The following is a 72,089-nucleotide window of genomic DNA, read 5'->3' on the forward strand; positions in this document are numbered from 1 at the left end:
CGATCTCTCGTGGCGGAGTTCCATCGACTACATCCACACCAACCAGTGCCGCGCCGTGGTCGTCCTCGTGGTTCCGATACAGCGAATCTTCCACCTGCGGACCCACCCCCTGCCGCCCCTCCGGATGCTGACGATCGGGTGTCCGTCCATTCAGAGGAATTCTGAGAGGTACTGTGCTGTAACATATTTTTCTGTTTACCTGTGGATTTTTTTTTTCTGTTCTAACCGGCGGATTGTTTTTCCGTTCCTGGGGATCGCCGGTGTGGTATCTGTGGACGTTCTGTGGCTCGTCGGAGGACTACTGGACGCACAATTTTGGATTATCGGTGACGTATTTTTTGGGATTACTTGTGATTTGCCTGTGACTTTTTGTTCCCTTGGATTACCTGTGTTTCCCTATGACGTGTCTTGGATTAATTTTTTGGGGGGGGACTTCTGGAGCCGTTCCTTGAGGGTTTTGCGACCTACTCTCCCGCCCCGGCCATCGACTTACCCGCTAAACTGCACCTTCCATCTCCCGTCACGGAGCTGCCATTTCGCCCGAAGAGGCTGACGACCAACAAGCGCCGACGTCCCAAGCCAGCTCCAACAACTCTTTCAAATAAAAACTCTGAAACTAACGCTATTGGATCCGAGAGTCTGTTCTGGTCCCTGACACAAAATCAATTATATAATTATTCACTCACAAATATATTAGAATATGTCAAATAAAAAGTTTCCAAATTAAACTGAAAACCAACACTGAATAATATTACTTCAATGATAAAAAATTAAATGTTTTGTTTCTTAATGTATCAAATATTGAAAAGAAAAGAAAACTATGAGGGTTTTCTATGACATTGTTATATTAAAAACATTATTCAGCTTTTAAAGAACTTTCTTTTAAATTGGTTTTTATTACTACTATTATTAATAATAGTACTATTATGAGAAACGTCTGAAAGTTTTCAAATTCACTGTGCTGACTTATTTATGCCACAGAAGGTTACTCTAAAAGTCACAAGTCTGTATTTCAAACAGAGTGGGGAGTCTGATTTTGGCAGGTAAAATGCCTGCCGAAATCCTTCCTCCTGCTAACTCCTGAATAAAAACTCCAAATAACCCCAAATTCAGTGTGTCATGTACGGTAATTGATTGTGCCTGCGCGGCAGACGCGTAATTACGGTACACACAGGAAGACCGCGTGGTATCTGGAGACATGTTTGTCAACTAGCAAAGACGCTATATCGTGTTCTGTAAATAAACAAGTTCATGTTGGGTTTAAAGAGGACTCCGTCCATCTTTTACATGGTGTCAGAAGTCTGAAAGGATCCAGATAAGGAGACAAGTCATAATGGCCAAGTTTAATCCTCCATCGAACTTTGCTTTCGAGAAACCGTCAGAATGGCCGGCAGCGTTTCGAGCGCTACAGAATCGCTACGAAACTAAACAAAGACGATGGACAAGTTCAAGTAAGCTGCTTGATATACGCAATGGGAAGCGAGGCGGAGAATGTGTTCAAGTCTTTTGTTTTTGCTAATGACGGTGAAGAGGATAATTATGACGTTGTGCTGAAGAAGTTTGATGATTACTTCGTTCCGCGGAGGAATATCATCCACGAACGCGCGTGTTTTCATCAGCGTTTCCAGAAGCCTAGGGAGAGGGCAGAAAGCTTCATAAGGGCTTTACATGAACTATCAGAACATTGTGATTTCGGCACGAGCCGTGAGGAAAACATCCGAGACCGGATAGTTATTGGAATATTGGACAAGGAAGTGTCGCGTAAGCTTCAGTTGATGGAAAGCCTGACATTGACTCAGACTATGCAAGTAGTTCGACAGGCGGAAGAGATTACTGCGCACGTCAACATGCAAGGAGAAGCAATAGGGACGGTGCATGAAGTTACAAGGCAGAGCTACAGATACCCAAAGTCTAAACCACAAGGTGGGGAGAAAGACAGAAAATGGGGAAATGTGAGAAAATGTCTTAAATGTGGAAAAACACAGCATGACAAAGATGAAAACTGCCCTGCTAAGAAATCTACCTGCCATATCTGTCACAAAGCCGGGCACTGGGCTAGAGTGTGCAGGAATAAAAAGCAAGCGAATGAGATTAGTGAGCGGGCAGAACAGTCAGGACAACCCGAGCAGTCAGCATACTTCCTGGGTGCTGTGTCACATGTGAAAAATGTAAAAGAACAGTGGTCAGTTAAGCTCCGGCTAAATAAAAAGCCAATAACATTCAAAATCGACACAGGGGCAGATGTGAATGTAGTCAGCGAGGCGACGTACAACGCATACACTCCAGAAAGTGTGTTGGAGCCACCAGACATACCACTGGACAGCCCAGGTGGAGAGCTAAATTGTCTAGGGAGGTTCCAGGCCACAGTAACCTACAAAGGAAAATCATATCCACTAACAGCTTATGTAGTAGAGGGGATCACTAATAATCTCTTAAGTCGCTCAATGTCAGTGAAAATGAATCTTGTGAGGAGAATAGACGAAATCAGTTTGAACATTCAGCAACACGCAGACTATGGGACATTGAAAACAGAGCCAGTGAGAATACAGCTTAAAGACAATGCCCAGCCGTATGCTGTACATACTGCACGCCGGGTACCACTCCCGATGCTCCAGAAGGTAAAAGAAGAGCTAAAGAGAATGGAGAGTAATGGCATCATTGAGCCCGTGACACAACCTACTGAGTGGTGTGCACCTATGGTCCCTGTCTCAAAGAAGAACACAGACAAAGCTCGCATATGTGTTGATCTCAAAAGACTGAATGAATCTGTCAAAAGGGAGCGATACATCCTACCTACTGTGGATGAGATAACAGCCAAGCTAAGTGGAGCAACTGTTTTTTCATCACTCGATGCAGCCAGCGGGTTTTGGCAAATTCCACTGCATCCAGACAGCATCAAGCTCACAACCTTTATAACTCCATTTGGTCGGTACAGCTTCAAACGCTTGCCATTTGGAATTACTAGTGCACCTGAAATCTTCCAGAGGAAGATGATGGAGACTCTACAAGGGTTGGAAGGTGTAGAGGTCTTCATGGACGATATTTTGGTCTACGGGAGCAATATGGAGCAACACAACAGACGTCTCAACAAAGTGATGCATCGTATTCAGTCAGCTGGACTTAAACTGAATAAGGAGAAGTGCTCCATTAGGCAAAGCCAACTAAAGTTCCTGGGGCATCTCATCAACAAGTCAGGGATTCGACCTGATCCTGAGAAGGTTGCAGCAATTCGGAAAATGCCACCTCCAGTAAATGTCACTGAGCTAAAGCGAATCCTGGGAATGGTGACTTTCCTTGGCAGGTACATTCCCAACCTCTCCACTGTGGGGCAGCCGCTCCATGAGTTGCTGAAGGACAAGAATAACTGGATGTGGGGACATGCTCAACAGACAGCCTTCGAAAACATAAAGGAATTACTGACTACTGCACCGGTGCTGGCCTACTATGATGTCACCAAACCCACGGCAGTGTCAGCAGATGCTAGCAGTTTTGGACTGGGGGGTGTGCTGTTACAACTTCATGGAGAACACTGGAAACCAGTGGCATACTGCTCCAGACGACTATCTGATGCAGAAACACGTTATGCCCAGATAGAAAAGGAGTGTCTGGCAGGTGTGTGGGCATGTGAAAAGTTTGACAGATACCTAAATGGCCTTGAACGTTTCAGGTTAGTGACAGATCACAAGCCGTTGGTACCCCTTATCAACAATCAGAGCTTGGAAAATGTTCCTCTCAGATGTCAGCGTCTACTGATGAGGCTCATGAGACTCAGCGCGGTGGCCGAGTACGCACCAGGTAAAACTCTTGTGGTAGCAGACACACTGTCACGCAGCCCACTGACATGTAGTGAAGGGAATGTGGATACACACAGTGATGTAGCCTGCTATGTAGCCTCAGTAGTCGGGGGAATACCAGCTTCACCAAAGAGACTTGAAAACATTAGAAACGTCACTGCAACTGACACAGAGTTACAGCTTGTCAGTAAGCTTATCAGGTCAGGGTGGCCTGAACACATAAGTAGTGTCCCTTTGGATGCGAGGGAGTTTACCAAAGTGAAGTCAGAGCTCTCCGTTGAAGGCGGCCTAGTCTTAAGAGGGTGCAGGATTGTCGTGCCACGTTCTATGAGAGCCGAAGTTCTGGAGAAGCTACACCAGGGGCACCAAGGCCTGGTCAAATGTAGAGAGAGAGCCAAAACATCAGTGTGGTGGCCAGGGCTGTCCAAGCAGTTAAAGGACACAGTGATGTCATGCCAAGTGTGTTTGGAAATGGGAAGGAGGATCAGGACGACAGTTCCAACCTTGGAGAAGAATCTCCTGCCCAGATGGCCCAGCAGGAAAACGGTAAAAGTGAACGACGCCAAGCAGAAAGCAGTGCAAGCTCATTACTTCAACCGCCGTCACGGAGTCAGACTCCTACCTGCTCTACAACCAGGAGCAACGGTCTACACCAGGCTGGATCAAGAAAAGTCATGGTCTAGACCAGCTGTGGTCTCAGGAGAGGCTGCTACAAGTAGATCCTACAATATCACCACCCAAGACGGTGCTGTTCTACGGCGGAATCGTCGTCATCTCCTGACATCGTCAGCTATACGCCGCACTCAAGCATCGTCTACAGAAAGCGATAAAGTGCAGTTACAGTCTACCATTCAAGAAGAGACTGTCCCTGCAGTCCAGGCTACAGGTCCATCCGACACACCTCCACCAAGACAGATTGTGACAAGGTCTGGAAGGGTGTGTAAACCTGTTAACAGACTTGACCTGTGAATGAGTTAAAATTCATTATGGCCTTTGGGGAGAGTGGTAAGATAATGTCAGATCTACCGATTATTGTTTTAGACAGCCTTGTGAGATGCTGCTATTTGTTTCTTTTGAAAGAAAGAAAAAAAGGGGGGGGAGATGTCATGTACGGTAATTGATTGTGCCTGCGCGGCAGACGCGTAATTACGGTACACACAGGAAGACCGCGTGGTATCTGGAGACATGTTTGTAAACTAGCAAAGACGCTATATCGTGTTCTGTAAATAAACAAGTTCATGTTGGGTTTAAAGAGGACTCCGTCCATCTTTTACACACTGTGCTGACTTATTTATGCCACAGAAAGTTACTCTAGAAGTTACAAGTCTGTATCTCAAACAGAGTCTATCTTAGCAAGGGTGTCTGATTTTGGCAGGTAAAATGCCTGCCCAAATCCTCCCTCACCCTGCTAACTCCTGAATAAAAACTCCAAATAACCCCAAATTCACTGTGCTGACTTATTTATGCCACAGAAGGTTACTCTAGAAGTCACAAGTCTGTATCTCAAACAGAGTCTATTTTAGCAGGAGAGTCTGATTTTGGCAGGTAAAATGCCTGCCCAAATCCTACCCCCCTGCTAACTCCTGAATAATTTTTTTGTACGGGGAGTCGGATTTGGGCACAACATGGGCCCGACTTAATGATTGACCGGGTCGGGTTCGGGCCCAAGATCTTACTCCTACCCCATCTATCGTCAGTAGATTTGGCAGAGTTCGCTCGCCCCTTGATTGACTCGGCCAAGTCCAGGGCCCACCCCACAGACTGAGGCAAATACCAAGGCGGTTGAAAGATCACACATGAGATAGGACATGACGCGAGAGAGGTTTGAGGCGACAGATCCAGAAGTTTTGTGCTTTGGAGTTTTGTGCTTTAAAGTTTTGTACTTTGAAGTCAGTCTGTGTGTGCATGTGAACGTTGTGAGTTACAACCAATAGTAGTTCTTGTGTGAATGTTTATCTGCTTGTTATTTTGTTATTAAATTGGCGGCAATACTTAATCAGTGAGTGCATCATTTTGAGGGGCATTGCAAAAGGTTTTGCAGTCCATTCTAAATTCCATGTCGGAAAAACTGTAACAAAAATCAATATACTGTCATAAGAAAATGCTTCATAAAATATTCCGAACAAATACGCCAACAAAAATTTAGGAAAAAAAACATCTACAGTGTTTAATTTTGTGAACCGGTAGTTGTTTAATTTGGAGCTCCGCCCATCTTTGTTCTTTCGAGTCACTCTCAGGGTATTAGTGGGTTGCGCGGCGTTCCGCTTCACACGTTTGGAATAGCTACATTTAACTTTGCAAAAGAGACATTTTACCTGCCAAAATCAGACTCCCTGCTAAAATAGACTCTGTTGGAGATACAGACTTGTAATTTCTACAGTAACCTTCTGTGGCATCAATATGTCAGCACAGCGAATTTGAAAACTTTCAGACGTTTTCTCATAATAATACTATTATTATTATTAATAGTAGTAATAAAAACGAACTAGATTGGTCAAAAACCTATTCAGTAACACATCACAAAGTGGAGGTATTCCTCTGTAGTTGGATCCCAAAACCAAAAAACATAATAAGGTTTAAAGCGTGTCTTACTTTGCAAACAGTATAGAAAGGGAAGTCCGATTTTAAATGAAAAAAAAAAAAAAACAACAACAATTTGTTCACACTGCGGGATCCAATGCAACCAGATTTTCATTCACAATAAAAAAGACATTACATAAGTCTATTATAGGACATCAAATAAAGGCTATTTGTGTACAATTAGTTGTGATCGCGGAAATCATAGTGTACATTGACGTTGGTGACTTTTTCATCCGCGTTAACAAACGCATTTTGTAGAATACGATCGCACTTTATTGTTTAAATAAACGCGTTATATAGACTAGGATCTCCCAATTGTTATAATTAGCTCGCTTTATTTTAAAAAAAAAAGCGTATTATATAGAATACGATCGCTTTTGTCGGAAGCGTGCATTGACGTTGGTGACTTTTTCATCCGCGTTAACAAACGCACTTTGTAGAATACGATCGCGCTTTAATGTTTAAATAAACGCGTTATATAGACTAGGATCTCCCAATTGTTATAATTATCTCGCTTCATTGTTTTAATAAGCGTTTTACACAGAATACGATCGCTTTTGTTGGAAGCGCAGCAGAATGCGCGTTCACGCGAGGGGGGGAGAATTCTCTACGGGAGTCGGAATTGGGCACAACACCTGACCGAGTTAGCGTTAGCAAGCAGTTACGAGTTGTGTTGAAAGTAGCTGGTTGGTCACTTTAGTTTTCATACCATCTTTGGCATCTTGTTTTCCACTGCAGAAGTCAATTTACTATTTATGTTGTTACTTTCCTATTGTATATTTTTTTATGCAGCTGCTAGGAGGTGGTCTCAATTTGCCGAAATGATATTATATTCAACCTTATATTTTAATTTACCCTTCGATTTTATTAAAGTGCTAGTGTTGTAGTCTGTATAGAGGGCTCCGAGCTCTGTGCTAAAAATAGTAACACGGCTTCGTTTTTAGCACAGAGCTCGGAGCCCTCTATAGAGTCCTTCGAGGTCCTAAGATTACCCACAATGCATTGCTGGCGCCCATTTTGGAAGTCCACAAAGCTTTTCACTTCATTGTTATTGTTCAGCGAACCAGTTAGATTCTACATTGTAATGCCGAATACGTGCGTTATTGTTGGCTGTTGTAGCCGAGGGGAAAAGGGTGGGAAGGGCTTCTTTAGACTTCCGAAGTGTGTTTACGATCAGGGGATTGAAGCTCAGGAGAAAAGTGAACGGCGAAGACGAATGTGGCTGGCAGCTATCAACCGGTCGAACTTGCCAAAGCTTGACTGTGTTCGTGTTTGTTCTGACCACTTTTGTGACAGGTAAATTGAATTATTTATGATGTAGAAATACATTTTAAAAAGGTTATGGAACATGTGTACTTAATGACAACAGCTCGACGACCCCAAACTACTTTTATAACATATATGTGAGGTATTTCGCCGAAAACGACATTTAAAAACCGAACAAACTCTGTTTCTCATTCGTACACTATTTTGGTGGAGAAATTCAACGCGGTTTCAGGGAAAGAGAGTCTCCTTTCTTCGGTCAACTCGCGTCAATAGAGGATTTAAAGCCCCCGAAAGCTAAGCTAACTTAGCCACCGGTGCGCCGTTCGGAGAAGCGTTGCCTTTCCCGGGTTGTTCAACATAGAACAAAAGGGAAGCAACATGAGAACAACATTCCCCTAAACGTGCAACACAGTTGCAATGGGCACACAGAATCGATGATGACTTGTCAACAATGATCCATGGTTGTAAACTTGGCTGAGACAAACTCTGAGAATGTAGAACTTTCCCTTTCACAGTCTTGTTTTCATCACCTTCGCTTGTGTGCACAGACACATCCCGAACCCAACCAGACACAAATCTGTCGTAGGCTTCCATACTTTTGTAATTTTGAAAATCCTTCAGTTCACAAAAGGGACTTGGGTGGAAAATAAGATAGTTAACAAGTTCGATGTAAGTCACACACAGGAACAAATCGGGATCAGACTTCCAGTCCTTGTTTTTAATTTTGTAGGGATCCAATTTTCCAATAAAATGCAACTTCGCAGCGTGCTTGCTTGTCTAAACTCTCCACGTAGTTTTCTATAGTGTTGATGGACAAAATCCGTACACAAACGAAGCTAGTTGAGTAAATAAATAGACAAACTGAGTAAATATTTGCTCCTCTCGCTATCACCGCTTGTAATCGACAGACTTCCAAGATGGCGCCACGAAGCCGTGTTACTATTTTTAGCACAAAGCGCGGAGCCCTCTATTAGTTTTCTCCTCGCTTTTCCCTGTATGCCTTTTCTTTCATGTGTTAAAAACACTGGTGGTTGGGGCAGAAGTAGTAGCTAGTGATGTGCTCTTCGCCTCGAATCCCTGAAACATCTGCCGAGTATTTTAGATGACTGGTTCATCAACCACGGTCCGAGGGGCGTAATGGTGACGTTACAGGTAGAAAACATTCTTTAGTCGCTTTTCAATGTGAAATAAAACTCTATATTTTGTCCAACAAGCGTTAGCTAGCCAAAAGGCCATTAAATCACATTCACTCTACAACACTAAATATATTTCAGAACATTTTCGTATTTTTAATTGACTTTTATTTTAGACATTGAAAGGTGTTCTCATTTTTTTTTTATTGAGGAAAACTAATATTCCAAAGTGTTCGGCTTGAAACCGTTTCATTTTTCAGATAGAATTTCTCCTGCTTTTCAAAATAATCTTTGACAAGTGGACAGATAAGGTCGAGGTACAGAGAAAGGTTATGGGTAGTTTGTCGAAGTTTGGGTACACACGTTTTTTCGGGCTCTCAGTAGTCCAAGGGAATTGATATCCTACCGAAGTTCGATTCCCCCAGGTAAGTGTGGACTTTCACTGTTGCATCTGCAGTCTCACTCTAGGTTCTCCCTGGGAAATATACCTGCTGGGCTATGCGTTGTTTTCATTGCATGTTAAAATGGCTTCTATTTACAATCTGATTATGCTATTTATAGGAAAGTTTGCATCTTCATTGCATTTTTCCAAGTACAAATTGTTATTCTGCTCTTCGGTCATCATCATTAAAAGTATGGACTAATCTTGAAATGTAGTTTCTCCATTGACAAGGTTTCATGATGCGATGGATAGATGATTTTTAAATGCCTACCTCATAGGCGCAGAGATTTTTTTGGACTTTGCTCAAATGTTTCCAGTAACCTTTCATCTTTTGTGGGGCTTGTCCATGTGGTCTTCCCAAACGTATCTTGTGAACATCCAGAACCTCCATAATCTTTAAACTTATCTCCTATTTGAGTGATGCTAACTTTCGTTGGTGGTTCATCAGTTGGTTCAAACAGTTCAGTCTGTAAAGAAAGAATAAATTAGATATTAGCTGCTAAAATGTGTATACATTTTTGAGGACACTCTGTTTAGCAAGTCAATCTTTTTGGCAACATTGTACTTCTTTTAAAAAAGTGTGAGTTTTCTGTATTGTGTAACCAACTAGATACATTCTCAAAATGTTAGCATTGTGTTACAAAAGATAATTTGAAACAATAATAATTTAAATCTTATGTAAAATTTGATGTCAGAACAACTGACGTTTGACGGTGTCAACCAATAGTAAATTAGACAATTGATTTAAAATGTGAAAAAGTAATTTAGCATTGCCTGTAATTCAGAAAATAGAACTTCATTTGATCTAATATTTTGGACATCTTGGATAACAAATTGGTTGCCACACTTGGGATTAATGTTGCCTACAGTTATTATTCACAGACTTTGCGTATTTGCTCAGAACCCTTGAGAGCTTAGAGGGAATGTTGCTACCTGAATGTTTTTCTTTATTTTAACACCTCAAATGACAAGGAAATAGAGACAAACGTGCCAGAGGGAAAACAGACAAGTTACATAAAGTAGCAAATTGTTTCCAAATGTCATTAGTGTGAAAGGTCTTGTGGTTTTGGAAGGATTTTTGGACAAAATGCATTGTTTTACTTCACATTAAAAGCTAGAAAATATGTTTTCTACTTTACCCTTGTGAATGAAGAATTGAGCGATAATGATAATAAGATAGATTGTAAATCTTTCTTTTGGCTTCATTTGATATGCTTGCAGTCATATATTCCCAGCACACAATAGTTTGAAGCTAATTTCAATCTTGTCTCTTAATAGGATTAAAGAATGTAATAACTGGGAAACCATTACAATATTATTAATTAGAAAGGAATTTATGTTGAAATGGCAGGTCCCATATTTAGTATTTATTCGGAGAGAAATCATGTTTGAAAATAAGAGAACAAGAAAGAAAAGGAAAATATTTTGCTCAATATAGTAATTACAAGCTAAATTGAACTGTATGGCAGATTATGAAAGGGAATTATAATAATATATATATATATATATATATATATATATATATATATATATATATATATATATATATAATCAGGATTTTTTTAACTTACTGATTTGAAATCAACTATTTCTAGACAGCTTTACGTAATCATTAGTATTAAAGAGATTTTTGAACATGGAAAATTGCAAAGCAGTCTGTCAATCTTGCAAAGAATTCCTTTTTAGTCATTTTTACATTTTATCTTAAATTGTCAAAATCTTCCTCTTAAAACAACTTTCCAAATGAAATGTGCCAGCAAAACAAAATAAAGAAGAAGCTAAAGAGGCACATCAAAAGAAACCCCCTCGTATTGCTGGCAACCTTATTATTTTTTATTTTTTTGTATGCATTTATACTCAGGTTTATTCATGTAATGCCTCTTCTTTAAGCCTAAACATTGTGACGGTTTTAATGAAATTGTCTTTATTGCAAATTGTCTACATAGTTCACATGACAACGCAATTCCGTGTGGCACACCATGATTAACATGGAATTAAAGGCTTTTAGGAGGAAAAAGAAAAAATGACCATATTCCTTTTTTTTTTCAAGGTAAGTATTTATTCATGTAATTTTTTTGGCAGATATGAAGAACGGATTTTTGTAGCGATACATTTGCTGTAAAAATGTTTGTGTGTAAACCGTGTGTGTCTTGTGCTCTGCAGATGCCAGTGAAGAGAATCTTCTTCCTTGGCAACAGGAGACAAAGTTGCCTGGCGTCACAAAGGAGGAAGAGTTTTTAAAGACGGTTGACATTGAGGAGGAATTTTTAAAGACTGTTGACATTAAAAAGGAGGAGTGAGTTTTGGAGCCTGATCACATCAAAAAGGAGCAGGAAGATTTGGAGCCTGTTCACTGCAAAAAGGAGGAAGATTTGAGTGAGTTTCCCATGACTGGGTCCCGTTTAACCTTCGTAAATCAATATGAAGAGAACAAAGAGAAAGTGTCTCCAAGCAGAAGCTCTGGGACAACAGATGATGTCAACACGCCAGACTCTCCACACAATGACTGCGACAAAAAGTCGGAAGGTGATAACTCATATCGCAAATGTTCACAGTGTGGAAAAACATTTCGACACAAGCATCATCCGAAATCACATAACATTGGCCACACCGGTAAGAAACCTTTTCCCTGTTCGGTTTGCAATCGAAAATTCACCTGGAATTTATGCTTAAAAAGTCACTCAATAACGCACACTGGGGAAAAACTTTTTGCTTGCTCAGTTTGTGGTCTAAAATTCAACCAAAAGGGAAATTTTGAAAGCCACAAAAGAACCCACACTGGTGATAAACCTTTAGCCTGCTCAGTTTTTGGTTAAAAAAATATACCCGTAGAGGTACCTTAAAAATCCACACACAATCCCACACTGGTGAGAAACCCTTTTCCTGCACAGTTGTGGTCAAACATTTGCCTTGAAACCAATATTAAATATACACAATGTAAATATATACACCTGAAAAACCAATTGCCTCTTCAGTTTGTGGTCAAACGTACAGCCAAAAAGGACATTTTAAAAGCCACCTAAGAAACCACACTGGTGAAAAACCTTTTACCCGCTCAGTTTGTGGCCAAAAATTCACTCATGAGTCATACTTAAAAAAGCATACAACTAACCACACAGTTGAAAAACCTTTTGCCTGCTCAGTTTGCAGTCAAATATTCAACTGGAAAGAAAGCCTAAAAGTACATATAAAAACCCACACTTGTGGAAAACCATTTGCTTGCTCAGTTTCTGGTCAAAAATCCACCCAGAAATCAAACTTGAAAACACACAAGAACCCACACTGGTGTAAAACATTTTGCCTGCTCAGTTGCAGTAAGAAATTCAACCATAAAGTAAGCTTAAAAAGACACATTTATGAGAAACTATCTTTGCGGTCAAATATTCTTTAGTCAGACTTTAGCGTCACAACTGTAATCGTGAGAATAGCAGTCATCACTTTGCTTGATGTGACCTCACAGTTTGCATTCACATTAAAAAAAAACAAAAAGCACAGCTGAATTACCGTATTTTCCACACTATCGGGCCCACCGGGTTATAGGGCGCACCCCCAAAAAATTGTTTTTGGTCCTATATCTTCCATAGATAAGGCGCACCAGATTATAAGGCGCTACAATGGGAACGTCGACAAAACAGTCAGATGATTCAGTCAAACTGATTACCCCCTTAATATTCCCAAAGCTTGCAAAGAAGCAAATACGTGTCGTAGACACGTGCGGATGCGGTGTCCGTACGATGTCACTTAAATGCATCATTTCAAATATCATTCGGAAGGTTAAAGTCTTGGAATTCAAGAAATGCCAACCATTCCTTACTTTCTATTTTCTTTTTTGCTCGCTACTTTACTGTGCATATGACAATAAACACTTGGAATTGAGTTTAATTCACTCAACTCATCACAGCAACATCAAGATCGTTCTAAAACAAGATACCGGGAAAATATAAAGCCGCATAACTCACCTAAGTTCTCACGTTCAATAATGATACGCAATCATGGTCTTCTTACAACCGTGAGTGTAGTAAATCCAGGAGAGTAAAATACAGACTAATGAAACATGTTTCTTTATGGCGTACTTTAGCAGGCTTGCTATTCAGTCATCTTTTTCGGCCAATTGCAGGGTTTGTTTTGGCCCTCTAGCGTATCCGAGGCTCCGAATAACTTCAGCCAATAGCGATCGATGTAACGGATGATTGACACATCTTTTTCGGCCAATTGCAGGGTTTGTTTTGGCCCTCTAGCGTATCCAAGGCTCCGAACAACTTCAGCCAATAGCGATCTATTTAACGGATGATTGACACATCTTTTTCGGCCAATTGCAGGGTTTGTTTTGGTGGCCCTCTGGCCAATCCGAGGCTCCGAATAACTTTAGCCAATAGCGATCGATTCAAGTAATGATTAACACATTGGTTAGCCAATGAAACACCGGTATATAAATCCCAGCATACACCGCGGACTACTCCACGTCCGGGGGAAAATCGAGCCGGCGGCTGTTGCGTAAGTTGCGAGACCTTGCAAATTTAATATTGATCCATAAATAAGGCGCACTGTATTATCAGGTGCATGGTCAGCTTTTGAAAAAAATTAAGACTTTTAGGTGCGCCTTATAGTGCAGAAAATACGGTAATTGATTTGTGTACTATGGCTGCAGGGTGTAGGAAAATAACTTAATTGCTCACTCAAATAACAAAGGGGGGTAAAACAAGAACATGGAACTATAAATGCCTGAAAAAAAACCCAGCTTTTTGCGATTACACAACTGCACTACGTCAGATCGCAATATCGATTACATTTTGGTTAATTGTGCAGCCCTACTGTAGTCTTGACGTCAGTGATATCGCTAAACAAAGCCCATTTTTATGCTTGTTCTTGTTTTGAATTTTTTTTTTTTCAAATGCTCGAGTGTGGCAGCTTGTATCCTTTTTGATTGATTATCGGAAATTAAATGAAAAATAACGGTAATAACTATGATATCTCCTCTGTATTTTAAATTTTGACTCTTCTGTATTAATTTGAATGTCTCATGTAGACGAATGTGAATATTTGTCTTTAGTGTACTTATTCAAGATGGCTTTTCTGCAGGGGGGTATTGCACCAAATTTGAATCAAGAATCCATGCTAATTGAATCAACACAGCTTGATGTAGTCTGGCTTAATTGGATGTACGTTTGCCAAATCATGACGAAAAGGCATAGCTATGTCAAGACAGCTGTAGATAGTTGGTATTAATAATCATTGACGGAATTCTCTAATAGACCAACAGGGTGCTCGGCCCATGCAAACATTGCATTAGTATATGCTTCAGATTTGCGATGGCCCTAAAAATTCCCCATCTTTGAAAGTTGCCTTTTATCCAATATGAACCGAGGAGGGGGACTGAAGTGCTTGCAGGTATAAAAGTAGGCAGAGTCTTACCTCTGCGAGTAGTACAGCCACTAGTGTGTGTTCTATCATACTTTGCAGAAACAAAGTATTTTTTTTTTTTTAAGGGGCGTCGCTACTTTTTGCAGGAATACGCCTCGGCCGACGACCCTAGCACAGCGCGCCGTTCTCGTTTCCCAGTGTTGTGCCCAAATCCGACTCCCGTACAGAATCCTCCCTCCCTCGCGTGAACGCGCATTCTGCTGCGCTTCTGACAAAAGCGATCGTATTCTATATAACACGCTTATTGAAACCATAAAGCGAGCTAATTAAAATAATTGGGCGATGGTTAGTCTATATAATGCGTTTATTTAAACAATAAAGCGCGATCGTATTCTAAAGTACAAAATGCGTTTGTTAACGCGGATGAAAAAGTCACCAACGTCACGTCTCCCGCTCGGGCCGCGATGGCTCTACATGGCGCAACACGGCCCTCGATGGGAGGAAAGGGGTAGGGGGGACCTGTGGGGGTTAGGGGGCGGTGAAGCTGAAGCCGCGTGGACCCAGCAGTGGCAGCCGTGGGCTACCAGTACTCTCAGTACGGCCAGAGTAAGTCGAGAGCCTTCCCGGCTTAGCATGGTGGTCGTGGCGCACGTTAAAGCTCGTGTTTGCTGACGGGATCTCAAAGACTATTATGCATTCCGGCGGTGAAGCGGAAGCTGCACCAAAACTGCCCGCCGGTGTTGTGCCCAAATCAGACTCCCGTACAAAATCCTCCCCCCCTCGCGTGAACGCGCATTCTGCTGCGCTTTCAAAAGGCCGTCGCGGTGTCGTGCGTATCGCGTCCGAAAGTGGGGCTCGCTCGCGAATAATAAGGATAAGCGGTGCAGATAATGAGATGAGATTTTTTTTTTCTTTTTGAAGGGGCGTCGCTACTTCGCAGATTTTCACTTTTTGCGGGTGGCTTTGCTCCCCATTAAACGGGTCTAAAAAAAATATATATATATATATATATATATATATATATATATATATACAGTATATATATATATATATATATATATATATATATATATATATATATATATATTTATATATTTATTTTTTTAAGGTGCGCTGCTACTTCGCGGATTTTCACTTATCGCGGGTGGTTTTGGTCCCCATTAACCGCGATAACCAAGGTCTTACTGTATATATATTTATATATATAATATGTGTGTATGTAAAGAGGCGTAATCTAGGGTGACCAAACGTTCTCTTTTTTTTGTCCACTTTTTAGTTCCCGCCTGGGGTGTCTGGCAAGGTTTTACTAATTCATGAAAATGTCCGGTTTTAATTATTATTCAAGAGATCAATTTGCGTGTGTTGAAATTGCCTGACTCTTTGCACGGAATACAATGGCACTTGAGTTCTTGTGACGTATTCCCGTGGAGACGGCCTAGTGGTTGGTACTGCTGTGCTCAGAAACAGAAAACGAGATTGCCTAAGCGAAAGTGCATCTTCACAGATGAACTGCAGAAGAAATTCCCCGCACACCTTCCCGGTCGAAACAAATGGGAGGCAGAGTGTACCGTGTGCAAAGCTGGCACATAGGTTTCGGTGTCTAACAAAGGTGCCGGAGACCTGACAGTTCACCCGGACACAGAAAAACACAAAAAAGCTGGTGGTGTGAATTTTTCTGCTAAACTGACCAACTTCCTTGTAAAACAGGATGCTGGAAATCAGTGGTCCCCAAACTACAGCCCGCGGGCCGGAAACGGCCCGCCTCCACATTTGGTCCGGCGCCCTGAACAATACCAGAAAGCATTTTTTTTTTTCCATATATGTGTATTTGTATTTGATAATAAAGTTGGACTTTTGCAATAAAATGTTCCTTAGTTATGAACTATTTTCATTATTAACTACTAGTAACTATTTTATACGGCGCAACAAGGGTTGCTGACTAGTTAAAATGTTATATTTTGGGATTTTGGTGTCGTCGTCGTAGTTGTCGTCGTCGTTGAGTCACTCAAGGCGCCTAAGGTGATTACTATGGATTCATAGTAGCGCCAGACTCGCTCGTGGGAGGCTCCGGAGTTCTCCGAAGGAGAGGGGGCTGCGACTGTCCTGTGCTGCCAGGCCTGACGAGGTGCGACCCAAGCAAACCAAGCAGACGAAGCCTCTAAAGTCCTTAGTACATTCGGACAGGCCGGTGCATGATTTATGGAAGCCCCGTGGGCAGGTAGTACAGGTGATTGGGGTGTGGTCGCAGCGAATGGTTCGAAAGCACCACTGGCATTTGGACTGGGGGCCAGGTTTGCTCTCGAAGTCGCCCGCCCTAAGAAGAACAGAGAGAGGAGAGTAGAAGAGAGAGAAAGAGAGGGACAGATAGAAAGAGAGAAAGACAGACAGAGTAAAATGCAAAAAGGGGGAAAAGAGAGTGAGAGAGGTGGGGAGAGAGTAGGAAAGAGAGGGATAGAGAAAATGAGAGACAAGAGTGTAAAGGGGGAAGAGAGAAAAGGAGAGACAAAGAAGGAGAGAGGACCAATAAAGAAAGAGAGAGTGAGTCTGAGTGGATTGAGTTGGATTCGTTAGGCTCCCCCGGGAGAGAGCCCTTCGCAGGACACCATGGGAAGGTTCCTAGTCTTTGTCCTGCGGATTTTGGTGTTGTTTTGTAAAGCAGAAAAAGTCAAGTACCCGTATATCACCACTAGATGACATAGTCTCACAGGTCCGAGAAGGGTGTTTGGGGCAAGTCTCACGGGACCTCACGTGATTTAATGAGACTTGATCAATAAATCACTCTTAATGTCAACAAGTAAATGGTGTCGTGTGAGACCGACATTTACCATCTATTTTATATGTTTATACTGGTAACACACTTACTGTGAGGAGGATAATGTGTGAAAATATGTTTGTAAAGGTTGTTTGTGATGTCTGTAAAGTTTACAAAAAATGAAATAGTACGAGTTAGTCGTCCGTTAGCATAAGCAACAGAGTGAGGAATGCTACGTTATGCGAGACTGGGTTAAGAGTGTACTGTGATGTTAATATGTATATTTGGTTACCATATAACACAAAGTGAGTTTTTTTGGAAGGTAGAGTTATAGTGTTTTTGTTAAATGATTCTTGAAAAGTAAATTGATGGCAATGTTATTTTGTGTTTGTATGTTAAAAGGGACCTCACGTGATTTAATGAGACTTGTCCAATAAATCACTCTTAATGTCAACAAGTAAATAGTGTCGTGTGAGACAGACATTTACCATCATTTTGCAGGTAAAACAACAAGAAGAAAAAAAAAAAAAAATATATATATATATATATATATATATATATATATATAGGGCAGCACGGCGGCGCAGTGGTTAGCGTTTGTGCGGCACAGTTCATGTCATGGGAACCTGTCGTGGGTTCAAATCCAGCTCCAGACTTTCTGTGCGGAGTTTGTATGTTCTCCCCGTGCTTGCGTGGGTTTCCTCCGGGCACTCCGGTTTCCTCCCACATTCCAAAAACATGCATTTCAGGTGAATTGGCCCGTCCAAATTGTCCCTAGGTGTGAATGAGCGAATGAGTTGTCTGTCCCCGTGTGCCCTGCGATTGGCTGGCAACCAGTTCAGGGTGTCCCCTGCCCACTGCCCGAAGATGGCTGGGATGGGCTCCAGCCCCCCCCGCGACCCTAATGAGGATAAGCGGTACGGCTAATGAGATGAGATATATATATATATAAATAAAACAAATGTGTAACACTAGCTGGAGCTTGATTATCCACCTGTGTAGGATTATGAGGAAGGAACACAAGAACTTTGAGAGACTGCTTATTTGAGTCATTTAAGTCAGAGATTCTGCTCTGACAACTAAGCTGAACTTGGACCTGTTAAGACTGTGCACGGCACAACAAAAAGTTTATGTTCCATGTACTTTTTTCTGTGAAGAACCCAGGGAGGTTTATTTGGTTATTATTTATTTCATATATAGTGTTACTTATTTCCTGGCTTTGTTTTCTGTGAAGAGCCTTGAGAGGGTTATTTGGTTATTATTTATCTCATTACCGGATAATAGTGTTATTTATTTTCTGACTTTTGTTATGTGAAGAATCCAGAAAGGGTTATTTAATTGTGGCTTTCTGGAAAACAATACATTTTTACATTTAGGCACTCCTGCAATTATCACACTTTTTCTGTTACAAACTGACTCCGGCCCCTCATCAGAGAAGGGAAAAGTTATGTGGCCCTCACAGGAAAAAGTTTTGGGACTCCTGCTGTAAATACAGCAGAGGGTGTGTTAAACACCATACCAGTTACAGGTCCATGGATTGCACGAATGCCTTATTGAAAATGCAATTTCCAGACTCGAACATAAAACCGAAGCCATTGTAAATGCCGTTTTAGCGCCCGACTCAATTGAAGACGTACATGAAGCCTTCAAAAATATTCTCTACTGTGGTGTTTCTACAGACGGGAGTAACCATGCAGCAATAAAAATATTCTCTGTTATAATCCAGTACTTTGACTGGAAGAAGGATGGTGTACAAGCAAAATAAATTAGGATTAAAGACACACCAAATGAGACAGCAGAAACCATTGCGCAATATCTCATGGAACATTGGCAAAAAACAAAATGTCTGGAAAAGGTATTGCATTTACTGGTGACAATTGCAAAACAAATTTCAGAGGGATACGGCATGATGAAGGGGAAATAATGTGCTTGCATGTTTGAAGAGAATGCTGCAGAACAAGACTCAGATTGTGGTGGATTGCTCAGCACACACACTGAATAATTGTGTTCATCATGAGCCAGACACAATACCAAAATCTACCAACACTTCCCACACACACAGTGCACACTGAGAACCTAAGGAGTATTGTGACTTTGTTGACATTGAATACAGAAGGATGCTTTCCCACAACAAGACAAGGTAGCCATCATTGTTCCCAGGCACTGAGAGGATTGTACGGATGTTTCTATCTTTAAGGCATTCTTTCTGTCTGAGCAAAAGCCCCACATAGTGATCAATAAGTTGAATAAGTTGAGATCCAGTGTTCAATTTACCTCTGAAAAGTGATGGGACTTGCATGCTCAAAAATCTATGGGTCCCAACAGAGATCTATGGGTCCCAAAATTTAGTGTTATCGAAGTTGAAATTGTAAATCGGCGACAAATATATAATATAAATCTATATATTCATTGAGTTTTAATCATCACAGTTTATTGGTAATACAAATCAGTTATCACTTCAAGATTTTTCAGTTCACAACAATATTTTACATTATACAAAATAATTTTGCTGAAATAGTTATATTAATCTACACCAATCCAAATATACAACATGGATAGCCATTTTAATTGTATAACTCAGTGTTTTTCAAGCCTTTTTGGACTAAGGTACACTTTTATTTATAAAAAAGTTCTGTGGCACACCGTCCGTCGAAAATATTTGAGAATAGTTATTTCAAATATTTTACTGCACTACCTCATAAACAGATAATTACTATATAAAAAGAAGAAAATAATACTGAAAATAAAGAATCATCTGTTTTATGTTTTTATTTTTTACAGTGCAATCTTAAACCGCTTTGTTAAACAAATTAAGTTATTAAATGTACTGTGCTACCTCAAGAGCAGATAATTAGTACATAAAAAGTATATAAAAATCTACAGCCACCTGCTGATATGGATGACTATTACAGTTCCTCTTCTGAAGAGTGCAAAAATACTGAATATATTTTTGGAAAGCGGCACACTGGTATAACTGACCTATTTATCATCCACTATTCTTGTTCATCAATTAACAAAAATATGAATGTGAACAACATGTGGAAAGGCCTGTAGCCATTCTGACTTTAACTTTTTACCACAAGAATTAACCAGAATCAATCCTTCTCCATCAACTATAAACTACAATCAAAAAACAAGTAATATGGTCAGCTACTATACCATTCATCAATGATATCTTGTTGCATAAAATATCAAAACTTGAAATAACATTAGCAATGCAGAAGGCACGCACAAGCGCGCACACACACGCTTCTTTAAAATATTCGCCATCAATCAATGGTTTTCCGTCCTTTGCTATTCAGTGAGCAATTTTTTAGATAGCTTCAGTGGGTGTGTTTTTAGCAGCGACAAAGGTTTTTAGGGTCTGTGTTTCTTTGCTACCTGGACACAGCGCATTTTATTGTCTCCGCCTTGAATTCATCTGTCCACGATGGCTGGAAAGAACAAGATGTTTTCGCTCGAGAGCAGTTATGATTCGTTCATTTATCGCGTGCGTGTGTTTCGTTGCCTGGGTTAAGACACGGAGCTCTCCTTTGCGTGGCGCCGCACAAACAAGCGCTGACACACGGAGGGGCGGTAACGTAAATGATAGATGGTAAATAGTCTGTATTTATATAGCGCTTTTATAGTAAACCTTTTAACTAACACGGTGCACAACTGAAAATGTCTAAATTTCAGGTAAATGCGCTTGAAAAAAATCATTATCTGGTAATAATGACAATTTTGTGTCAAAAAAGTTGCGTCCTGGGGACGCACGTTAATTTGACACTATGCGTCCCCAGCAAAAATGATGCGTCTAAGACGCAGGGACGCGGACAAACGAGAACACTGGAGATCTACCTCTGTCGCATGCCCTCACTCATGTCTGTGCCACACCCACATTCAAGAAATTGAAAAGGAGAACAACTCCATTATGGTTAGGAAAATTCTGAACATCCACACCATTCTTCTGTAATGCAAGAGCAGCAACTTCTTGTTTCGTAAAGCTAAGGGACTACAGTAAGACCTCGGTTATCGCATTTAATGGGGACCAAAACCACCCGCGATAAGTGAAAATCCGCGAAGTAGCGGCGCACCTTCAAAAAAATATATATAAATAATATATATGTATATATATATATATATATATATATATATATATAAATATATATATATACACTATGCGTCCCCAGCAAAAATGATGCGTCTAAGACGCAGGGACGCGGACAAACGAGAACACTGTCTGTGTATATATATATATATACATATATATATATATATATATATATATAAATATATATATATTTATTTATTTATTATTATTATTTTTTAGGCCCGGTTAATGGGGAACAAAACCACCCGCAAAAAGTGAAAATCTGCGAGGTAGCGACGACCCTTCAAAAAAAAAAAAAAAACGCATAGTGTATATATATATATATATATATATATATATATATATATATATATATATATATATATATATATTTTTTTTTTTTTTTTTTTTTTTTTAGATTATTATTTTTTAGACCCGGTTAATGGGGACCAAAACCACACGCTAAAAGTGAAAATCTGCGAAGTAGCGACGCCGCTTCAAAAAAAAAAAAAAAAAAATCTCATCTCATTATCTACACCGCTTATTCTTACTAGGGTCGCGGGGGGGCTGGAGCCCATCCCAGCCATCTCCGGGCAGTGGGCAGGGGACACTGGTTGCCAGCCAATCGCAGCTGCAAATCACATTAGTTCTTCATCGACGCACGAGCCGGGTGATCCACCGCTAAGAGTCGTACAGCTGGGCGATTTTACGTCCGCCCGGGACGATTGGAGACAAATTCACGACAGGGTTTTTACCGCGTCCTCCGAACTCGCTCTGTCTGATTTTCAATCCCTATGGAGGAGGCTGAATGTAAATATATTAGTGTGATAAAGCATCTTTGAGTAAACTTCAAGTATAATATAAGTTTCCCGAGGCCGGGCTGAGTGTCCTCTTTTTTGGAAATAGAAATATGGTCACCCAACGTAATCCACATTTACTCTCCCCGGGAGCACAAGCAAAAACATGAATACATTATTTTATTATTTTTCACTGGGTATTCCCCCACTTGTAGCTCTTTAGACGATTAAGAGATGGCTGGATATAAAAAGACCAGCTAGCAATACGGGTAGTCGAACAATGGCTTTTCTAACACTGCTTGAAGATGTGGTGCACCGATTAGTTGCTGTAGTAACCGTCTTGACTTTGTTTTTGGATTAAACATCCATTTTCAAAAGTAATTTTTAATTGTTATATTTTTAAGAGTTTGCCGTTTGAACTGCTAATGCGAGTGTAATGATGCAACCCCTCCAGCAAATATCCGTCATTTATTATTTACTTTTGAACAATTTCCTGAAATTTTCAAAGTTGCCGAGGTCATTCCCATATTGAAAAGCAGAGACTAGTCCAAAATGTGTGAATGCAGATTGTCTCTGCGTCCTACAAATGGCCTCCAACCAGTCCCGGATGATGTCCAACTCTCGCGAGAACAAGCACGCAGAGAATGAACAGTAGAAAGGTGTGCATTATCTACTAGTTGCCTCTTTATTTTTATTTTGAATGGATCTCTATTAAACATAGGTGCTAGAAAAATCAGATAGCGACGCTGACTAAGCTGAGGCAGCCTTGGGTAAGTTGGTGTTAAGGTAGATAAAAAAGAGCTAAGCTATGCAAACACCTTTAGTGTTTAAAGCACATATGTCAGAGTCAAGGCCCGCGGGCCACATTAGGCCCGCGAGAGGGTTTTACCTGGCCCGCGTGACGATATCAATATATTATTAGATCCGGCCCGCAGGCCGCTGCAAGCCAGCAGCCCGCAGTACGCATGAATACTACATTTCCCACAATGCAACGGGGACGCGCCGAGCGGGAGCAAAGCGGGAGGCGGTTTGATTTATTCAGCAGTCGATCAGCAGCAGTCATTAGCATAACAGCAAAAATTAGCCCACATATACCCATCAACAATGGCTAAACGGAAGGTGGACACTGAAAACCGGGGCTTTCAAACAAGGTGGGAGTTGGAGTACATGTTCACGGAGGTAGCTGGAAAAGTATCAGTGTCAGCCTCAAACAAGTAATGTAGAGTTGTAGTAATACAGTACTGTATATAAATGTATGTAAATACAGTAATAATACAGTAATGTTTCCTGTGCAATTACACATTTGAAGTTTTTACTCCGTTCAAGTTTAAAAGTTAAATATGCACATAAAGAAGGTCTTGTTTTTTGTTGTTCCCCTCGGGAATTTTAAAGCTTTATTGTCTATGTTGACTATGTTGTTTTTGTTTGCCGACTCTGTCCTGGGAGTGTTTCTTGTTTTTCGGCTTTTCATGGAAAATAGATCTTGATGTGGACAACAGTCTTTTGATAAAATTGTCTCCTATTTAGCAGAGAAAATGACTTTTGATTGTTATTATTTGTTAATCAGTAATTCCCTTTTTTCACACTAACCCAGAGAAAGCCCAGAAAGGAAAGTCAATGTACATTTGAGCAGGACAGATGAGGTCCAGTGTGTTGATTGCTATTGGTTTTAAGTAACAAGATATTTTTGCACTTTATTTTATTGTATTTCGAGGCAATATTTCTTTTTAATTATTTCAGATTATTGAATGATAGAAAATGGTTATGAGTTGTTGTTATGAGATATGTTATGAGTTTTTTATATAAAGGACATTTGTATTTTGTGCCTGCTGAAATTAAAAATGACTGACAGAGTCATAAGAAAATATTGCTTTATTTATACAATCATATTGTAATATATTTGTTGTGTTTTCAGTAGGTTAAATCTTGGTTTCAGTAAAGATTGGACAGTCCGGCCCTCGGCTTGTAGCCAAATGTTTTATTTGGCCCTCCGTCCATTTGACTTTGACACCCCTGGTTTAAAGTGACTCCACAAGATGGCGCATTCCCTAAACAAGGGGTCTCTAAAGTGGTGCCTGCGGACACCAGGGTGTTGCGTAAGGCCAGCTGGGTTGCCGATGGACCTGTTCTGGAAGTAGATCACAAGTGCTGTGTCATCGTGATTATCAGGTAATTTTTTTGTGTGTGCTTTTAGTATTTGACTCTTCTTTCATTAATCAACTACAGTATAACGAACCTGGTAATAACAATAATAACACGATAAGTTGTTGACGAATCTAAGCTTGAAAATGGTTGACGCCTGCCCTAAACGTTTGCGGTTAGCATGTTTAGCAGTCCTTTCCAAACTCCATGTTTATAAAATGTTGGAAAATTGTTAGTATTCTCTCATAAGAAAACATTTCATAAAATATACTGACGTAATCCTGCAAAAAGAAAAAAGGAAACTTCGGTGAGCTGTTCTGTGAACCGGAAGTTGTTTGCCTAAAGCTCTGCCCACCCTTTGTTTTCTCTGTCACTCCCAGGTTTACGACGTAGCGTTGCGCTCAAACCATTAGTAAAATCTACATATAATTCTTTAAGAGAGTTTATGGTGAGCTTTAAAGATGGCTAAAATGTGTGACAGATGGAAAGAAAATTTCAAACAGGAGCTTCCAGAAGTGCAAGGAGAGAACGAGCGCGAAAATCTAAGGATAAATAAAGCTAGCATTAGCAAGCATCTACAAGTTGCGCTGAAGAGAGCAGGTTGGCCACCTTAATTTCTATAACACTTTATTTTCGACTCCCACAGTCTATACAGGATATGTTTTGTTATTTTCCTATTTAATGATCTTGATGGGGCTGCTAGGAGGTGGAGTCCATTTGTTTGTCGTGGAGAGCTAATCAAATATACGCTCAAGTGGACATAATACAAGTCTATTATTCACAAGACGAGTGTTTTAGCCAACATTTTAATTCATTTACTCCTTCGTCTACTTTTTTTGCTCTGTTGTGCCAAAGAAAAGCATCATCATAAAATGCTCCGAAACTTATAAAGTTTTGCCATCTGATTTTGACCCCCGTCATTTCTGTAAGAGGCCGAGACAGACGCTATTGTGCATAAGCGACACGCAGAGATTATTATAATGCATAGATTTAAGATTTTCTCTGTTGTCATTAACACAAAATGCCAATGTCTTTGTAATCCGATATACTGTGTTAATTAAATAAATCTAAAACGGGACACAATCAAATAAAATATTCATATAAAAAAATAAAAGCCCATGTACATGTATTCTTTGTTGTATATGTACATCAAGTACAGAAGCCCAAAGGTCCCATAAATCAGATATAAAGGCATATTAAATTAATTAAAACTGCCTTAAATGTAAATGGTCTGCATTGTTATAGCGCTTTTCAAGTCACTGAAGACCTCCCAAAGCGCTTTACAATGTGCTTTACTTACCCATTCAGACACACTCACACACCGATAGCAGCGTCAGCCATGCAAGGACACTACCTGCTCATCGGGGGCACTAGGGATTCAGTGTCTTGCCCAAGGACACTTCAACACATCACATAGAATAGCATAGAATAGCTGGCAATCGAACCTGGGACCTCTTCATCTCAAGACGAGCGCTTTACATCCTGAGATCCTGCGCCCACTACAAAACAGACATACAATAAATGGCAAACTATTTTAATTAAAATTGTACCTCAGTTGATATTTAGATAATTGCAATAGTTCTATTTTTTAACAAAGTACTATTTATTACAAACTGTGCTTTTCCCGAATACTCTTTTGCCAATTTCTGTTTAACCGAAGCCTGTTTTGACAAATGCCAATTTGACAAATTACATTTAGCCCAATTGCTCTTTGCTAAACGTCTCTTGCTGTCAATCAAACCCCGAGTGGCGTGGCTAACGATGCGATTTGCTGATTCCCAGAAACGGAACCAGCAATATCGAACTTTCATCTCTGCCACCAATTTTTTTTTTCTTTTTTTTGCATTGTCATGGCTCTTTTGATTTTTCTTTTAAATATGAATGTGAAGTCAAGTCATTTTTATTTGTATAGCCCTTTGTGTCGCATATTGTTTTTAAAAATGAGCCCTTTATAATGTAAAATGTGATTTATCTAAGCATTACAGAGAACCCTCGGTGTTTGTGATTATTGGGAACTCAAACCACTCGCTAAAAGTGAAAATCCGCGAAATGGCGTCACCCCTTCATAAAAGCCCACAAGGGCCAGACTTATTTCGGCTTCCGTGACTGAATGATGGTCAAGCTTTATAATTGATGCTTCTCAGTGTTTTATTTAAATACAGTTTTTATCAATTGTACTGTGTAGCAACGTAAAACCTGTTAAAAAGAAAATTAAAATACATAGTTCTTCTCATTTGATATGTTACAAGCTCGATGACAAACAGTAATTCCTTGTGGCATTGTCAACCAGGTTCTCATCACATGACACTCTTCATGACACTTCTCCTTTTTATTAACAGACTCACTTTTTCCTTCATGAAGTATGCTAAACCTAAGTTTGTTTGGATCTTGGTCTTTTTCCAAATGCCCATATAGACCTGGACACCTTCAAAATAAAAGCATAGCCTTCAATAGAAAAGTTTATTTTATGTCCGCTCTAAATAAAGTAAATAACCTTGCTTTAAGGAATACAACAAAATTAACATACAAACACGTTTGTAATAAAGAATACTGTTAAGATCCCTTACACCTCGAGATTAAGTAATTACCAACGAAGTATACGAGCGTAGCAAAATAACAATGATAGGTAAACAAATAAAAACATAAAACACATACTTGTAGTTGATTATTGTCATTATTATTGTCATTATACAAAAAATAAAAGGAAATTTGAGGACATTTATCAAAAACACGTGCAGGTTCAGGTATGAGGGAAGAACACCCACTAACGAACATGCATTCTCTTCCACCCCTGTATGGCCCTTGCTTCATCACTCTCTTTATCGCTAATGCAGAAATCCAATGAATAAATAAAAACTTTATTTCGAATATTAAAATAAAAACGGGACAAAAACAACGAGTCAACAACAAAATAATGTTACATAACATGTTCGAAAAGGGGTAGTCAGAAGCAGATGTTTATTTTCCCTACCCCTTTATCTTCTCTATTAAATACATTTTACAAATCATAGCCTTGGGGGTATGGCGCACGCCTCGAGACTGGGAGGTTGTGGTTCAAGCCTCGGCCAAGTCATACCTAAGACTTAAACATTGGTACCTGCTTGGTGTTCAGCATTAGGGGTTGGAATTTGGTCACCTAATGACTCCCAACGCCTCAGTTGGGTTGAGCGAAGGGGCTGGGCATCCCCTCCTCTGAATCAATCTCCCAAAAAGAGTCAGAAACAAGTCTAGCCACCTCCCAATAGGGGGATATGGCTGTGGTGTATATATATATATATATATATATATATATACAAACAATAATAACATTTTTCTTAACTAATTTTCGTAATACCCATCCCTCAACGTCTTAATGCCACTAGTTGCCAAACATCACTGCGGCACCAATGATAATAACAATAAAAACGATATTTATAATAAAAGTTATGATATGATAATAGCAACATTAATAACAAAGTTAACCATAGTTTTAAATGCAGTATTTCCGATCTCACTCATATCCCATTTTCTCCATCCCTGTATTTCGCCAGTAATGTTTTTTTGTATTTAAATTTGGACACATGAATAGTTGGACATTGTTTGATCTAATCTTGTAAATTATTCCCAAGTTTGACTCCACACACAGACACACACATACTTTTCCTGGTTGTTCTCACCTTTGGGATTTTGAATTTACTACAGCCCCTCAAGTTATAATTTCCCTCTTTCCGAATGAATAATTGTTGGATGTTTTCTGGCACCATGTTTTTGTTGACCTTAAATAACAGTTGCGAAGTGAAAAATGTTATTAAATCATCCAATTTTTTTAATTTGGACTGCATGAATAAAATATTAATATGATCCTGATATCCTACCCTGTGTTCTTATTGCACATTTTTGAAGGATAAAAGGGCTGTAGTGAACTTTTGTAATTATTGCCCCAGAGTTCTGTATTACCAGCTCAGTAGCCTAGATGGTAGTGTGCCCACTTTGAGACTGGGAGGTCGCTGGTTCGCGCCTCGGCCGAGACATACCTAATTGGTATAATGGCGGCGCCCTCTGTTGGCTGCGGCTGCATCGACTCGCTACAACGGGTCAGGTGTATCGACATTTCGTTCTGTGTACATTGTTACAAAGAATGACAATACAAAGGAAATTATTATTATTATTATTAATATGTTAAGTATGGCAGAACTAGAGAACAATATAATAAATACAATGCATTATAGTTTAAAATGAATTTGGCTTTATTAATATTTGGAATGCTTTTAAATACCTTAGTTTTTATGTGTCTGGTGTGTGTTTTCAAGCTTAATTTATTGTCTATTATGGCCCCTAAAAACGTAATTTCTGATACAATGTCTATTGCAGCACCATCGATTTTTACTTCTAAATCTTGATATGCTTTGCGATTACCAAAGAATATTACTTTGGTTTTATTTAAATTTAAAGATAATTTATTTATATCCATCCAAATACTTTTAGGTTAATGAATTCACGATTAATGCAGGTTACCAAATCAATATAGTTATCATTTGGATAGAAAATGTTAGTGTCGTCCGCAAATATTAATAATTTTAATAGTTTTGAACATTAAAAATATAATTAATATATAAATTAAATAACTGGACCCAGGATAGAACCCTGTGGTACTCCACAACAGATGTCCAAGTATTCAGATGACAACTCTCCCATTTTCACATATTGCTTCCTTCCCGTCAAATAACTTTGAATGCATTGCAAAGCCAAGCCCCTGATACCATATCTTTCCAGCTTTTTTAATAGTATATTATGATAAATGGTATCAAATCCTTTTTTTAAGTCAATAAATACCTCAACTGTGTATCTCTTTTCTTTTTTATGCTATGGGGGGTTTCTTCTACTGCATCAATAGCTATTGTTGCTGATCTGTTAGCTCTAAAACCATATTGACTTTCATTAATCTATTTATGTTTATCTACAAATTGTTCTAGTCTATTATTGTAAAGTTTCTCTAATATTTTAGAGAACTGAGGAAGCAGAAATACCAGTCTATAGTTTGGAAAAATGTGTTTGTTTCCATTTTTGTAAATTGGTATAACTTTTGCTATTTTCATTTGATTTGGAAATTTGCCTGTTAGAAATGATAAATTACATATGTAGGTCAATGGTTTCACAATGCTATTTATAATTTGCTTAACTAGTACCATATCGATGTCAAAACAATCCATAGACGTTTTGTTTTAACAGTTGTTAACCACGTCTAAGATCTCTGATTCCATAACCCCAGATAAAAACATGGTCTTGGAGTTCATTTTTATCAGTGACTCAAATTGCTTACTACGGCACTTTGGGATATTTGCAGCTAGCTCTGGTCCAACATTTACAAAAATAACTATTGAAATTCTCCACAACTTGATTTAAATTATAATTTTCACGGTTCTTTTTAATAAAATAGTTTGGATATGTATTACTTACATTCTTTCCTTTTATTATACTATTTAATATATCCCAATTACTTTTAATATTACTTTTTATTATGTAATAAATTGGTATGGTATAATTTCTTACTCGCTCTAATTATTCCTGTCAATTTATTTTTATACGTTTTATATCGGCATTCGGCTTCCTCAGTTCTTAGTTTAATAAATTTTCTATATAAGGTGTTTTTTTTTTCTTTCAAGCATGTTTATTTGGATTCATTATCTATGTTGAAATCTCCACAGATGAATAGTGTTTTGTTGCTGATTTTTGAATATGTTTTTTCAGCACAGTCTGTAAAGGTTTCAAGATTTGATCTATACACAACTGCCTATAATATTTATCCGCTTTTTTATATATAATTTCTCCTGTAAGACATTCAAGTAAATCATCGATGACAATTGACATGTTTTGAATTATCTTGGATTTAAATCTTTTGTGGACATATATAGCTACTCCTCCTATTTTTTTGTTCTATTTACATAGTTCAAATTATAGTAATTTAATTCAAAATCAACTCCCTTTTATATCATTGAACCACTTTTCTGAAACTGCAATCACACTAAACGGGTTCTCAAAGTGGTGCAAGCATTCTGTAATGTCTTCAAAATTTGTGTACATGCGTCTACTGTTGAATTGAATTATTGAAAATTATTCAAAATTTCCCTTCAGATTTAACAAAAGTATTATATTCATTTCCAGTATAATATTTGCAATTGTCCAAACTAGTTGATAGCAATTTGTGGTCAGGATCGATTTCATCTAATTTTGAATTATTGTAGTCAGTGTGATCAATAATGCCTAACAATATATTATGATAGATTTTTTTCATTGTGATCTGTAATAAAAGTGTCCATGTTGTCAGTCCAGAATATCATTGCATTTTTCAATCCATCATTGTCCGAGATTGTCCATTGTCGTATGTATTTACCACTCTATCCAGGCCTTCAGGTAAATCTATCCAGCTACTGAATTTCTCGAATCCAAATTATTTTTGCTTTCTAGAGTGCCGTTTAACTTTATGTATACTTTGAAGTTTGAAGTCCAAGTTCCTTGTATCTTTTTGTTTTCCTCAAAAATCGAGCTTGTCTTGCAATGTCAGAGTTTTTTAGGTTTAAGTGTTCATTTAAATAAACATTTGTCCCTTTTTTTCCCCTTGCTTAAGAATTTCATGTTTTCGTTTCCTGTTAAAAAACCTCAGTATGGTAGCTTTAGGAGCTACCACGAAGCACCTGCTGGTGACCAGCATTTCTTCGCGTTATTGATTTCCTCAGAGTCTGATTCAATTGACGTATCTATTTTTAATGTAACGAGCCGCTAAAAGAAAAGTGCCGCTATCCTTCCTACTTTGTTTTGATTTGGAGACTTTGACTGCGCATGCCAAAACCGGCTGGTGTATTCTGTCAGTCAATCACAGTTGCGCACACAGTCACACCAGCCTATAACATTCGTCTACACAAACAGCCACACTCACCCAACACAGCACCCTCTCTAATCTCTACCCTGCTGTCTTAATAACAATGCACAATGCATTCATTTTTGTTTATGTTCTATTAAATGTTCTATTAAAAACCCATGAAAAAGTGAATCAGTGATACCTGAAACGCTGAGTAGTCAGGGGTCTCTGTATATATATTTTTGAGGTAATGTCACAGATCAATGTACCCTCAATCCTTCACGGACCGAGCTTTCACACAAAGTCTGTTGAGCATAGCTTGGAACAACGGTGGGCAACACCAATCCCAAGTGTGGCAACCAAATCATTATCAAACATGTCCAAAACTTGTAATCAAATCAAGTTACATTTTGCTGAGTTTACGGCAATAGTCGATTATTTTTCACATATTAATGAATTGGCTAATGTACTATTAGAGAGGTTGCACGGCCTACAAACATCAGTTGTTTTAATAATAGTCTGTAGTTTGCAATAATCTGTGGTCTGTGCAGCCCTTTGAGACTCCTTGTAATTAAGGGCTATACAAAAACATGACTTGTTTTTAAAACACTTTTACATTAAAAAAGTATCTTATAATTTTGTGGATTCATTTAGTTAGTTGCAGAATACAGGACTATTTAATCACACTTTGGGTAGAAGTAGTGTTTGCAAAAGGATTACCATAATTATTTGCAGATTATGTGAATGTAACACCAACATTTTTCAGCTACCTAAGAAAATATTTTTCATATAAATGATCAGTCAGACTCCTGTGATGTTTTGCAACACAATAGAAGCAAACAATGTCACTTTGTTTCATAACTATAGTCAAGCAGAGATATGTTTAACACACTGTGCAAAGGCAGAATTTTATTGAAAGTTAGTGCACCCACCAATCATCTCTATTTCCCCTGCTTCCACCCCCACCCTCGTTCTTCCAGCTCCAGTATACATTCGTGCTTATTTTAGTTTTTGTTTACTCAATCTACACAGAGGGAACCGGTGTTGTCTGTACCCACATGCATTGTAATTCTGGACAAATATGCTAGGGAATTAATTTTGAAATTTCAAGCCCTGATTTTTATGCACTAGATAGATTTTCTTGTGCACACTCGCACCTTAGAGGAAACATTGGTGATGATGTTTGTCACATAACAAGCGTATTTGTCATTTGTCTTTATTGTTTTTTATGACAATACACATAGAATAAAGAGTTTAGGTTAACAAGGACCATATTCTTGTAAAACATGTTTTTTTTCGTCAATATTTGTTTTAATTTTTTGCAGATATGCTCAAATGTTTTTTTTTTTTTGTTTTGTGTGTGTACATATTTTCTCAAACCATGTGTGTCTTGTGTCCTGCAGACATCAGTCAAGAAAATCGTCTTCCTTGGCAACAGGAGACAAAGTTGCCTGCCATTAAAAAAGAGGAGGAGGAGTTTTTAGAGACAGTTGAACTTAAAAAGGAAGAGGAAGTTTTGGAGCCTGATCCCATAAAAAAGGAGGAAAAGTTTGAGTCTGGTGACGTCAAAAAGGAAGAATGTTTTGGAGAGTTTTGCGTGACTGGGGTCTGTTTACCCTCCAAAAGTCAACATGGAGAAAACAAGGAGAGGGTGTCTCCAAGCACTAGCTCCTGCCAACACAGTGCAACAGATGATGACGAAACGTCCAAATCTGCTCACAATTTTGGTGACAAACAGTCAAAATGTGATAAAATATATCACAAATGTTCGCAGTGTGGCAAAGCGTTTAAGCGCAAGGATCATCTGAAATCCCATATAATTGTCCATACTCGTGACAAACCATTTTCCTGCTCAGTTTGTGGTCAAAAGTTTGGTCGGAAAGGGAACTTAAACAGCCACACAAATATCCACACTGGTGAAAAACCCTTTCCTTGTTCGGTTTGTGGTCTAAAATTCACCCATAAATCCCACTTAAAACGACATGTTAAAACCCACACAGGTGAAAAACCTTTTGACTGCTCAGTTTGTGGTCTAAAATTCACCCAGAAATCACACTTAAAAACACATGCAAGAAGCCACAGTGGCGAAAAACCTTTTGCTTGCTCAGTTTGTGATCAAAAATTTACCCATGAATCACACTTAAAAATCCACACAAGAACCCACACAGGAGAAAAACCTTTCCTTTGCTCAGTTTGCGGTCAAAGATTTAACTGGAAAGAAAGCTTAAAAGTACACACAAGAATCCACACTGGTGAAAAACCTTTTGCTTGTTCAGTTTGCGATCAAAGATTCAGCTGGAAAGAAAGCTTAAAAGTACACACGGGAACCCACACTGGTGAAAAACCTTTTGCTTGCTCAGTTTGCGGTCAAAGATTCAACTGGAAAGAAAGCTTAAAAGTACACACAAGAAGCCACACTGATGAAAAACCTTTCGCTTGCTCAGTGTGTGGTCAAAGATTCAACTGGAAAGAAAACTTAAAAGTACACACAAGAATCCACACTGGTGAAAAACCTTTTCTCTGCTCAGTTTGTGGTCAAAAATTCAGCCGCAAAGCACATTTAAAAAGACACTTAACAATTCACACTGGTGAAAAACATTTTATCTGCTCAGTTTGCGGTCAAAAATTCAGCCATATAGAAAGCTTAAAAAGACACACAAGAACCCACACTGATGAAAAACCTTTTTCTTGCTCAGTTTGCGGTCAAAAATTCAGCCGTAAAGCACATTTAAAAAGACACACAACAATCCACGCTGATGAGAGACATGTTTCCTGTTCAATTTGTGGTCAAAGATTCTCTAGTCAAGTCAAAGTCCACGATCACAAGTGTGCTGGTGAGAATAGCAGCTATCACTCTGCTTGATAAAAGCTCACAGCTTGCTTTTACATTAAAGAAAAATAACAGCTACCACTGAACTCATTTGTGTAAAAATGACGTCAATAAAGTCTAAACTTAGCCAGTTTTTTATTGTTGTTTTGTAAAATGTTTTATTTTCAAATGTGTTGCAGCCTCAATTGTCTTTTTGATTTAATATATGAAATTAAATGATCAATAACAGTAATAACTATGATGTCTCTTCAGAATGTTCAATTTTCCACTTTTCTGGAGTAATTTTGAACGTCATTTGTACACACATGTTAAAATGTTATACTTTTTAAGTGTACTTAATCAAGATGGCCTAACTGAATAAGCCCAGCTTATTCTAGTTTGGCTTAGTGGGCAACATGTTTGCAGAGTCTCGATAAAATGAAATGAAATAATCTGCATTTAAGCTTCACATTTCCCAATAGCGGCCGTGCAGCCATGTAGAATAGAATAGAATAGAATATGCCTTTATTGTCATTGTTACAACATTGGATATGCTGTGACAACGAAATTGGACGACTCCAGGTCCACATTTACAGTGAGGATAAGGAAACAAAGAGATAAAGGAACAAAGAACTAACTGTCTTTGTTGTAAGTAGGCTTTGTTTTCCTCCGGGGGGGATGATGATGAACCGGAATGTTTGATGTTTGATCTTACATTACACATAGTCCAGAATTGTAAGGCGTTAACCTGCTTATTCGGGGCATTTGGGGTTCAGTGTCTTACCCAAGGACACTTCGACATGTAACACGGACTGCGAACTCTTGATCTCAAGACGAGCGCGCTACCTTCTGAGCCACTGCCGCCCCAAAAAGGCGCGGCTATGCCAAGCCAGCTGTAGATAGTTAGAATAAATGTGTGTTCATGGAATCCTAAAATAGACTCCATCTCAGAATCAACGATGGAAAAGTTCCCCAAGATCTTTTATGGATACTGAACATCAGCTTTTGATCAAGTTTTATGAACTTTTGAAAGTAGAAGAAAAAAAGGTTACACGATCACTATTAATAAGGAAAGGACAACACCTGGTATCTATGCGCACCTGTTCATTGAAACAGCATTCTGTTTAAGGAATATCATGTTGGAAACACCTGCTGTTGAAAAGAAATCATCATAATACAGAGCCGGTTAACTTTAACTTGCTTTAATGCAACCCATTTGATGCTTTCTTCAACCAAGATAATATTTATATCCCGGGTTAAATCCTTAACTTGGTTTGGTGCAACACCCCATGCTCCTTTTAAATGTGATTGTGATTGTATGAATGTACAATATATACTTTTTTAGTACCTGAAATCAAAGCATGCCTTTAATGTGGATTTCATTAGCTTGTATCTCATGTACGCATATTTGAATTGTGAATTAAAGTCATAAGTTCATTTGTTTGTTTGAGTGATATTCTTTAGTTTTTAAAATTGACCATTTTTGTAAGGTCTCCTAGTTGTTAAGTTGACACAGGATAAACTTGAATTGTGACCATCAGCCCTTGTTTTGATGTTTTGGGTTTCAGTGATCTTCATCCTTTTGTGTCTCGATTTGACTGTAACCTTATTCCTGAAATGAAATGATCTGCATTTAAATAGCGCTTTTCAAGTCGATGAAGACTTCCCAAAGCGATGAAGACTTCCCAAAGCGATGAAGACTTCCCAAAGCGCTTTACAATGTGCTAAATACCCATTCACACACACCAATAGCGGCCGTGCAGCCATGCAAGGCGCCAACCTGCTTATTAGGGGCATTTAGGGGTTCAGTGTCTTACCCAAGTACACTTCGACATGTAACACGGAGGAGCCGGGATTTGAACCTGCGATCTCTTGATCCCAAGACGAGCGCTCTACCTCCTGAACTAATGAAACATTTTTGTTCTTATATTAAACTGTGATTACGCCATTAAATGTGAATATTTTCTTTTGTATTTCTCTAAAATGTGTAAATAACTTGCATCAGCTTAGCTGTGTGATTGTCATGGAAGTACTCAGACTAGTGTCATTGTATCGCCGTCTCATTAGCAAATCAGAACTGTTTCTTTACTTCTTTTACCAATAAATAGTTGCTTTTAAGACCGTCTTTTCTTTGTTCTGATTTTACATTGTGATTTAATTTTGAATTATCTTATTTTCAAGTGTTTAAAGTTTGAACAGCTGGTTTGAGTTGAATAATTTGCAACCCCTCTAGCATTTATCCGTGACTTTCATCAGAGTTGCCAAGATCATTCCTATATTTATGAGCGGAGACCAGTCTAAATCAATGTTCCCTCTAAGCTGCGCGCGTGCACAATCGCGCACTGCCTGCACATTCTCAGCGCACAAGAAAATCTACCCAGCGCAATGTTCCCTCTAAGCTGCTTGTGTGCGCAATTGTGCACTACCCAGAGCTTTTCCGCGCACAAGAAAATCTAGCCAGCTCACAAAAATCAGGGCTCGAAATTGCTAATTAAGAAGCGAATTAAGTCAAAGTTACAGTGCATGAAGGTAAAGATACAAGGGTTCCCCTGACGTTGTGTTCTAAATGCGGTATTTTGAAGTCAAGGTCGAAGTAGAACGAAGTTGAGTAAAGTCAGGAGAGTTTTTCGAGAACCGGCTTCTTCGGCTTGGCTCACTAAAAGGAACCGTCTCTTTCGGGTCCTAAACGGCTCTTCAGGTTGTTTTTGCTTCGTTCATCCCTATATGACCAAGTATTATGTAAAACTATGCACAAAGTGACTTAAAGGAAAGGAATAGAACAAAAAAGAAAAAATACCAAAATGAAAAGTAGTGAAAAGCTGAGAAAAAAAAGAAAGACAAAAAAGAAGGAAACATTCAGGAAAAAAAAGAAAGAAACAAAGGAAGAAAGTGAATAGAGAACAAAAAAAAAGTAACAGGAAAAAATAAACACAATATTTTTTCAAATAAATTTTAAAAAATTTAAAATGAAATGAAATGGCCTGCATTTATATAGTGCTTTTCAAGTCAATGACTTGTGCTTTACAATGTGCTTCACATTTCCCAATAGCGACCACGCAGACATGTAGGGCGCAAACCTGCTTATTAGCGGCATTAGGGGTTCAGTACTACCCAAGGACACTTCGACATGTAACACGGAGGAGAAAAAGAAGAAAAAGTTTGTGTTGCATTCAAATAATTTCCAATTATACCAAGTCAATCTTGTTGCCAACATTGTACTTCCACTAAAAAATGTGATTAAATACAGTTGTGTATCGTGCAACCGACTAACTAAGCCCCCAAAAATGTTAGTATTATTCGACAAAAGATACCAGGAAAAAAAGAAATGGAAATCTTGTGAAAGAATTGTTGTAAAAACAAATGACGTTTGTAGGCCATACAACCTTTGCATTAATACATTAGTCAATTCATTCAAAAGTGATTTTTTTTTTTTTTTGCAATGCCGGAAACTCAGCAAAATGTAACTTGATGTCAAGTTTTGGACATGTTTGATAATGGATTAGTTGCCACACTTGGGATTGCTGTTGCTCACTGTTGTTTCAAGCATTGCTCACCGACTTGTGACCCCTCAGACCCATGGAAAATTAGAGGTAACATTGGTCCAAATTGTGTGAATGCAAAGTGTCTGTCTCTCTGTCCTGTGAATGCCTGCCAATCAATCTTAGATGTCCTCAACTCTCGTGAGAACAAGCACGCAGAGAATGAATGAATGGTTACAAGTTGTGCAACTACAAGAGATAAGTGCTAGACATTCTTGGTTATCCAAATATTATGGAGGGGAACGGGCTAATTCTATTTTTCGATTTTCTACAACGCTTTTGGTATTGTTGAGCATCAATTTGTCATCTAATCTCTTTAAAAATTGATTTTGGTAAATATTTTATCTCCGACATAAAAAGTTGGACCAAAATAGTATGATAGTATGTCTACACAAGGGGCAGCACGGCGGCGCAGTGGTTAGTCGTTTGAAATCATTTGGGTGTTAGACTTGATGAAAAATTCAAACTCTATATGAAAAACGATTGATTTCCATAATCTGTCCATACTGGGTTGCACATAATACTTTTTAGTTACCGTAAATTCCGGACTATAGAGCGCACCTGATTATAAGCTGCACCCACCTGTATATAAGCCACATGCGCCCACATTAATAAAATGTGTCACAAACACAAAATTGACCCACACCAGACTTTAAATCCCGCGATTGAAACTGAATGTCCTTCATTAAAGTATACAGTCCAAGGAATAACAGCCAGCAAAATGAATGAAAAATGATACCGGTACTTAAGATTTGATGCAGACCTGCAGAGTCCGGGTCTCGTTGAAAGTAATCCAAGGGAAAAAGTGTATATTTCCAAAGGTAAGGGTAGGAAAAATATATATCCACTATTGTCCGCCGTGTCCACAAACACTCACCTTTACTGGTCCCCACTTCGCGTCACCCCGCGTTTGTTACGCCCCTTCTTTTTAATTGGCCCGTACAAGACATATCAGATTGAGTGTCCAAAAAAAAAAAAAAAAAAAATACATTACAAAAATATACAGTTGCAAATACATATTATACATGGTTACACATATTTACAAAGAAAGACGATACACCGAGAGAGTTTTCAAAGCTTTAATAATAATAATAAAACTTTCATCCCAAACGGTGCCTGACAGGGCAGTTAATGGTAGCAACACGCTAGCCACATGCTCGCAACACAGTAAACGGGTCTGTTAAAAAACAAACCGTACTTGTAAAAATCACTGTAAACCGTCCTCATCTTCCTCCTTAGAACTGAAGCCATCAAGTTGTCTTCCTCAGTGTCGGAAAGAAACAGTGTCATATAGACGTCGTCCCATGCTCCCGCAGCCGGACTCGCGCTCATTGTCGCTGGAACTTTCATCCACTCCTGATTCTGTGCCCTCCTCTCCGTCACGTAGCAGACCAGCTTGGTTATGGTGGATTTTTTTATGCTGCCCCACGCTGTCAGGATCCACTGGCAGAAAAAGTTGCCTTTCGCATGCGGCCAGTTTTTAGTGAAGTTGCAGTCTTCCTCTGTGCAAATATTGCACCGGTCTAAATCTTACCTTTTGTACTTGAGCGCCGCAGGCGGCCGTTAGAAAAATTACATAAATTGGCCACATCACTGAATAAGCCGCAGGGTTGAAAGTTTGGGGAAAAAGTAACGGCTTATGGTCCGGAATTTACGGTAGTAATTTTACTAGTGAAATGTCTTATTTCCACTGACAGGCTTTTCTCACTTTGTATCTTGTATTTGGAATAATGAGGACATTTTATTCAAACATAAATCCCTTTTTATTCAACAGTGGTTTGTCAACAATTTTATTCATGGTTTCAGTTTTTTAAAAGGTCTGTTCCATATATCATGTCTTGTGAGAAAAATATGTTCAATTGATCGACTGGAAAAACATTATTTCTTATATGAAATATGTGTTGGAGAAATTCTCAACGCAAGCCCGATCCAGGAAGGGATTCGTTTGTTTTCTGCTATTTCTTATGACAAAATTAATTTAAGATGCGGGAAATTACACATGCAAGCACAATCTAGGAACAAATGAATATTGTATATATAGGTTTGACTGTACAAGAAAATATTTGTATTTTTAGGACCATTTAATTCTCAATTGCATACATTGGCGTGTAGGGGCACTAAGCCGTCACTTTGTAGATATTGTAGTTGTTAGGTTTAAGTCTCCAACATTTATGATAAAACGCTCTGAAACAAAAGACAAAGAGAATCAGATTAATTAGAATCTTGCAAGGAGAGGTTGGAGAATGTATGCCGCCAATCACGCAAATCACTCTGAAGAAATCTCCGAATCTCCTTTCTTTTTATTAAGATTTTGCCCTATCATACATGAGTCTCAATTTACTGAGGGGCAGGATTCTATCTAACAAATTGAGACCGTATTCTAACTTTTGCTACGTAGAGTTAATTAATCTTCTTTCGAAGGCCTGCTTTCCATCCGATGATGACAGGTGACCTCTGTCCTGGGCACCTCCCCTTCTTCTTCCCAGGCTCTTTGGTGAAGAACAACTTGAGTTATGGCATGCACAGATTAATTCCAGGTCAGGGTGCATCCATTGGTATGTGAGACAAAAAAAGACAGGCTGTACAAAAAACAACTCATGGCCTTGAAGAGCAGCTTACGGGCTGAGAACTCTTCAAAATGGCTGAGAACACATATAACATATTAATGTCAACTGTAGGATAAATATAATTATATAATCCTAACATTCCCTCCTGTTTATCCAACTGGTGATATTAATACTTCATTCAACTGTCACTTCGCAATACGATTTTCAACAGAGAAATCATGAATACAACAACAGTTGTTACACTTAGAGGTTGCCGCCATAATCACCAGGATCTGAGTAAAATCAGGAAAATGCAGAGACAGGCAATCATCATCAACATTTGTGTCATTACTATTTTCACCATCGTCATTTTTATGGTAATTGCCAGAGTCATCGTCAGCATCGGTGTCCGAGGGCAACAGAGCATACAAAGGTACCATCTTTGCCTGCATTGGGGCAAGAGCTGTTGTAATTAGTCTCGTTAGCAATGTTCTTATGCACGGAATACAACAACATCCACACAATGTGAGAATCGCCGCAAAAACGGCCACAGCCATCATAGCTGATATTATTATTTTTTTATATTTTCCACACATATCTCCAAAACCATCCCACATTGATGTGTCAACTCCTGAGTGGTCTTTCATCTTGTCGTTAAGTGACCTGAGGCCTTCCAGGGCCTTTGTCAGACTTCCGTCTGCTGCCGTGTTGTTCGGTATGAACGTGCAACATTGGTCACCAAAGATAGAACAGACCCCTCCCTTTTCAGCCAGTAGCATATCAACAGCAATCCGGTTCTGGAAAGCCATGAGGGAGGTAACAGAGAGTTGCTCGTGTATGGCGGAGAAACCTTGTTCTGTTTTGTTTCCTAACTTCTGTACATTGAAATGGATATAGTTTATTCGGTCAACATTTTTATTAATTGTACACCACCAACATATCAAAGATTCAAAACCCGCTGCTACTTGATCTGCTAATTTGTATTCATCTGGTACGCCTCTTGGAACACCGATGCTGTCAATGTATGTAGGATCATTGTCACTCCAGGCATAGGTAGACCTTTTACTTTTCCATGCATGTGGTAACAAGCTCTTCACAGATGTTAGCAATTCAGGGATTGTGGTGGCGGTTATAGACACAGGTAAAATAAGAGACACAGATGCACACAATCCTGTGGTATTGTACGGTAGTCTATCATACAACTTGTCTCCTCCACACCACCACCAGATGTCACTCCGGGAGAGTGGTTTAAATGTTATATTGACTGTCAACATTTGGTGACATTGTATACCATTCAGACTACTTATACTGTCACCATGTCCGGTTCTATTTATACAGGTAAAATTATTTTGAGCTACTCTTTTAGAAAACACAGGCTTATGTTTTTCAACTGTTGCTATGGGGTAGGTTTGATCCCAGAAAGAGCAGTTTCCGTTTGGTACAGTATTATTCATTACGTTTATCAGGCACTCTTCAGAGTGGATGGTACAACCCGCAAAAGGGGGCGAGCACCCATTCACACAACACAATCAGTCATGACAGCATATGCCGCCTGCTCAGCCATTAGCAACCAGTTGTTATCTATTCTTGAAATTCCTGTGGTAACTTTGAACCACCCATCAATGTCTTCGACTGACACGCTTACTGATGTGATATTTGTCGTTAGAGAGTAGTTACTTAATTTTGGCTGATCAGTCGATTTTATGCTGTCATTTACACACACTACGACCGGGAAAAAGGGGTGCCCGAGGACCAGGCCCATAACGTGAAACCCCAGCACGTGCTGTTGAAAAAATCGGATCCCGGAGGACGAATTGTCTGGTTTGTAACGGTTATAGTCAGTTGTAAGTTGCTTCCTTGATGCTGCAATTTAACCCGATTTTTGAAATACTGGGCCTCCGAGCTGTCCCCTGGGGTCCAGTACTCCCCTGCTTCCGTTGTAACCAAATACTCCCACTCTTGGAACGCTCCGTGTCCAAACAGGTACCACCAGTACTCCTCCCACACTTGCCCAGTAATATATGTTGGCTGTCCCCCTAGACTGCCTCCCTGGAACCCTTTTAAGGAGGTTATCGGTATGGACATCACGGTGGTGGCATTTGGTGGCACAGTCACTGTCACAGAGTTGTTATAGGTCCACGATATTAACCAAGGAGTGCATGCTGTATGATTCGACAGTATGCGTTGTATGGTGCAGACCTGTCCATGGGTGTGAACCAAGCCAGCAGCGGTGAGTGCGATTATTATCAAGTATAGCTAGGGACCCATTATTTAGCCTGTAGTGGAAGGACCAATTAAATGTTAGGTTTATCACCTTTTTGCGGTTAAGATAGCTGTATATGCGTTAAAATGAGCATTCTACCTGTAGATCTGCAATTCCTCCTAATACTTCCAGAGTTGTGGACAATCTTCACTGGTTTGAGACGACTGCAAACTATAATTACACCCCCCTTTGTAGCCAGCCTTCCTCTGAAAGTTTCGTTGAGGAACTACAGCTCTACAGCAGGTACCACAACTCTATAAAAATGACGCAAATGAGGACGGTTACGGCGTATGCTAAGATAGAAATAGTTATTTTAGTCATTTTTAATTACTTTCTTACAATTTGTCAAATTAACCCATGTGCTCGTCCTGCAATCTTTACTGCTGTGCCTGTGGTTAACAACACCTGGTAGGGCCCCTCCCACTTAGGTGAATGCCAGTGTTTCTTCTTTATGCTTTTTATCAGGACCCAATCTCCTGGTTCAACTAACTGGCTTTCCTGTGGAGACATAGAAAGTGTATCATCATTATTATTGCGATCTGCCAGTTGCTTCTGGTGCTGCAACATTTTTCTCATGTAATCTGCTTATGTACTTTCTTCATCTGTTTCCCACATGTTCTTAAAAAACGGCAATTGGTACGGTCTACCAAATATCGTTTCGTACGGCGTCAGGCCGCTTGTACTTGATGTTGATGTATAATTTGACTAGGTCAAGACATTTAGTCCATGGTCTTTTGGTTTCAGTCATACATTTCCTGAGTCTATTTTTAATTGTAGCATTCATCCTTTCAACTTTGGGGCGGCTGTAGCTCAGGAGGTAGAGCGATCGTTTTAGAATTAAGGGATCCCAGTTCGAATCCCGGCTTGTCCGTGTTACATGCCGAAGTGTCCTTGGGTAAGACACTGAAACCCCAATACCCCCAATAAGCAGGTTAGCGCCTTACATGGCTGCACAGATCACGGCCGCTATTAGGAAATGTGAAGCACAATGTAAAGCGCTTTGGGAAGTCATTGACTTGAAAAGCGCTATATAAATGCAGATCATTTCAACTAGTCCGGCACTTTGCGGGTGATAGGCACAATGGTTCTTTAGATCTATGTGGAAGGTTTGCCCTATTTTGGTAATGATTTGGTTGACAAAGTGTGAGCCATTATCACTATAAATTTTTTCCGGTATTCCATATCGTGGAATTATGTCCTGACATAGGGCTTTTGCTACTGTCAACGCATCTGGGTGTTTTGTGGGGAAGAGTTCTATCCACTTTGAGAATGAGTCAATAATTACAAGGCAGAACCGTTTCCCTTCACTCTGACTCAATTCTATGAAAACCATGTGTATATGTTGAAACGGATAGTCTGGTTTGGGGAATTGTCCCCTCTTTGGCCTTAAATTCCCTTGTGCATTATGTTTGGCACATATTAGGCATGCTCTACAAAATCTTTTTGAATAGGAGTTAAAACCATAAGTTGTGTATACTTGATTGACTAGTCTAACCATCCCTCCCTTTGACACATGCGTTGAACCGTGACTCACTATAGCAGCCCATTTATATAAATGTTTTGGTAAAATTGGTTTGTCTTCAGGTGACATATAAATGCCTTTACACAGTTGTGCTGCTAGGTCCTTAGCTTGGCCGTATAGTTCATCATAATTGAGCCTTGGCCTTTTGCTTTGATGCTAGGTCCTTAGCTTGGCCTTTGATTTTTGCATTCCGGAGATGGAATAAGAGCTTGTTCTGTCCACTCCACGCATCGGCCCGGTATTGCAGTACCTCCGGGAACGGTGCATTCGCAATGATCGCAGCAAAGCTTTAGGCTAGGACCTTAGCTTGGCCTTTTGGCTGAGAGTAAGTGTCCCGGCTCCTAGGCTTTGTAGCATATTATGAACTGACCGATAACGGATAATGGATAATGAATAACGAAGATAGATCAATAACCCTTAAACCCCCCCCCCCTTTTTTTATTTTTCCATGAATCTTGTTCAGACTTTGGCGATTGCTGTTGCATGTCTAATAGTATCTGTCTGTCAGGGTTTTTTCCTGCTAGGTCAGGAAGCCGGTCCTGCGTTATCATGTTTATATCAACTTGGCCCTGTGCCGCTGCCTTTACGGTTTTGTCCGCAAACGCATTTCCTCTTGAAACTGGATCAGTTCCATTTGTGTGCGCTGCACACTTGCATATCGCTAGATGTTTTGGTAGCTGTACTGCTTGCAAAAGATTTGTTAATAATGTTGCATGTGTGACTGGTTTTCCTGTTGATGTAATCATACCTCTATTTTTCCAATGTTGTGCAAATGTGTGGGTGGTTGCATATGCATATTGGCTATCTGTGTAAATGGTTGCAACTTTGTCTTTCATTAACTTGCACGCTTCGGTAAGAGCCACCAATCCTGCAGCTTGCGCTGAGAAATGTTGGGGCAACATTTCTGCTTTTAGCACCTCTTTTAGAGTAACCACAGCATAACCTGTTCTTGTTTTACCAGTATTGTCTTTTTTGGAGGAGCCATCTACAAATATTACTTGGCCTCCTGTCAGAGGCACATCTTTTAAGTCTGCTCTGCTTTTTGCTGTTTGTTCAGCTAAGGCTTGACAATCATGTTTCTCTCCATCTTCTTCAGTAGGCAGTAATATAGCAGGGTTCAGTACAGTGCATCTTTCTATCGTTAGATGTGGTTGAGACAAAAGTGTGGACATGCATGACAGGTGTCTTGCAGGTGACAAGAAAGACATCTTTGTCTGCAAAAGTAATGCCGATACGGCATGTGGAACCCTTAGTACAAGAGGGTGGAAGAGAACTATATCTGCACTGGATGTTATTGCCAGTGAGGCAGCAATGACTGCCCGCACACAATGTGTAGTGCACGTGCCACAGCATCTAACTTGGTTGAATAATAGGCCACTGGCCGTAGTTTTGTTCCGTTTAACTGCGTTAGGACTGAGGTCATGAATTTTCCTTTACAGTCCACCATTTGCACAAATTCTTTGTCGTAATCAGGTAAGGCTAACGTGCAGCTGCTAACCATTTCCTGCTTTACTTTAACAAACGCTTCTTCTGTTTCCGGCGTCCATTTCAAATTATCAGACATTTTAAGCTCCTCTGTATACATAAGCGACTGTAGGGGTGCTGTTATTTCCGCATAATTTGGTACCCAACTTCTGCAGTAGTTCGTAAGGCCTAGGAACGACATCATTTGTTTCTTTGTTAATGGTTTAGGCACTAATAATTGCAGGGTTTGTTTTGGCACTCTAGCCAATCCGAGGCTCCGAATAACTTCAGCCAATAGCGATCGATTTGACTGATGATTGACACATCTTTTTCGGCCAATTGCAGGTTTTTTTCGGCCCTCTAGCCTATCCGAGGCTCCGAATAACTTTAGCCAATAGCGATCGATTCAAATGATGATTGACGCATTGGTTAGCCAATGAAACGCCGGTATATAAATCCCAGCATACACCGCGGACTACTCCACGTTCGGGGGGAAATCGAGTCGGCGGCTGTTGCGTAAGTTGCGAGACCTTGCGATTTAATATTGAGCCATATATAAGGCGCACTGTATTATAAGGCGCATGGTCAGCTTTTGAAAAAAATGAAGACTTTTAGGTGCGCCTTATAGTGCGGAAAATACGGTAATCTGTTATTGAATATGGGTAAAAACTAAGGAAACAATATATTTCCATACTACGCCTCTCCCGAACTGGTCCATTTACGGACGAACGAGAAAATGGACACTAAAATTATGGACGTTCCCAGTTACCGTCTTTGCTTTATTTGGAGCAAAACTACACGTCTTAGAGAGTTTTTACCCTTCCGCTATTCGCATGTCCAACAAGAAATGATTAGTCTTGTTATTTACCTATTCTTTCTTTTTAAACTATTCTGTATGCCTGCTCAACAATGACTAAGGACGGTATGAACCATAAACATGATATATATAATATATATATACAGTGGAACCTCGGTTCTCGAACGCTTCTCAGTTCGCACAAATCGGTGCTCGACCAAAAATTCTTGCTTCGCTGTTAGGCCAAAAAAACGGTCTTCGAACGCCGGTAATGTGTGAGTGCGTACGCTACGGTGCGATGCTGAGCGGCGCACGGGTGTAGATAGCCCCCACCCCTCGTGACCAACTTTTATCACGTGTGTTACAATGTATGTGTTTCACCCGGTGAGGTTGTAAAGTGGCACCAACTGTCAATGTAAACACTGAAGTGTGTCACTCAGCTTTACCGGAAACTTCAGTGTTTGCATTGACAGTTGGTGCCCCCTTCTAACCGCACCGGGTGAAACACATACATTGTAACAACGTGCACACGTGCCTCTTTTTTTGCTTTTGATATCGAGGAACTGGGTAAGAAATCCTATTCATAATTATTTTCTTTATCCTTTGTTTTTACACGTTCATGTTAGCGTAATCTTTCGTACGGAAGATTACGATAACGCGAACGTACGATTAGCCTGGGTTAGCTTTATGATTCGAGGTAAACATTCAGGGTGTTGGAACTGAGTCCAAAATGCAGGGTATTGGAACGGAGCCCCCTTTCCAATGAAGCGCTTAGCCACTTGTGGTGCTAAATGACTTGTAAACGACCTGATTTTTTATTTTTACACGTTCATGTTAGCGTAATCTTTCGTACGGAAGATTACGATAACGCGAACGTACGATTAGCATGTGTTAGCTTTATGATCACGTTGATCATTCATGCTAAACATTCAAGGTGTTGGAACGGATTAAAACAATTTTACATTATTTTTAATGGGAAAATTGATCTTCGGTGATCGACCAAATCGGTTCTCGACCGGGCTTCTGGAACCCATTGTATATCATGTTTATGGTTCATACCGGCCTTAGTCATTGTCATACTCATTTAATATTGCCATCATTGTTATTTTACTCACCTCTATTAACTCATTTAATATTGTCATCATTGTTATTTTACTCACCTTTATTATGACACCTTCCTCTTCGTTCCATTTCCTGGTTCTTCTATCTTCTGTGATTCTGTTAATAACTTGACTATCTTCAAAATTGATATCGACTTTCTTAGCTCTTACATCTTGTTCTCTTTTCTGTACTTCCTTCGTCTGGCCATGGGGGGTTATCTGGCTCAAATCTCTAGGATTTATAAAGTAGTGTTAGTGAAGTAGTGTTACTGTAGACTTAAGTTTGAAGTATGCCCATGGTTGTATTTTTATAGTAGTTCCATAGTAATATTTCTGTAGTAAATATGTAATATTTTCTAATGTTCCTGTAGTTGTATCTTAGTAATATTTATGTACCAGTCATTTATTATTGTAACAATGAAGTAGTGTAGTGTTTGTATAGTATTTCTAGAGTATTTTTGTATTTTTTAGTCGTAATATTATAGTATTTCTGTCATAATATTCATGTAGTAGTATTTTAAAGTATTTATGTAGTAGAATTTTTATTATCGTAATACTTTGCCTTTGCATTTCTTCTTCCTTTGTGATTAACTGCAAATGAATGGCTGAATTAAGAGAAATTAAACACAGGAGGTTTAACTCGGACCCAAGTGTGGAACAACGTATTTGATTATTTTGCTTGCCTCTGTGCTCAGCATCTTTTCTCTATAATATTATTTGTTTATGAATTATGTGGTATTTCTTTCTTCTTCTTTTAAAGCAAAACAATATATTATGTCCATGTTTTTTAGCATTTAATTAGATATTCATCCTTGCAATAATTTTGTTTTATTTTTGTAGCTTTTCTATAAAGGTACTGTTATAAATGGTAAATGGTCTGTATTTATACAGTGCTTTTCAAGTCAATGAAGACCTCCAAAAGCACTCTGTAATGTGTTGTGTTTCATACTTACCCATTCACTTTAAATCAGCTAGATTTAAAATGAAATGATTTGCATTTATATAGCGCTTTTCAAATCAAGACTTCCCAAAGCCCTTTACAGGGTGCATCACATTTCCCAATAGCGGCCGTGCAGCCATGTGAGGCGCTAACCTGCTTATTGGGGGTGTTAGGGGTTCAATGTCTTACCCAAGGACACTTGGACATGTAACATGGAGGAGCCGGGATTCGAACTCTTGATCCCAAGACGAGCGCTCTACCTCCTGAGCCACTGCCTGTGAAGACTAGGAAAAATCTAATTGAGTGAATTGGAATAGATTAATTTGAGATAAAGACATTTTTACGCAAAATATTGAAAAATCGTTAATAAATACTTTCTTCTAAAAGATTATGGAATGAAAATGTATTGATTGGAATACAAATGAGTAAGATAACTTGTTGTGATTTCAATTTCCCTTTAAATTTTAGAATAGAATAGAATAGAATTTACTTTCCGGACATTTTCAACATCTTACCTAGTGTTTACTATTCTGTGTACAGTAATGCTAATTGTAATTCACCCTGTTCAATCCTGGAAGGGGGATTACCACATGTGAGGTCCTTTCTCAAGGTTTCTCTTTTCTCCTCACACTGAGGTTTTTGAGTTTTTCCTTGCCCGCATGCTGGTTTGCTGGTTTAAGATCAGGTAATTGTGTAATTTTGTAACTGTAATCCTGTGCAGTCCTTTGAGACATTTTTGTGATTAAGGGCTATATAAATAAATTTGACTTGACTTGACTTGACTTTTATTGTCATTCTTTGTAACCATGCACACAGAACGAAATGTCGATACACCTGACCCGTACAGTTAAACTGTAGCGAGCCGATGCAGCCGCAGCCAAACAGGGCGCAGCCATTTTAGTCATTAGGTGACCAAACCCCCCAATTCCAACCCTTAATGCCGAGCGCCAAGCAGGGAGGCAATGAGTACCAATGTTGTAAGTCTTAGGTATGACTCGGCCGAGGCTTGAACCAGCGACCTCCCAGTCTCGGAGCGGGCGCCCTACCATCGAGGCTACCGAGCTGGTTTTTAAATCCGGGTTTAAATTGAAACGTGCACACTAGCTTAACTTTCTCTCTACCGAAGCCACGTGGTTTATTTTAATCATCTTTTTATTTTTAAACAATTTCAATAGGGGACTTTAATGTTTGCAGTTTTAACTTTAAAACACCACCATTTGCGGAGTTTAACTTTTTCAGATTCTTCAACAGAAGACTCTACCGTTTGCGTATCTTAACTGTTTTAGAAATGTGTATCTTGGGCCAGTGAGCGGACTCTCTCTAGTGCAAGTTATTCCGTACTTACATAACGTTTAATTTACCCGACCCGCAGACCAGATCCCGTTTAAACTACTAGCAAAGTTTGAAAATTAGAGTACCTCTAATTCTTTTATTCGTACTTTCTTGGGTGAACAGATAATATTTACCTATAGGATTTGTACAGGGCCGATTGCCCTCTGGCGCGCTCTGTCTCGCTCACTAGCACCCCTATTGTCAATGTTGTTTTATTATAAAATGGCTTCTTCTTAAGATTATTCCAATTTTATATTAATAAATGCACTATACCTGAATGCCGAGGTCAGCCTGGTTCGGTGAATGGTGTCGTCTGGGTTGACGGCTGCGGCCATATGAAGTCCTTTAAAATGAAAAAGGCGCTGCTTTTGTTTATTTGTTCCAAGCGTGTTCCAAATTTCAGGCCGCATGTCCATCCTCAATCTACAGCCATCCGCCCAGAAAAACAACCAATCTTTCGGCACCAAAAATGTGAAGTCTATAAAGATATAAACCCATTGCTGACCAAAGAATTCAGGTAGAGGCAGGAAAAATAGGGTTTTTACTACTGCGCATGTAGGAGATCGACCCGCTAGCCGGCTTGTTCAGCTGACCGGGTCTTTCTGACCACATCCGGTTCAGTAGGCGTATTTATTGAAAGGTCACGCATGCGCAGTAAATGAATGGAGTCGCGCGTGCGTGTTACATTACAAACGATGGAAATAGACTGAAAACGTAGATCTTTGAAAATGTGACTGTTTGTGTGTGTGATGATTACCGTAAATTCCGGACTATGGAGCGCACCTGATTATAAGCTGCACCCACCACATTTTAAGAGGAAAACCGATTTTGTACTTACACAAGCCGCACCTGTATATAAGCCGCATGCGCCCACATTAAAAATTGTAACAAAAACACAAAATTAACCCAAAACCGACTTTAAGTCCCACGATTGAAACTATAAATGCCCTTCATTAAAGTACACAGTCCAAAAATCACAGCCGGCAAAATGAACGGGAAATTATACCGGTACTTAAGGTTTGATGCAGACCTGCAGAGTCCGGGTCCCGTTAGAAGTAATCCAAGGAAAAAAGTGTATATTTCCAGAGGTAAGGGTGGAAAAAATATACATCCACTATTGTCCGCCGCGTCCACAAACAGGTCTGTCCGTTCCTCACCTTTACCGGTCCCCATTTTCCGTCACCCCGCGTTTGTTCCGCCCCTCCTTTTTCATTTGCCCGTGCAAAACATATCAGCATAAGTGTCTAAAATAAATACAAATAAATACATTACAAAGATATACAGTTGCAAATACATATTATACATGGGTTACACACATTTACAAAGAAAGACGGTACACCGAGAGAGTTTTCAAAGCTTTAATAAAAATAATATAACTTTCATCCCAAACGGTGCCTGTGACAGGCAGTTAATAGTAGCAACACGCTAGCAACACGCTCGCAACACAGTAAACGGGTCTGGTAAAAGAACATACCATACTTGTAAAAATCATGATAAACCGTCCTCATCTTCCTCCTTAGAACTGAAGCCATCAAAGTCGTCTTCCTCAGTGTCAGAAAGAAACTTTGTCATATAGACATCGTCCCAAGCTCCCTTATTCCCAAACACGCTAGCAACACGCTCGCAACACAGTAAACGGGTCTGGTAAAAAAACATACCGTACTTGTAAAAATCACGGTAAACCGTCCGGACTGCTCGATTACTTTTAGCTTGAAAGCTGTGTCATGTGCCTTTCTTTTTGCATTTTGCATGATGAGGGTATGTTTACGCTAATCTAATTTATGCACAAGCCAAGAAGTTGCAGTCGTCCTCGGTGCATATATTCCACCGGTCTAAATCTTACCTTTTGTACTTGAGCACCGCTGGCGGCCGTTAGAAAAATTACATTAATTGGCTGCATCACTGAATAAGCCGCAGGGTTGAAATTTTGGGAAAAAAGTAGCGGCTTATAGTCCGGAATTTACGGTACTTGTATACCAAAAATAGAAAAACAGGTTACACAAGTTAATTTTATAGCATAAGAGTCTGAGAAATACACAAATTAAAGTAGCTTACTTTACACTGACACGCCATCATGAGGGGAGAAGATAACCAATAAGAGATAGCCAATGGGAGAATAGTAGGATGTCTTTGCTCTGTTTATTGAAATGTATAAATGATCCCGGGCAACTCGGATGGGGGCTGTCTCCTGTTGGTACACTTAGATCTGCTGTTAGGAATAATAAACAACCCGCCCCCGTGTGGAATTGCCGGCTCCTGGTCATTTTCTTTCAAAAAACAAGCGCGCATAATTTTTTGATGAATGTAGGTCATGTTTGGTTAATGGAGTGAGATAACTAATTGGAACGATTTGGTAAGCGGTACATTTTGATAGTTAAAATCCCAACAATGAGGAGATGGAAGACTTTTTAAATAATATCCCAAGTGGGACCACCAGCGGATCCGATGCAATGCATAACAGAATATGTTGAAAAACATGCAGTAATTGGACATGATGTATTCACATCGCAAGTTGACCCACATGGCTGCCACAAAGCTGCACAAGAAGCATGTGAAAACCCTATGCAATCAAATAAATCATGAAAACAAAAGCACACATAGCATGGATAAAACAAATGTCAAAAAAGAACAACAATCAAGTAGTAATGTGACACCAAGTCCCCCAAAAATGAATCCATACAGTGTTCCTTACACGCTACTAGGGGGTGTCCAAGGTCTAGATATTTGGATTGCAGGGAAGTGTTAAGTACAGGACTTTGCCAATATGAGGATCGGCCACAAAATTACTGCTGTCCTGCACTTTCCGGACATCTTCAACATCTTACCTCGTGCGAACTATTCTGTGTACAGTAATGCTAATTGTGATTCACCCTAGTCAATCCTGGAAGGGGGATTTACCATCCTGTCCGGTCCTTTGAGACATTTTTGTGATTAAGGGCTATATAAATAAATGTGACTTGACTTGACTTGGGCATGGAAGGCATCATTCAAAAATAGTTTAGATTTAAATACTATAGCTCAAGAAGAGCTACAATTATTAATAAAATGGCTTGGAGAGGATACAAAGAGACAAGCCAAAATGATACAATCAGCTGACAATTTCTATCCAGTTACAGCCAGTTACATTTCTTGAACTTGTGTGGCAATGGATTGAAGAATCATACACTTCCCCTGAAATTATCGAAAATGCAATTTTGGAAAAAAATTGAAGCGTTTCCAAATCTCAGAAATAAAGACAACACAAAGCTAAGAGAGCTAAGTGACATCATTGTGGAAAGAGAATGGGCAAAAAATGGAGGATATCTTGCATGCCTTGTATATCTGGAAGCAGCCTGTGGAGTGAATCCAACTTTGGCAAAACTTCCATATGGACTGCAAGAAAAATGGGTAACCAAAGGGTCTAAGTACAAGGAGGAACATACATTTACATTTCCCCCTTTCAGTGTCTTTTCAGCGTTTATGAGACAACAAGCAACAATAAGAAGCAATCCCAGCTTCGCTATGACACCATCTGCCAATACAAGCTTCAAGCGTAAAAAAGCTTCAAAGGCAACAACAGGCAGGTAATAACTCTGAACCTACTGAGGATGAACAAGTTGTCTCAAAATGCACCAAAATATGTGGAAATGCAAACAGCCTGCATTAATGCGCAAAAATAAGCCCTGTGTTAGTCTACCCAAGAGACAAAAGAGAACAGGCAAAAAAAAATTGTATGCAGTGCTTGATGAACAAAGGAACTGTTCTCTCTTTAAGTTTTTTTTAGCTTTTTAATGTCAAATCACAGTCAGACCCTTACAAGCTCAGAACATGCTCAGGAGTTTGAAATAATGTTGGAAGGACAGCAGCAAACTTTATGATTGAGTCAGTGGATGGAAGTGTAAAACTCCCGCTCCCAAATTTGATTGAATATGACATGATCCCAGATGATAGGAGAGAAATCCCATCCCTGCGAGTGGCTATGCAGTACCCACACTTGCAGAATACTGCAAACAAAATTCCCCCAGTGGAAGACAACATACCTATCCTCTTGCTGTTGGGTAGGGAGGTCATACAGGTACACAAAGTGAGACAAGAAATAAATGGGCCACACAGAACACCCTACGGCGAAACATTAAATATAGGCTGGGTAATAGTCGGAGAAAACATAGATATTGACAAATTGGGACACTCACTTTTTGAGAAAACAAAAGATGACAACAAACCAGCACCGTCAGTAGAATATAGAGTCTTCGTTGACATCATGGAGAAAGAAGTGTTCCAGAACACAAGTAACAGTTGTGTGGCACCATTGCCATTCTGCAAATCTAGACTAAAACTTCCAAGTAACAAAGAGCTAGTCCTCAAAAGCCTTCAAACACCTAGAAGAATACTGGATTGAAACCTTGAAATTAGAAAACATTACACAGAAGTCATGCAAAACATGCTGGACAGCGACCATGTAAAGACAGCGTCACACCTGGACTTAAACAAAGAAAATTGGTACCAACCACCACAAAGTAAAGCCTTTTGGCAGGAAACAACTGAGCAGAGGGATTTGGATGAACCACTCTCTGTACAAAAGGAAGAAGGGAGGGGATAAAAAACTCCTCAAAACACTTAGAGCAGCTTCAAGTGCCTGTGTCTACAGATCCAGACAAGCCACCTCTTCTCACAAATCTGCTTACAAAGAAGATCAACGCAGTATCTGCACCATCAGGACACTTCTACAACAGACCTCTACACCAAGCAGTGGAAACAGGTTCAGTGCCTTGCGGACTCTTTTTGGAAGCAAAGGAGAGGTGATTATCTTGCAAATGGACAGAAATGGACTGAGGTAAGACTGAATTTAAATGTGGGCTGCCCTGTGGTGAGGGGCCCTCTCCCTCTGGGAGGTTCGAGAATTCTCAGACCGTGGTCCGCTGTGTGTCGTAAGAGGCGACTAAAGTGGAGGGAGCGAGTGAGCTGCGGATCCTCTCCTTTCTATCTCTACTCCCTAAGAGACAGCATGGCAAAGAAAGGGGAGCGGGAGACCGAAAAGTCTCATAAACCCTGCTTATAGGCTCACTAAATGTGAGAGGATGTGGAAGTAGAGCGATTGAGTGGAAGAAAGAGGAGATCGGAAGGATGATGACTGAAAGGAAGGTTGATGTGTTAGGCTTGAGTGAAACAAAGATGAAATGAAAGGGTGAATTACAGCTTGAAGGTATGTATGGTAGAAAGTCTGGAGGTACGGGTGGACATGCTAGGAAAGGAGTGGCTGTGCTTGTGAGTGAGAAAGCAAATGAAAAACTGGTTGAGTGGAATAAGGTATCTTCCAGATTGATGTGGGTGATGTTAAAGTGGGGTGTAGAAGTATGGATGTTTATAAGTGCGTATGGACCTGGTTCAGAAAGAAGTGATGAGGAGAGAAAGGAGTTCTGGAAGGATTTGTCCGAATGTGTGATAAGTGCGAAAGAAAGGTGGAAAGTGGTAATACTTGGTGAACTGAATGCTAGAGTGGATGATGTAAGAAGGCTATTTTCTCACTAACAGTTAGGGCTAGAACTAAAGGTATAGCTTTCCTGCACTGCATTTAATGTCCTAAATTTAGTTCCCACTAGCACTTGCTGGGAAATGTTCTCATCTTTTTTAGTTTTTAGCCTTTATTCATAGTGTCACTGTCAAAAATGTTTTCACAATCAACTGAAAATGCTCAAACACAATCATGCAATAATGTAAATTTTCTCCTAAAACGTTAGGGCTAGGGCAAAGGTTCTTTCTTTCCTGCAATGCATTGAATGTCCTAAAGCTAGTTCTAGCAGAAATTTGCTGGAGAGGGTTTTCGTGTTTTTGGCTTTAAGCCGTTTTGCATAGTGTCATTGTCAAAAATGTCCTCCCAATAAGTTTAAATAGCTTAAACCAATCATGTATGAAGGCTATTTTTACCCAAAACTGTCACGTGGCGTGGTGGCGTGGAGTGGGGACCGGACCAGAACGGAGGCAGGAGGCAGGAAGGGAGAACTCAATTGCGTGACGATCCATAAGTTTTATTTAACAAAATAAAAGGTGTCCAAAAGTCAGGGACAAGACAAACAAAAACATTCTTACAATCAGAACAGAACGGTACAGAGTTCCTCCGGCACGAACTCAACAGGACAGGGCTTAACAGACGGAAAATGTTTAAACCTAAAACAGGACAAGGCATAACAGACCTGGGATTGTGTAATGAGCCAGCGCCCGCCAAACCCAAAATCCAGCCTTAAATAGCAGACCATCAATCAGCTGATCTGCTGCAGCTGAGTTCGGGGGCGCGGCAGACTGGTAGCCATGGCGACCGTGACACAAAACCATAAGGCCAAGATCCAAAGTACTTGTTATCCCGGACAGCGATTAGGTACCGGAAGCCAATTCCAGCATGCATTTGCTGGAAAAAGTTCCCATGTTTTTAGTTTTGAACGCAATCATGTACAAAGGCTATTTTCCCCAAATGGATAAGGCCAAGATCCAAAGTTCTTGCTATCCTGCATAGGAATTAAGATTCTGAAGCTAGATCCAGCGGGCATTTGCTGGAAAAAGATCTTATGTTTTTAGTTTTAAGCTGTTAGGCATAGTATCACTGACAAAAATGCCCTCCCAATAAGTTTAAACAGCTAAAAACAAAATAATGTAAGAAGGCTATTTTCTCATAAACATTAGGGGCTGGAACCATTTTTAGTTTAAGTTTTGAGCCTCTATGCATAGTGTCACTGTCAAAAATGTTTTTACAATCAGTTGAAAATGGTCAAACTCAATCATGTAATAATGTGATTTTTCTCCTAAACCTTAAGCCTCTAGCCAAAGGCTCTTTATTTCCTGCATTGCAGTGAATGACCTGAAGCTAGTTCAACCTACCTACCTACCTACCTACCTACCTACCTACCTACCAACCAACCTACCTACCTACCTACCTACCTACCTATCTACCTACCTACTTACCTACCTACTGAAGGATTTTATATTTTATACATTTTACTATAAAGGATTTTATACAAGTTACATTTATTGAATGCAATGAAGATTTTTCACAGAGAAGGCTTAAGTTCGATGACAGGTCGCGCCGCCGTCCCAAGTGCGGAGTGTTTTGGTTGGGGAATTTTGATAACTGGGCGCTGACAAAGGACGTCAGACATTGTTTTGATAAGCGCTCTGCTGATATGAGTTCTTTAGACATCGCAACGCCCTTAGGCGAGGAGGTGGTGAAGCTGGCACCTGGCGCGCCCATGGGAGGAGTCGGCACGCCCATGGGAGGAGTCGGCACACCCATGGGAGGAGCCGGCACGCCAGCTTGTGAAAAGACGTGGGCAGAAGAACTTCAGAAGATCGGAGATAGATCGAGGGACAATCAAGAGAGAGAGGCTCGATGAAAAACGACACTAATTCGGCTTATTCATTCGAATTAACTTCGTTTATTATCTAAGAAATTAAATCTGCCCCCGTGTGGAATTGCCGGTCTCTTGTTCATTTTTTCATAAAGAAATGAGAATGCATTGATAGGCGAATGTAAGGCCCAATCCCATTTCTCTCACTCGGCCCTGAGGACCCTCCAGTGAGGTCCCTCGAAGAGGAGTGCCCTCCGCGAGTGAAGTGCAAAGCGGAAAAGGTTTGGACAAGACTTGCAAGGTTCCACCCCTGTCCAGGAGATGGCGGTAATATTAATTGGCTGTAGACCTCAGTGACGTATTGGTCTACGTCACATGTAAACAACTCGAGTCTCAACTTGTAGTGTGTCAGTTGGAGAGTTCGTGCAATGTTAAAAATGCCCGCTACTGCTGTGTTATTACCGATTGCCTGAAAGCTCATCATCTTTTCCGTGTCTCCAATAAACGGAGGAGAAATGTGCTATACTGAAGACAGCTTCGGCGCTATGTAGTGCTGATTCATCTTTACAAGGTACGTACACTCATTAAAAAAATGACCCGTTCGGTCAAATACAGTAAAAGTTAACATACAATGCACGTTCACATAATACCTTATGTTTGTGTAGACATAAATGGCAATCTACTTATTAGTATCTTAATGCCATTTTATGACATATAGTAGGGGTCTTTAGTGTGTGACATGATGAAAAGTAAACAAACACAAGAACAGTCCACCTGACCCTTAAGCTGACATAATATCGTCACCAAACTTCCCTGTACGACCCAAAAACCTTGGTTCATAAGGAATTTAATTCAAAAGAGTTGTCATTGGATATAAAAAAGCTCATTTCAACATGTTTTCATGATGCTTACATCATCTATGCCCACATTTATGTCTAAATTGTCTGTTATCTATTGTGTTCCAGAGTGGCTGTCCCATAAGCGTGGACAGGTTGGACAGGAATGTTCCCATCCTGTGCTTATGGTTCGATGTGAAGTCAAAACTCATTCAGGACTTAAGGTTGAGCAAGAAGGTCATGTGGGCCCTGCAGGAGCTGCTAAAGAGGGAACAGGGCCATGGCTGGAGGGCCTATACTGGCTGGCCCACGGTCTGTCCTACCGTGTGGTGTCACGGGTCTTCAGGGTTCCCAGGTCCACGATACACAGAATTGTCCACAGTTAATATGGAATAAATTGCCCAAAAGCCATGTTTTAGGCTTTGGAAGTCAGACCCACATTTGCATTCCGTGCTTTTCTGCATTACTATTCAATAAACATCTTTATTTTGAGTAACACCTTGGTGGTTTATTTCATAATGATGTGAGATACTGTGTGTGAACTATGTGACTGTTGGACAGAAAACAACTACAAATCACTCCAGTTTAAATAATAGTTTACTTTCAGAAAAACAAAATCACATTGGGCCGAAATACATAATAGTAAATAAATAATATGTCACAAATTGTAACAAAAATATACCAATACTTCCATAAAGCTGGAAAACACAAACTGGAACTTCATTGAGTTCTTAATAAAATAAAATATTTTCCTTTTATAAAACAAAGGGAAACATTGCAGGGATGTCACTTTTCTGGAAATTTGTCCACGAGCTTCCCAAAAAGGACGGGAACCGCTCAGTTTTGGCCACAGTTTCCTCGAGCCTTTTCCTCACTCCGGCAGACTCCGCTTTCAAAAAGTCAAGGAGTGTATCGTGCTTCCTTTTTTTTCTGGGTGATTTGGGGTTTGGCGCCGGATTAGAAGATGCCAACGACGTGCCCGTCGGTGTGGATGGCGTGGTAGCTGTGATGGTGGCCAGCTCTTCCACGGGACGTTCTACATTGGCCTTTAGGTTGGGTGGAAAAAACAAGAATTACTTAATGCTTGTGTATTGCACAAAAACAACTGTGTATAGGATGCTCAACAAGTTGATGTGAGAAATTATAGGATGTGTTCTGGATAATTATTTGATAGTGAATAGATACACAAAATTGACATGTTATTCTTATGGCTGTAAGAGCCTTCTATTGGCCAGCATCACATATGCTTTAGAATTGTCTCCACATTTGGACAACATTTTGAAAAGGTAATTAGTTTACTTAATATGTGTTTACAGAGAAGGCAGTGGACTGTGTGATAGTAATTTGTTTCAACTGTATTTCCACGTGAAATTCGGAGACATTACTCATAATGCATGATGAAAACTAATGCATTCTGATCTCACATGAAATAATCATATTGTAAATAAAACACGACACCCGAAATTGTGTGCAGTAAACAAGCGCGTATGTCCAGAACGTTATTCTGACTATGCTCCTTTAGCGACTGGCCATGTACATGTAAAAGCACGACTCGTTTAAGATACAAACAGGGATGGGCTGAACCGTGATTTTCTGCAGTTATCCTACTTTAGAGTTTGTAGCGTGAAGATTATTTTTTGGCAGCTCCCTTGGTAGATTTGTGCACTTCGTAAAGTAGCGATTTTGCAATGTTCATGTTTTAACGCGAAAATACGATTTTCTATTGCATTTACGTCCAACTAAGATATCTCAATACATTTTGTTGCAAATACATGCGTGGTTGTGGAAAACTACTTACATTTGTGCGGTTCCTTTCCGGGCATGTTTGTTGATATTGAGAATTCGCAAAGCCTTCTGGGTAGTCACTTCGCTGCCAAGGGAGGTCGAGAGCCCCCTCGGTCTTGAAGTGGCTACGACATGGTTTGAGGGCACTTCTGCCTCGGTCTTGAGAGTATCGGGACACACCCCATTTTCACGTGAACGCGCAAACCGAGTGACTAGGGCACATAGCGAGTGAAAGTGCGAAGAATGGGACTCAGCCTAAGTTATGTTTGGTTCATGGAGTCAGATGAATAATTCGAACAATTTGATAGACGATACATTTGTAATATTAAATTACTAACAATTTTGGCGACACCGAAGTGAATTAAAAGACTTCGAGAGACCACAGGAAAAATAATCACAGGGGTTGCAACCCTGAGCGTCCGTCCCCATATACGCGACGGTGATAAATTACACATCGCAAATTGCCCTTTTTTCCTCTGGTGGCCACGTTCTTTAAGGTAAGCACTATATTTGTTATTTAAAGTATACATTCTGCACAATTAGAGACTACTAAATTAAATGGAGGAAAACGGCGGTAATTTGTTTGGAAATTGTGAGGAATGTGTAGATGGCAGTAAAGATTAAAATTTACTTACTGCTGAAATAGGAAGGTCTTGGTACTAATTCAGGGACCCACGAAAATTATTAATGACATGGCTGTTTCAATCACTGAATTAATTTTTCTTTCTTTCTTTAAAAAAAGAGGAAAAACACACAAGAGTATTGATAATGAAATGCGAGTCAAAGAGGAAATTTATTAGTGACAAGTAGGTGTCATTCTACATTGACTCCATGAGAAAAGACAGTTGATTAGAGTGAGGGGAAATTACAATTAAAAAAGTTTTCCCGTTGAGTTCAATTTGACGTTTTTTTTTTTTTTTTTTAGATTTTTGATGCTTAGGCAGTGTGATAGTTTAAAATTTGAATTTGAGCGTGTTACGATTGACAAAGGATTAATAAATATGTTAAATGTTGATTTATAGTTTGGTTAAATTAAGTAAACAATTTGTCTATGGAGAGCATTTTCAAAAGACTGTGAGGAGCAGATTAATCGATCCTGAGAAAGATCATGGAATATTTTAGAATATAATTGCTAAAATAATATCCACATGGTCATTTAACCTAGAGCAACATCCCAGTTTGTAAATGTGATTGATTTAACAGGATTCTAATTTCCACTAAAAAGAAAAGACATGTTTTGAAAGTCAAATGGACTCTGAAAAAGAGCTGAATGGACAAAATACTGTTTGCTGTGAGGGGGCCACAGCTGAGAAACTAACAAAGACATTCAGTCATCCATTGTCTGCTCCGCTTATCAACAGCAAGGTCATGGGGGTGCTGGAGCAGATCTCAGCTGTCTTCGGGCAGTGAGCAGGGAGCACCCTGAACTGATTACAGCCATTTGCAATGGAAAAACAAAGACGATGAAGGTCAGTTCTGCACTGATATGGATACAACATGGACTGAGCCAGACGTCAAGGCCGTCAGCGAGACGGGAAAACAAAGAACAATTGAAGAACACATGTTTGCTTAAAGTCACATTAGAGTCTTAATTATTCACAAAATATATACATATCTGAGGAAGATTGATACATTTTGATTGTAAACTCACCCACTTATAAACACATAGAGGAAGTTGGTATAATTATAATGATTTCATTTTCAACACAAAGGAATGCTGCTGGAAGTGTGAATTTCCCTACGTGGATGAATAAAGTATCTATCTATCTATCTATCTATCTATCTATCTATCTATCTATCTATCTATCTATCTATCTATCTATCTATCTATCTATCTATCTATCTATCTATCTATCTATCTATCTATCTATCTATCTATCTATCTATCTATCTATCTATCTATCTATCTATCTATCTATCTATCTATCTATCTATCTATAAGATAAAAAATAATTCATGAAAAGATCCATCGATTAGTAATAAATGAATAATACACTTGGACTATACTTAAAGGGACAGTGTGTATTATTCAGTGCCTCCTAGAGGTAAAAAAAAAGGTTATTGATATGAATATTTAGCAAAAAAATACATGAACAATCAGAAAGATGTGCATTTTTAAAATACTAGTAAGTTGAGATATTAGTATTATTTTATATGAAATGAGCCTCATCTAAAGGGAGCTGACATAATTGTCTGACATCTTGCTGCTAATGGGAACCCTAAGAACCCACAAAGAAACATGTTGTTTTGTGCTCACGTTGAGTCCCTGTAATTTTCATTCTTACTGGTGAATTTTAGAATTCATTTTAGGTTGCAGAACAGAATACTTAAAAATGTAATGGTCAAATAAGACGTACTGTCCATTCAACTTTCTCGTTAAAGCAGGGACCTCAAACTATCATCTGCAGTTTGAGACGCCTGTTGTTATCCTTTTTTTGTCTATGACATCTAAAGCTGGAGTGAGTCTCATTTATATGCAAATGTATCACGTTTGAATTACCTACAACTCACACATGCCCTCTGCAGCGTACATACAAAAGGGTGAGAGAAAATGTTGCTTTGACAAGCTGTGAGGCTTGCTAATAAGCACTGGAGGATCAAAATGTTTTGTGGTTTGACTTACACTCAAAGCTATGCTCGTAAGTAGAATTTAATCGTTGCAATTAAGGAACATATTTTATCTGATGTAGTTTGGGCAAAAACAAGATCCCCAAATTTGGAACATCTCAAAACCGGTTAGAAATGGACACCAAAATAATACAGTAATTCATCATCATGTCAGTGACATTTTCTACTTCCTTAGCCTGTACAAGGTTGCGGAGGCGCAGGAGTATCTCTGGATTTAGTGTGACCTTGCGGGTGAGAGGCAGGGGACACCCTGGAATCGTTTCATCTACCATCGCGTGCAAACAAATATTCTCGCTCTGCTTTCCATTGCGAGTTTAAAGTTAAAAGGTTATAAAATGCAGTGAAAAATAAACATATTTCAAAAGGAAGTATTCTTGTAACACTATTTTTCTTTGTAAATATATATGGCGCCTCGAAAGTCAGTTTCTAAACCATGTTTTTGCGGTGCCGTGGACCTTGGAGCAATGATCCAATGCAGTCACTGCAAGCACTACATACATTACGAGTGCTCTGGATTGTCAGTTCAGGACCTAAGCCTCGCGATTCAAGATAAGCAAGCTACTTACATCTGCAAGTCCTGCGTCCCCGGCTTATCCGCAGATGATAAGGATTCTTACGCCTCTCTGAGTAGCTCTGGAACGGTGTTCACCTACTAGGATAGCACTCCAGTGCCTTTATCCGGGTCGTCTGGGCCGTGCGGTGCCCTGAACTCTGCTGATTTGGTCTCCACTGTCCGTGAAACCGTGAAGGCCATGGTACCAACTTTGGTCCGAGAGATTATGACACAGATGATGCCAGAAGTTGCCAGAATGTCGACTAGCCTAATGGAGAAAATGCTAGCAAAGGAGGCTAGGAAGCATAATCTCGTGGTGGTTGGAGCAAAGACACATAGAGAAAATGGTGAAGCTGTCCAGGATACCCAGCTCCTTCAGGAAGTCGCCGAAGCAGTAGAGAAACAGGACATTCTGGAAGTTTTTCGTGATGGAAGGCTGAGGAATGATGGTAAACCCAGGATTGTGAAGATCCGATTCCGGAATACAAGATCAAGGCTGGCGTTTCTCCGTGGATTCAATCGGGTGAAAAGTACCTTTCCGACTTTGTCTTCTGGATTTGTTCGTCCAGATATGACACCAAAAGAAAGGGAACGCGACAGGGAACTACAGGACAAACTCAAGCGCCGTCGGGACGAAGGTGAAGTAAACATTAATATACGGGACGGGAAAATTATTGTCAAGCCGGGAAATGCCTAAGGTCGCCTTCGCCTTTATTGAACAGCCCCTTGATTCATCTCATTAATGCCCAATGTTTGACTTGTAAGGCAGATGACTTGGTCTCGTACATCAATTTCTACACCCCTGATATTTTGGTAATTACAGAAACTTGGTACTCCGCTGGTGACACAGGGCCAACTATAGAGAAATATCAGACCATTAGAACTGACAAAAAATGCTCAACATGGAGGAGTTTTGCTCATGGTTTCTCATGGTATAACTGTGTTTTCTGTCACTAATTATCAATTCGATAGAATTGAGTTATTGAGTTGTGATATTCTTATTTCTGGGGTGAAGCTGAGAATAGTGCTTGTATATCGCTCTGGTCTGAGCTCTTTTCAGGCCAACGTCGCTATGTTCGAACATCTGAATTCTATTTTTGATACTAAATTGCAAATTCTACTTATGGGTGATTTTAACTTTCCTGACCTTCACCACAGTTTTCTTCAAAATTCTGATACTAATCTAACTTCAATGTTCAAAAACTTGGTTTCAAATGCAGGTTTCTTTCAGCATGTCGATAAACCAACCAGGGGATCCAACGTATTAGACCTTGTTTTCCACTGACAGATATCTGATTAAAGACAATGACGTTGGGCCGAGTTTCTCTACCAGTGATCACGATTCTGTTACTTTCCAACTTAACCTGGCTCTTAAAAAAGACACCGCTGCTCAGAATTACATAAATTTTAAAGACTGTGATCTACATGGCATGAGATACTTTCTGTCTAGTGTCAACTGGTATCTCTTATTTGATAATTGTGGGAATATTGAAGAAATGTGGGCAATATTTAAATCTGTTGTTTGCACTTTGATATCTGAATACGTACCTTCAGTTGCTGTTACACCTCACGTCAACCGGGATATAGCTGAATTGCATAGGCAAAAGCAGTTTATTCACAAGCTTTACAAACGTGATCAGTTGGCATACTTGGAAAGTTATCAAGATGCTTCAAGGGAACTGCGGAGGGCCATCAGGCGGGAAAGGGTGGCTGAGGAAAATAAAGTTTTAGAGGCTAATAATACTCGTAAATTCTTTTCATACATCAACCGTAAACTAATTTCTAGGGCATCTATTCCCAACCTGAAGGCATCTGACGGTACTGTTGCTACAGATAATGCTGACAATGTCCGTATATTAAATGATAAGTATGCCAGTGTTTTTGGTCGTGACAATGGTGTTTCACCCGACTTTCACAGCAGAACTTCAGCTGTTCTGAATTCTGTGGAACTTTCAAAGGAGTTAATTCATAAATACTTGATAAAACTTCCCAGCAAATTTTCAGCCGGCCCTGACAAAATTCCAAATTTCTTGCTTAAAAAGCTAGCTGACTTTTTATGTGAACCATTATTTTTTCTGTTCTCTAGATCTTTTGAGGATTCACAGCTGCCTGAGGACTGGCTTAGTGCTATTGTCATACCCATTTTTAAAGGGGGGAGCACAACAAGTGCAGCCAACTATAGACCAGTTAGCTTGACTAGCTGCGTCTGTAAAGTGTTTGACAAAATTATCTCAGATGCCATATGGAAATTTATACAGGAGCACAATCTTTTTACATTTAAACAACATGGGTTTAGGTCCGGACATTCTACCATGACTAACTTAATAGCTCATTTAAATAATATTACCAGTATGTTTTTTGTTCACAATATGGCTGGTCATGTTGTTTACTTAGACTTTTGCAAGGCTTTTGATAAAGTGTCTCATAACAAGCTTTTACAAAAACTGAAATGCTATGGTATTTGTGGAAAACTGCTTGAATGGATAACTGCATATTTGTCAAATCGTAAACAATGCGTAAAAATTGATGATGTTCTTTCAGCGTGGTCGGAAGTTTGTAGTGGGGTACCGCAGGGCTCAGTACTAGGACCATTATTGTTTCTGTTTTTTGTGAACGACCTACCTGAGGCCATTCAAAGTAGTGACATTTCAATTTTTGCCGATGATGCTAAACTGTCGGCTTTCCTACCAAAAACCCAGGTTACGGGAACAATTGATTCTCTCCAAAATGACATTAAATCAGTTTTGCTTTGGTCCGAAAAGTGGCAACTGCAACAGTCATCTCATAAATACTTAGCACAGTCGTTTTTTCATGGTTCTGTTTCGCTGTATAACATTAATGATCATGATTTGCATGTTGTTACTGAACATAAGGATCTGGGTGTCACTCTTACTTCAAACCTAAAGTTTATCACGCATATCGCCAAAATTACCAACAAAGCCAATAACATAGCATCAAACATTTACAGACACTTTTACAACAGAACCCAGCATTCTTAGTTTGAATGTTTTGCGTTTATGTTAGACCCGGGTTAGAATATAACAGCGTTGTGTGGAACCCTTACTTACTCAAGGACATTAACCTACTGGAAGGAGTTCAACGGCGGTATACGAAGCGGATACCTGGGATGCACAGCTTGTCATATCCGGAAAGACTACAAAGACTGAACTTGGACTTTTTGGAGCTCCGTAGAATTCGATTTGATTCAATTTTTGTGTTCAAAGTACTGCATGGAATGATCGATGTGCCTTTTGATCAATTTTTTGAGTTCTGTCGTGTTGATGGTTTACGTGGTCACAGATATAAGTTACGGGTGCCTAGACCTACCAGCAACTTGCATGGAAACTTTATTTCTTTCAGGATACCAAAAATTTGGAATTTTTTGCTTGACCGGGTTATTAGTGCAAGTACGGTGCAAACCTTTAAGCAAAGACTGGCAGAAACAGATCTGTCAAATTTCCTTAAGGGAGGGGGCGTAAGGTGACGATATTTGGCCATGCTCACTCACAGCATTAGTTTTTTTCTTTGTGTCATGTTTTGATTAATGTATCCAACAATACCTTCAATAAACATTTAATTATACATATATATATATATATATATATATATATATATATATATATATATATATATATATATATATATATATATATATATATATATATATATACATACATATATATATATATACACACAAACATATATATATATATACTATATATATATATATATATATATATATATATATATATATATATATATATATATATATATATATATATATATATACAGTACTGTATATACAGTAAAGAAAATAAGAATTTGAACACCCTGCTATTTTGATTTTTCTCCCACATATAAATCATGGAGGCGTCTGAAATTTTTATCGTAGGTGCATGTTCACTGTGAGACAAACTAAAAAGAAAAATCCAGAAATCACAATGCATGATTTTTTTAACGATTTATTTGTGTTATTCCGACCCTGAAAGACCTGTTAGTCTGCCCATTGGAAGTTCACCCGCACTTCATGTATCATCCTATTACAGTATATTTGTTAGAATGAGAATAGGTGTTTACTTATGCGCCATATCATATGGCATAAATCATAGGTTTTACAATTTATTGAAAAAATTATTGTTATTTGAATAAGCAAGATAATCTTTCAAATTCTACATATCATTACTTCCTGTAATTTCATTTCAACACTATTTTTATTTCATTAGAATATTACCTAAAATGGGCAAAATAATCAACCACATTACATAATGTTACTTCTATAAAGGTATAATTTTCTTTACTGGAAAATCAAACAAAAGAATACAATAATCCATCCATCCATCCAGCCATCCATCTATCCATCCATCCATCGTCTGGCCCACATATCCTCACAAGGGTTGCAGGGAAATACATTAATATAAGAAATAAGCAATACCAATATTTAAAATTAGGAAAACTAGCCACTAATGGGAGTTTGCAGTCTACAATAGAGTCATTAACATAGGAGAAACATGTTGCATTCTGTGAAAAGCGTTATTTCAGAACTACCCCTTATTCAAAGCAAATGTGCGTAGTTTTTCCTTGTGATTAATGGGGGCGGCAGTGGCTCAGGAAGTAGAGCACTCATCTTGGGACCGAGATCGCAGTTCGAATCCCGGCTCCTCCGTGTTACATGTCGAGTGTCCTTGGGTAAGACACTGAACCCCTAATGCCCCCAATAAGCAGGTTAGCGCCTTACATGGCTGCATGGCCGCTATTGGGAAATGTGAAGCACACTGTTAAGCGCTTTGGGAAGTCTTCACTTGAAAAGCGCTATATAAATGCAGATCATTTCATTTCATAATTTGGTAGAAAAATAGTTTATGGTACTTTATAGTAACACAATAAAACAATTCTTAAAATTAGCTGAATTTTCTTCCATTAAAAAAATTATGCAATACCTTCCCTGCTCCTTTGTCAAAGGATGGGGCTTTTAAGTCATTTTATTGTCATCTTATTTATCATATTACTGTATCTTTATGCTCAATTACTATTTGAATGTGATTATAGTGACCAGTAAGATGTTTGGTACGGCTATGTAAGATTAATTTGGATGCTTTTGGGCGATTGGTAATGCATTATTTGGTGTAAGGTTGTTGGTAACATTTGTTCGAGTAATGAGAAATTTTACATATGAACAGGATGTGAACAATTTAATTCTTTACGTAGAGGTATCACTTTGTAAAATTTTTATTTTAATTTTGGAATAAAAAGAAACTATCTGATAATATAGTAAAATGATCTTTTAGGAGAAATCAAAATCTGGCAGTGTGAGCATTGTGCTAGAAACATGCCCTAGCATATGCAATCAGTTCGCTTAACTGTGTTATGGCTGATTTTTGTCAGTCTTGCCGTTTAAAGCGTCTTTGATTCAAAGGTTGGCCCAAAGACTGCATTACCATCCTCGTCTTTGGATCATTTTCCGATCCATCATACACAAAACATCCAATCATTGTATTATTTTATTGTTATTGTCGACTGTGCATGAAAAAGAAAGGAGCGTTTGGAGTATGAAAAACAGTCAAATAAATTATTCAATTTTAGGAAAAGAACAGTGAACTCAACTCCAACTGACCTGTTGATGTAAGCATGCTTTCGATTTTGTGTTTCAACTTGACAGGTTAAAGTGGATTAACAGACCCTACGGGTCTTTCCGTTAAAGGAAAAGGGTCATTATTCAAACTACAGTACACTATAGAGAGCAAATGGAACCGAAAGAGAACACTTGTGAATTATCCAACATTCTTATTTATTGGGATTCATCACAGTACAGTTGTTCCATTGCCATACATTCAAATATGACAAATTTGCTCAAGTTCCTGCTTGTCAATAACAGCTAGAGCCAATCTAGTCGAAGCATGTTAGAAACAGACACCGTTTTCATTAAATGTGTCTATTGTAGTACAAATATTTGGATGTGTCGGCTCACGTTAGAAAAACATATGCAGTATAATCGCATTCTTAAAATGGAACTCGGAAATTATCTCCTGAAATTTAACAATTGATTTCATTAGCCTTTTGTCCATCAAACTTAAACTGTTGTGTTAATTGAAACACACAACTTAAAACTATTAAAATAAACATTTTTTGTGTCTTTGTCACAAAATAAAAAGCAATTACTGTATATCTATCTATCAAAGTCAATATGGACTGTTTGGAATAATTTAAATTTTATTTTAGGAAACGAAATAAGACAGAGAAATGTATATAAGAATTAATATTCTACTAAATGAAGCCATTATGTTCATTTTTGCTGGAAAATTGTATTTTGAATATGCTCTCCAGGAAACTTTGACATTTCTTGCCTGATGCAGGAGCATCAGAGTCATCAGAACATGATATTAAGATTTAAAAGGCAAGAAAAAATAAGACGAAATGTTTACAAAAGTGATAATTAAAGGTTGGCCTAAAATGATAATGCATCGGTTATGATTTAAAAAAAAGGTGAGTCATAAACAAAAGTAAATCAAGCGTTTTATTTGGTTAGGGGATGATTTAATAATATTGGATTAATGCAAATGATGATCTGTCAGGTTTAACCCAACAGATGTACAAAACCTATATACAAAAAAGACACAAAGAATCGTGAGTATAACTTACTTGCAAGGAGAAATATCCATAGTCTACCCTAAGGCAGTCTGCTGGATACTCTGAAATATTCTTATGCTCCTTGTCTATTTATTGTGTTCGGAAGGCCCTAATTTACATAAGGTCTCCTCTGCTAAGGGAAGGGGAGTAACAAAACAAACAGTTGAGACCTGTTTATACAATAACATGTTATCTATAGCAAACAAAAACTAGGTGGGCCTGCGGTCAGAGAGGTCCCTTATCTCGCCGCAGATAAGGTTTCATCCTGTTTCCTCCTTCTTCAAACACAAACAAGAAAGGCACATTGTGTACAAAGAAGATAATGCAACAGTAGAATAAAATATTTACAGTTTAAATCCATCATTTCCCTCCTGTTTATTCACTTTGCACTATTTCTCTTTGTCATCCAATAACTTCTTCTCTCGATTTTCAGTTACAGAATCATGTTATAGTACTCATGTTACACTTAGAGGTTAAACTTTGTCGTCTGATTCACCGTAGTCAAAAACTTCTGAAAAAAGATCTGGAAAATGTAAGGAAGCATCACCGTCATCACTGTCTTTCTGAGCTTCGCCCTTTGGGGTGAGAAGTGGATACATTTCTGATACCTCTGTTTTAACAGGCTGTATAGCAGTGGTAATCATTCTGGTGCATAAAACTAATGCAAGGGATACAACAACATCCACATAAGGTGAGGATAGCTGTAAATACAGCTATCGACATGAGAATAGACAACACCAGTTGTTTGTATCTACCAAACATGTCTCCAAACCTGTCCCACATTGATGTGTCAACTCCAGAATGGTCTTTCATTTTGCTGTTAAGGGACCTGAGTCCTTCCAAAGCTTTGGTGAGACTCCCGTCAGCTGCTGTATTATTAGGAATGAACGTGCAGCACTGATCACCAAATATGGCACAGACTCCTCCTTTTTCTGCTAACAGCATGTCAACAGCAATTCTATTTTGGAAAGCCATAAGGGAGGTAGCTGACAACTGCTCGTGGATGGCGGAGAATCCTTTTTCAGTATGGTTGCCCAGTCTCTGCACGTTATAGTGGATGTAGTTGATTCTGTCTACATTTTTGTTCATAGTGCACCACCAACATAGGATTGATTCAAAACCAGCTGCTACTTGATCTGCTAATTTGTATTCATCAGGAACACCTCTTGGAATCCCTATACTGTCTATGTAAGTAGGGTCATTTTCACTCCATCCTGATGATGATCTCTTCTTTCTGTTTTTCCAGGTGTGGGGAAGTACACTATTTGCTTTGGACATTAAATCAGTAACTGAGGTTGGTGTGATGGATACTGGTAAGATTAATGAGACTGAGGCGCAGAGTCCTGTGGTGTTATATGGTAGCTTGTCATACAACTTTTTATCTCCACACCACCACCAGATGTCACTCCGAGATTTAGGCCTAAAGGTTATGTCTACTGTCTGCACTGAGTGACATTGATTGCTGTCTAATTTACCCATTTTCTTGCCTTTACCTGTCCTGTTTATGCAGGAGAAATTTCCTTCAGCCACTTTGTTAGAGAATATAGGTTTTTCCTTTTCATCCGACGTTAAAGGGTAAACTTCATCCCATGATGAACAGTTTGTTGAAGGTGTAGTATTATTCATCACATCTGCCAGACATTTATACTCTAAGGCTGAGGGAACTACTTGCAAAACAGGTCTGGCTCCCATGCACACTACACAATCTGTTTTTGCTGTTTGCGCAGCTTGTTCTGCCATTAGAAGCCAGTTGTTATTTATTTTAGAAATGCCTGTGCTAATTTGAAACCAATCATCTGTATCAGGTTTTACATAAATCCTAGGTTTGATAGGAGAGCTTGATTTTGGCCCTAGTGTAAAGTCTGGTTCTGTAGTAAGGGACGTCGTGATATTTGGACATAACAGAAACACAGTACAGGGGTCTTGGGCATGTGGTCTCCATATACATAATGCTAACCCATGACATGGTGGGTTCTGATATGGCCCAAATTTATCAGGCTTTCCAAAAGGGTTTTGGGTTGTATTGACGTTTAACGTCAATCTATCATTTGATTTGGTTAAGGCGACCTGTCTTTTCCACCTATTGGAGCGCATGGAGGATCCATATGATCCTTTATTCCATGATCCAGTAGTGGCAAAGACATATTCCCAATTGTGGGAGTTCTCCAAATTGTGTCCCATGATGTCCCTGTTACTATCCAGATACCAGTCATATCCCTTCCAACTATTTATGCTATAACCTCCAACTTGTAAGCTCCGGTCAAAAGTGAACACAGCCTGAATGCTATTGCTTTGGTAACAGAAGTACAGTTCTTTTGTCGTGTGTTGGTCTCCATCAGTGGTATTGCACGGGTTCTTTATTTGTCCATTTTGCACGTTATTTGACCATCCTATTCTTCTTCTTTGCATATCGAGGTCTTTTTCTCCTAGTAACAACAACATTACTACTATTGCTCCTATCGGTCCACATACCGCCACGATTTTCTTATGCGTTGGAGTGAGCATTCTACCCGTAGATCTGTAATTCCTCCTAATACTTCCAGAGTTGTGGACAATCTTCACTGGTTTGAGACGACTGCAAACTATAATTACAGCCCCCTTTGTAGCCAGACTTCCTCTGAAAGTTTTGTTGAGGAACTACAGCTCTACAATAGGTACCACAATGCTATCACAATGACGCAAATGAGGACGGTTACGGTGTATGCTAAGATAGAAATAGTTATTTTAGTCATATTTAATCACTTTCTTACAATGTGTCAAATGAACCCATGTGTTTCGTTCTGCAATCTTTACTGCTGTGCCTGTGGTTAACAACACCTGGTAGGGCCCTTCCCACTTAGGTGAATGCCAGTGTTTCTTCTT

The 72,089-nt window shown here is 39.3% G+C and overlaps 3 protein-coding genes and 1 pseudogene across 3 annotated transcripts in view; 2 read left to right on the forward strand and 2 right to left on the reverse strand.

Moving 5' to 3' along the window:
- Positions 1-24,707: 24,707 nt before the first annotated feature.
- On the forward strand, positions 24,708-36,101 carry LOC148362000 (uncharacterized). The gene is made up of 2 exons (XM_088342879.1): positions 24,708-24,939; positions 32,578-36,101. Exons 1-2 carry the CDS (start codon positions 24,801-24,803, stop codon positions 34,035-34,037), a joined length of 1,599 nt encoding a protein of 532 aa, XP_088199005.1. The 5' UTR covers positions 24,708-24,800; the 3' UTR covers positions 34,038-36,101.
- Positions 36,102-39,639: 3,538 nt separating this feature from the next.
- On the reverse strand, positions 39,640-41,378 carry LOC148362001 (uncharacterized). Its single transcript, XM_088343035.1, has 2 exons — positions 40,684-41,378; positions 39,640-39,706 (listed from the first exon to the last, which is right to left on the reverse strand). The coding sequence occupies exons 1-2, from the start codon at positions 41,340-41,342 to the stop codon at positions 39,640-39,642; spliced, it is 726 nt and encodes a 241-aa protein (XP_088199161.1). The 5' UTR covers positions 41,343-41,378.
- Positions 41,379-43,982: 2,604 nt separating this feature from the next.
- Positions 43,983-44,125, forward strand: LOC148362002 (U2 spliceosomal RNA; annotated as a pseudogene).
- A 25,575-nt stretch (positions 44,126-69,700) lies between these two features.
- Positions 69,701-72,089, reverse strand: part of LOC148362003 (uncharacterized) — an 8,818-nt gene continuing 6,429 nt past the window's right edge. The window contains exons 2-3 of the mRNA XM_088343036.1: positions 69,983-72,089; positions 69,701-69,885 (exon numbers count right to left, since the gene is read on the reverse strand). The exon at positions 69,983-72,089 is cut by the window's right edge and continues 48 nt beyond it. Coding sequence (XP_088199162.1) covers positions 69,701-69,885; positions 69,983-71,732 — 1,935 coding nt within the window. The 5' untranslated portion in view covers positions 71,733-72,089. The remainder of the gene's footprint in view (positions 69,886-69,982) is intronic.

This window comes from Urocampus carinirostris, chromosome 8 (assembly GCF_059441175.1).
Source record: "Urocampus carinirostris isolate Australia breed hairy pipefish chromosome 8, RoL_Ucar_1.0, whole genome shotgun sequence".
Classification (NCBI taxonomy): domain Eukaryota; kingdom Metazoa; phylum Chordata; class Actinopteri; order Syngnathiformes; family Syngnathidae; genus Urocampus; species Urocampus carinirostris.

Bases quoted from the DNA above. Each gene is read 5' to 3' on its own strand.
- LOC148362000 (XM_088342879.1), top strand. From the start codon at position 24,801: ATGGCTAAAATGTGTGACAGATGGAAAGAAAATTTCAAACAGGAGCTT. The intron at 24,940-32,577 runs GTTGGCCACCTT...TGTGTCCTGCAG, and splicing joins AGTTGCGCTGAAGAGAGCAG to ACATCAGTCAAGAAAATCGT.
- LOC148362001 (XM_088343035.1), bottom strand. From the start codon at position 41,342: ATGTTGACAGTCAATATAACATTTAAACCACTCTCCCGGAGTGACATC. The intron at 39,707-40,683 runs GTGGGATGGTTT...CTTTTGTTTCAG, and splicing joins TCAGGAGTTGACACATCAAT to AGCGTTTTATCATAAATGTT.